This window comes from Wyeomyia smithii, chromosome 1, assembly GCF_029784165.1.
Source record: "Wyeomyia smithii strain HCP4-BCI-WySm-NY-G18 chromosome 1, ASM2978416v1, whole genome shotgun sequence".
NCBI lineage: Eukaryota > Metazoa > Arthropoda > Insecta > Diptera > Culicidae > Wyeomyia > Wyeomyia smithii.
Genome location: NC_073694.1, coordinates 150,732,768 through 150,804,856, shown reverse-complemented (window position 1 = coordinate 150,804,856; position 72,089 = coordinate 150,732,768). Strand labels below are relative to the sequence as shown.

General features: G+C 39.0%; 5 protein-coding genes across 9 annotated transcripts in view; 3 read left to right on the top strand and 2 right to left on the bottom strand.

Moving 5' to 3' along the window:
* Window positions 1–3,426, bottom strand: part of LOC129733829 (uncharacterized) — a 14,497-nt gene extending 11,071 nt beyond the window's left edge. The window contains exon 1 of the mRNA XM_055695355.1: window positions 3,063–3,426. Coding sequence (XP_055551330.1) covers window positions 3,063–3,249 — 187 coding nt within the window. The 5' untranslated portion in view covers window positions 3,250–3,426. The remainder of the gene's footprint in view (window positions 1–3,062) is intronic.
* Window positions 3,427–31,364: 27,938 nt separating this feature from the next.
* LOC129733800 (uncharacterized) lies at window positions 31,365–32,533 on the top strand. Its single transcript, XM_055695315.1, has 2 exons — window positions 31,365–31,957; window positions 32,014–32,533. Exons 1-2 carry the CDS (start codon window positions 31,604–31,606, stop codon window positions 32,374–32,376), a joined length of 717 nt encoding a protein of 238 aa, XP_055551290.1. The 5' UTR covers window positions 31,365–31,603; the 3' UTR covers window positions 32,377–32,533.
* Window positions 32,534–34,952: 2,419 nt separating this feature from the next.
* LOC129717275 (hatching enzyme 1.2) lies at window positions 34,953–49,943 on the top strand. The gene is made up of 3 exons (XM_055667137.1): window positions 34,953–35,423; window positions 48,342–48,778; window positions 49,617–49,943. The coding sequence occupies exons 1-3, from the start codon at window positions 35,072–35,074 to the stop codon at window positions 49,941–49,943; spliced, it is 1,116 nt and encodes a 371-aa protein (XP_055523112.1). The 5' UTR covers window positions 34,953–35,071.
* An 889-nt stretch (window positions 49,944–50,832) lies between these two features.
* On the bottom strand, window positions 50,833–54,755 carry LOC129717720 (sorting nexin-32). 2 transcript variants are annotated; one of them, XM_055667822.1, is made up of 7 exons: window positions 54,551–54,755; window positions 54,278–54,469; window positions 53,468–54,205; window positions 53,223–53,405; window positions 53,045–53,062; window positions 52,062–52,171; window positions 50,833–51,738 (listed from the first exon to the last, which is right to left on the bottom strand). In XM_055667822.1, the coding sequence occupies exons 1-7, from the start codon at window positions 54,554–54,556 to the stop codon at window positions 51,642–51,644; spliced, it is 1,344 nt and encodes a 447-aa protein (XP_055523797.1). In that variant the 5' UTR covers window positions 54,557–54,755; the 3' UTR covers window positions 50,833–51,641. The 2 variants fall into 2 exon arrangements, with proteins under 2 accessions (XP_055523797.1, XP_055523798.1); XM_055667823.1 differs by lacking the exon at window positions 53,045–53,062 and having other exon boundaries at window positions 54,551–54,754.
* A 2,968-nt stretch (window positions 54,756–57,723) lies between these two features.
* LOC129718264 (uncharacterized) lies at window positions 57,724–62,508 on the top strand. Of its 4 annotated transcripts, none has more exons than XR_008726835.1 (4): window positions 57,724–61,301; window positions 61,356–61,636; window positions 61,735–62,023; window positions 62,090–62,508. XR_008726835.1 is itself a non-coding variant. In XM_055668866.1 (4 exons), the coding sequence occupies exons 3-4, from the start codon at window positions 61,439–61,441 to the stop codon at window positions 62,282–62,284; spliced, it is 780 nt and encodes a 259-aa protein (XP_055524841.1). In that variant the 5' UTR covers window positions 57,725–57,969; window positions 61,065–61,301; window positions 61,356–61,438; the 3' UTR covers window positions 62,285–62,508. The 4 variants fall into 4 exon arrangements, 3 of the variants coding, with proteins under 3 accessions (XP_055524841.1, XP_055524840.1, XP_055524842.1); XM_055668866.1 differs by having other exon boundaries at window positions 57,725–57,969; window positions 61,065–61,301; window positions 61,356–62,023; XM_055668865.1 differs by having other exon boundaries at window positions 57,725–57,969; window positions 60,554–61,301; window positions 61,356–62,023.
* The last annotated feature ends 9,581 nt before the right edge of the window (window positions 62,509–72,089 follow it).

The window sequence follows — 72,089 nt, the reverse complement described above, 5'->3', positions numbered from 1 at the left end:
AGAAGGCAAAGATAGAAGGTTCTAGTTGGAAGGCCTCCCAACGGAAGGCGCGTTTACGCTTATTAATTTGTATGGAGAAGGCGTCATTACGCCGTGTGCGTATTCGAGCCTTAATAGTTGTTTATTGCAAATGCTTTTAGTCGGCGTGCAGCCAAACCGAACTAAGCGTCGAAAAACATTTACCGCCGCGATTGCTGTATAGTCAAGCTGCTACATAGAATTTTTGTTATAATATAGTTATCAAATGCTCAAACGATTTCGTTACTTCGTAATAGATAAATTATTACTTCTCATATCCACTGGGTGTCAACAATTCATTCTGAGAAAACGGCGCTTAGTTCAGTCTGATTGCACGCCGACCATATATCAATATCATACATATCAATTGAAGAAAAATCATTGATTCTATGTTTGCTATCCTCATAACATCATGCTGTCAAAATGAACTTGATTTTTCTGCTGATTCAATCTCAGTACAGCCATACCCGAATGATGGAGAAAGATAGCAAGAAAAAAATTAGAGTGAGAGTTGACGCTAACAGAATCATCGAAACATCGCAAACTCTTTTGTAATGAACCATGCATCGTAGTTGGCTGATTCTGGTGTTGCATCATTTTGGCGTAATGTCAGTAGTATGATATTGACTTTACGCAGCTCTGGAACAAATTATTTAAAGAAACGCTGAGCAATTCTCACAGAAACCATCCCACCGGTGACACAAGGTCTTGGAAAATGGATATTTTTGGGTCTAAATGATTGAAAATAGTGAAAAAATGAGAACACCACCAGAATAATCGACTTCTCGAGCATCCAGGGATCAAACGGTTCTCAAAAAGCTGTATTTTGAACTGTTCTTGATCTTTCTATTGATCTCTTTCCCTTAAATGTGTCATTGAACCTTTTACCAACAGCACATCGTTTTAAAGAGGAATGATAAAGCTTTCATTTGAAGTAAAAAAAATGGCTGCTATTTTGGATCTCGCCGCCATCCTGAATTTTATCAGAAGATCGTGTTTTTGAGCAAGTTCGGAACCATCGATTTTAAATTTGTCAGCACTATTGGAAAGCTGAGAAAAAATGCTTGAAAATATATACATAAAATTAAAAAAGCAACGAGTCTAGCTTGCCATTCAGATCACTTTTCGAAATTACGCTTCAGAAATAACGGTGCTCGAATGCACTTACTACACAGAAAAATAAAAATACCCAAATATGCGTATTTTAGACGCAAAACAGCCCTTCTGTGCGGGAGAGTACTTTTAGGTAAAAGTGATTTACCTACATTTGAGTACCTGCACGAAAATCACCATTTAGGGGAAATTGAATGCCTTGAAACATCAATATCAAAAACCTCGATACAATTTTTACCCCTAATTTTGGGGTAAAAATTCTCTTTTTACTGAGCTGTTGCGTTGTTTTCACCAAATTTTATGCGAATTATTTACCTAAGCCAGTAAACATTCAGGTTTACGTAAATTTACGTTGTTTTTACGTGTTTGCTTGGTAATGATTTCTTTGTGTGTACCTATAAACTAGGAACAATGACGGTCGACAACATATGCAGACCATTAACCCAGTATATTGCGTTGCTTTGGCAATATGATATTCAAAATCCAGACCAGCTAATTTTTACGGAAAAGCTCAAATGTACTGCTCCGACTCACTCGTACAATTTAGAATTTGTGTTTTAAAAATACAATTTACAGTTGATGGCTTTGATTTTTGTTTTTACATTTTCGTCATTCTATTCTGGTGATATTTTATCAAATTGCTTCTCTATAATTTGTAATGAAGTTTTGGTAATTTATTTTAACTAATTGCCGAGAGTATAATATCTTCTTTGAATGAAAATGCTATAATTTGTTCTTCGGATGTAAAATTACGTTTTATAAGTTAATCAATGTTTCCACTTGCGCTCATTTGATAGTTCTTTGTTTAGGTTTTGCCCACAAATGGGTTTTTAAACAGATGTGAACAGAAACTTTCAGTGGAAATCGAGACTCCAAGTGTGTAAAGTTGATAATCCCATTGATTCTTTTCGTGCGGAATAAGTGTGGCCATCAGTATAAATTTTTGAAACCAAAATATTTTCAACAAAAAAAAGTGCTGCTCAATCTCAATTATATGAGCGATGCATTGGAAATCAAACATATCGCAACGAAACAAGCTCAACAATAATTTTATTCAAAAAGTAATTCTATTGGACTTCAAGCGACATTGAATCAATTATTTCAGGTTGCCATAACTGTTTAAGAGTGTCACCTCGTGAGCGGCCTCAAAAAGTTGGTTTATCATAACTTTTCCGAGCAGAAAATAGTGACAAAAAGAAAAATCTTTTGCATTTATTTAATGGTCGAACTGAAAGAAATTAAAAACCAAACGGCTGTACATATTGGCCTACCCTTTGATCTGTAGCTTTTTTTAAAAAAGTAAGTTAATAAATACCTAGCAAAAACTAATAAGTCATCTCTTTAGAATCTCTTTTCAAAACCTACTTTTCATTCAAATTAAACAGAACAAAAGTTTTGAATATATAAAAACAGTCTGTTCAAAGCGCACAAACATGAACTTCGATGAAAATATTGTATTATAACTCTTCTTAGATTGGAAATATTTTTTTTTTGCAAACAAACTGCCTAAAAGTTCAACTTTTTCGCTTTTGTGCATTTTCATTAGTGTAGTCTATTTACTATCTTCGACGCGGCAAATCATTTTCAAACAAGGAATCTAGGCAAGCCTGAAACAGACTGCGATTCTTGCATAGAACTGCTAATTTACAAACACCTTTCTGCGAGTGATTATTGCCTTTTTTTCTGCTCACAGAATAAGTAAGATGCATTGTCACGTTCCGTAAAAATCTATTCGCTCCGAGCGCTCTGTTTCACTTGAAGCTTAGCTGTCTAAACACAATCATCAGCTACCGAGCTTGAAAACAAAACGATTTGTTCAATCACACCGCTCGCTTCAAACTTCAATTTACCAAACATTAGCCCTCTTTTGAGGTTTGTTTTTGTTTTGATAATTAGCCAGACCATCACTTCACTAGGTAGTATTCACTCACTCTTCGCTCTACACATCGGTTCATCGTAAATGAAGATTCCCACCATGTGTTTGATAGCGTCCTCGAAACGCTCTTCCGGTAAATCCTGTACGACGTAGGTCACCTGTTCCTCACTGTTTAGGTCTTTGGCCAGGAAGGTGTGCCACACGGAAGGATAGGGAACATCAGCAGGTCGCGTCCAAACCATCGTTGAGTTGCACTTTTCTCTCCCACTGTGTGAACGAAGACTTGTACTGGAGTTCCTCTAGCACTACAGTGATTCTACAAACGCGGTAGAATGCGAATTGAATGATTTTTGCAAAGCAGATGAGCTTATCATAGAATTAGTTTTTTCTCTCGTCATGCCGTTCCATATATTTCTTTTCACTGTATACGAGTACAACAACGACGTCATGTTATACAGTTAAATACCAGGGCGCGCCGTCGCACAAGTTAACGCTGATTACTCTAATGGACGGTTATTAGGGAAAGAGCACGTACTCTGTGCTGCGAAATGAAGGAAATTCCCGATTTTGTTGCTATGATGGCCATTCACAGCATTCTACCCTATCTACTGTTTTTGATACGGTTGATGATAAGACGACAATCGTTTGAGATAGCAAATAGAGTAGATGTTCCTATGATAGCGTAAGTTGTTTGCTCTTTTTTATAAGACGCAAGATAATTTCATTCAAAATAACCGAACATCTGCTAAAAGCCAAAACTGAATGAAATTTGAAGATTTGTAGATTGAGCAGAAATGAACCAGAATGTGCACACTGCCACGAGCATCAGTGTGGTAGTGGATGCTTTATTCTTATTGTTCATGCTTTGTCAACACGTTACGGCGGCTTCCTTTAACTTTATTTGCCAATGAAATATTTCCTGTCAAAGATTGATATTACTCTTTCATAATGTAGTGTGGTAAGGAGATGAGGAGTGTACATTCTGCATTATTTTCATCAACCTTTCATTAATTAAAAAGCGCGCAGGCATATACACATTGATTCTTTCAATGACATTCTACCAGTTGAGTAGAAAAACAACAGGAGTATTTAAGTAGCTGTCGTATACAAATACCCCGGTGAAAACTGTGTATCTACCATTACATGCAATAAAGTAAAATACTTTTACGGTTGGGTATTTTTATAGGAGCGCTCCATGATTACCCCTAATATTTTTGCACTGTCCGTGGCAATGAAATCACGTGTCACGATGCAAAACTACATCACATTCGAACACGAGAAAGATGTAGGGGTAAACAGGGTAAGACCGTCCTGCGGGGTAAGACCGCCCACCGTAGTTTTACTACCAAGTTATAAAATAATTGAAAAATTTCTTTAACGTGTCTATTACAGTATAATTACATAACATTTTGCACGTTTTTCTGTTTTGATAGTGCACAAACGGTCGCAGAAATAATCAAAAACAACCTTTCAGCTGGCAACCAGTCAATGCGCTATTGTTTTGCGGCAACGGGACTTAAGGTTTTTCAGTCTAAAAATCTATTGTTTTGTTCGTGAATATACGTTTAATCACTTGCCTGAATCTATCTTTTTTCGGAAATATCGAAGGCCGTGAGTAATCTTGTAATTTTGACTACTTTCTCGGTCAAATATGAGTATGTTCCACTGGGGGTAAAGTCGCCCACTATACAAGGGGTAAAACCGCCACGAATCCAACTGCTTGTTGTTTTACTTCAAGACCCAAATGCCTCGACACTACAAAGGGAATATTTACAGGATCAGTAAAGCAACTTTAAGCCACATAAGACATCGATGTTAATCGACCATTTTCGATTTGGTTTAAGCTTTTTTTTTTTTTTTTCTTCACAACATTTATTTGACACGGCACAAATACAATTTAATGTTTAACGGCGCCAATTATATCTGATGACTTAAAAACTAAAGCAAATTTTTTATCCTCGCTGCTGACTACGAGCTGAAATTAAGTCTAACTTAAAACTAGCATGGGATTTCCAATCAGTGTTTTGTTGTTCAATGGTCGTCTGATAATCGTCGAATGGCATGTATGGATTCGTTCTGCTGAGCCACGATGTCGTGAGTTGGGACAGAGGCTCGTAGTCCTTGGGTCCTGGTTCTATTGTGCGGGGTCTGGTTGCTGGTTTTGTGCTTAAGGTTCAAACGTGTTCTTGTCGTTTTGTTGGGTGTAGACGGAGGGGAACGGGACTAGACTGGGGCATGGATGGATTTCAGGAAAACGTATATAAGGGACATGTAGGATAGGTCACGGCTCGCCAAGACATCACGAACAGGAACAGCCGGCTGTCTACCCTCGGCCTGCAGGGAAGCTATCAATTTAGACCTGGCGTCACGGTGTACAGGGCATGACCAAACCACATGCTCTATGTCGTGATAACCTTCACCACAGGCACAGATACCACTTTCCCCGAGCCCAACACGACGGAGGAGCGCGTCAAATCTATAGTGATTGGACATAAGCCGGGACATCACGCAAATGAAATCCCGACCTACATCCAACCCCTTGAACCACGGGTTCGTCGATACTTTGGGGATTATGGAATGTAACCACCTTCCCAATTCCCCTCTGGTCCAAGCATTTTGCCAACTGATGATCGTATTCTGACGTACAAGTGCGAAAAATTCATTAAAGGCAATTGGTCTTTCATAAATATCACCGTTTGTTGCGCCCACCTTAGCCAAAGAGTCCGCTTTCTCATTACCCGGTATCGAGCAGTGAGAAGGGACCCACGCTAAGGTAATCTGAGTAGATTTTTCTCAGATGTTCCCGTATTTTCCCCAGGAAATACGGAGAGTGCTTAACATCTTTCATCGATCGGAGAGCCTCAATGGAACTGAGACTGTCCGTAAAGATGAAATAATGGTCCGTGGGCATTTTTTCGATAATCCCTAGGGTGTACTGAATTGCAGCTAATTCTGCGACGTAAACAGAAGCAGGATTATCGAGCTTATGGGAGACGGTTAAATTGTTATTGAAGATACCGAAGCCAGTGGACCCATCAAGAAGTGATCCGTCAGTGTAGTACATATTGTCGCAGTTGATGTTTCGATATTTATTGGAAAAAATTTTAGGGATCTGCTGCACGCGTAAATGATCCGGGATTCCACGAGTTTCTTCTATCATGGATGTATCGAAAAACACAGTAGAATCAGAAGTATTTGATAAGTCGACACGATTTGGAATATTCGAAGAAGGGTTAATATTTTGGGACATGTGATTGAAATACAATGTCATAAAACGGGTTTGAGAATTAAGTTCGATTAACCTTTCAAAATTTTCAATCACGGGACGGTTCAAGACCTCACATTTGATTAGAATACGAGAAGACAGGCTCCAGAAGCGGTTTTTCAATGGTAGTACTCCAGCTAAAACCTCCAAACTCATCGTATGGGTCGACTGCATGCAACCTAAGGCGATACGCAAACAACGATATTGTATTCGCTCCAGTTTGATCAAATGTGTGTTTGCTGCGGAGCGGAAGCAGAAACACCCGTATTCAATAACAGACAATATCGTTGTTTGGTAAAGCCTTATAAGGTCTCCTGGATGGGCTCCCCACCATTGTCCGGTTATTGTACGAAGAAAATTCACTCTTTGTTGACATTTTTTCATCAGATACCTCACGTGACAACCCCAGGTGCCTTTAGAGTCGAACCAGACACCAAGATATTTGTGTACCAAAACCTGAGAAATCGTTTTACCCATTAATTGTGTTTGAAGCTGAGCAGGTTCATGCTTCCTAGAAAAAACTACTATCTCAGTCTTCTCCGGAGAGAATTCGATACCTAGCTGTAAAGCCCAAGCAGACAAATTGTCCAAGGTATCTTGCAATGGTCCTTGCAAATCGGCAGCTTTGGCTCCTGTAACAGAGATTACACTGTCGTCTGCAAGTTGTCTTATCGTGCATGAATTTGCCAGACATTCGTCGATGTCATTTACATAAAAGTTGTAAAGAAGGGGGCTTAAACATGAGCCCTGGGGAAGACCCATGTAGCTAATGCGAAAAGTTGCCAAATCGCCATGCGTAAAATGCATGTGCTTTTCGAACAACAAATTGTGCAAAAAATTGTTCAAAATTGGAGAAAATCCTTGTCGGTGAAGTTTACCCGAAAGAATGTCAATAGAAACGGAATCAAAAGCCCCCTTAATGTCCAAGAACGCAGACGCCATTTGTTCTTTACGAGCATACGCCAGCTGAATATCTGTTGAAAGCAACGCAAGACAATCATTCGTCCCTTTGGCACGGCGGAAGCCAAATTGAGTTTCTGATAGTAGACCATTTGATTCGACCCAGTGGTCTAAACGACGGAGTATCATTTTTTCCATCAATTTCCGGATACAGGATAGCATTGCAATCGGCCTATAAGAGTTGTGATTAGAAGCTGGTTTCCCTGGTTTTTGGATGGCGATCACCTTCACTTGCCTCCAATCCTGCGGTACAATGTTTTGCTCCAGGAACTTATTGAACAAGTTCAACAAGCGCCTCTTGGCATTGCCGGGTAGATTCTTCAACAAGTTGAATTTGATTCTATCTAATCCAGGCGCGTTATTGTTACAGGACAGGAGGGCAACTGAAAATTCTGCCATCGTAAAAGGTGATTCTATCGCGTCGTGGCCCGGAGACGCATCGCGAACAATATTTTGCTCAGGAACAGAGTCCGGACATACTTTCCTGGCAAAATCAAATATCCACCTACTTGAAGACTCCTCGCTTTCGTTGACCGTTACGCGATTCCGCATTCTTCGGGCTGTGTTCCAAAGAGTGCTCATCGATGTCTCCCTCGACGTCTTGTTCACGAACCGACGCCAATATCCACGTTTCTTTGCTTTAGCCAAGCTTTTAAGCTTGGTATCAAGCTCCGAATACCGTAAATAGTCGCCAGGTATACCTCCCGTCTGGTAGGCCTTAAACGCGTCGGATCTTTGCGTGTAGACATCGGAGCACTCTTGGTCCCACCACGGAGTGGGAGGCCGTTCTTTGATCGTTACGCCGGGATATTTCTTCGTTTGGGCTTGCAACGCGGCGTCGAGAATCAAGCCCGCGAGGAGGTTGTATTCTTCAAGTGGTGAATGATGTTGAATCGACTCGACCGCTTTTGAAATCATTTCCTCGTATAACTTCCAATCGACATTTCGTGTGAGGTCATACGGAATGTCAATTGGTCGCATGCGAGTTGACCCGTTAGTAAATGAAATAAGAATAGGCAGATGGTCGCTACCGTGAGGATCGAGGATGGTTTAAGCTTTTCTAGTAGTATTTTAACAGGACTTATTTCTGAAAAAAGTAAACCTGTGTGAAAATGGTGTTAATGAACCAAAATAATTTTAGAGCCAGGACGGTGTGTTTGATAGGTATGACGTCTCCGGCAGAATTGAAAATAGTAGTTTTTTACTTTCGAAAAAAGTACACACTCTAAAAAAATTTAAAGAAAAAATATAGAAATAGAATTAAAAATATATTTTTTTTCAATTTTTTTCGAAAAAAACATGTTTTTGCCTGTAAAATCTACAAAAGGTAAGCTAAAATTTTATGGTTGTTGGATCATGGAGTAATAGAAATATTAATAGCTCAATTTTTGTGAAGAATTTTTTTTTTTGACGGTTTATTTGGTGTATAGAGTCGTTGGTAATTTTGTTCTTCAAAAAAAAAAAACATAGAAAATTGAAAATATAAATAAAAGAAATAATAATTATTAGTATTTTTCTATACATAATAAGTCTTCAAAAAAATCATACAGATAGGTTTAATGAGTTTTAATTTTTAGCCCAAAGATAGGTATATTATGAATTCAATATCTTGAAAAACCCCAATTCTGAAAAATCTATTTATTTTGAGAACCAAAAAAGTTACCGAAACATTGATTTGAACTTGAATAATCAGAAAACAAAAAAAGTTTAAACTTAGAAAAAAAATTTTTTTTTCAGATTTTTCACAGTGTATATTTTATTTAAAAAGAAAAAAAATACCATCTACAACTTTGTCAGAGACACTATACCGATAGAATCAACAGTTTCGGCCCTAAAAATATTGTTCATCCTCAAAAAATGGTGGGCGATCTTACCCCGCTGGTGGGCGGGCTTACCCCGCATGAAAAAGATCTGCACATTTTCAATGAATTTTTTAAATTTAAAAAAGCTGGAAAATAAACAAAAATATTTCAGTTCTTATTTCTTAAATGCGGGTATTTAATAGAAGAACCTCTTAGCGAAGAAAAAATAAAATTGCAGCCGCAACTTTTTTTTCTATAAACAGAATTGCTTAAGGGGGCGGTCTCACCCCGCTTACCCCTAGAGTAGTAAGGGGCAAAAATAGGCACTTAATTGTTGTCGCAACAAAAACCTGCGATCAAATTTGTTTTTGCCTTTCTCCTAGAGAGGTATAGCAATCACTGGAAAAACCAAAGGTATAAAAGTGCTCCAAAGTGTCGAATCTCGTATATCAATCGACTTAGTTTGACGAGCTGAGCATTTTCTGTGTGTGTGTGTGTGTGCGTATGTGTGTGTGTATGTGTGTGTGTGTAACGCTCTCCCAATCTCACTCGATTTTCGCAGAGATGGCTGGACCGATCTTCATGAAATTAAATGCAAATGAGAGGTCTAGTTGCTCTATAAGAACCTATTGAATTTCATTGCAATCGGATTTTTAGCTTAGAGGTTATGTTCCTAAATGTGAAAATCACGAAACATCATTATCTCAGAAACTACTCAACCGATTTTAACAAAATTGGTTTTAAATGAACGAGCTACTTAAAAAACCCTTAACTTTTGAGTTTCATGAAGATTGAACGTGCGGTTCAGAAGTTATTTAAAGAAACGTGTTCTAGAGAGTGTTTAATCTCACTCATGTTTCTCAGAGATGACTGAACCGGTTTTCATAAAATCAGTGTCAAATGGAAGGCCAAGTTACCCCATAAGACCCTATTGATTTGTTTTGCAAGCGGACTATTACTTTGCCTGTTATGTTTAAAAATGTGAAATCCAGCTATGAATAGGAACATATTCCGAAGACTACTCAAACTCACTCACTTTTCTCAGAGATGGCTGAACCGATTCCCACGAAATTAGTGTCAAATGAAAGGTCTAGCTGCCTCATAACACCCTATTGAATTTCAATGTAATCGGACTGTAACTTCGTCTGTAAAGTACCAGAATGTGAAAATCACAAAACTTCGTTATCTCAGAAAGTACACAACCGATTTGAACAATATTGGTATCAAATGAACGGGCTAGTTAAAGGTTAATTGATGAATTTTATATTGATTAAACACGTGGTTCAAAAATTGTGAAAAGAAACATGTTCCGGTGACTTTTCAAATTCACTCGTTTTCCCGAAAATGGTTGGACTAAATTCAACAAACTGAGTGTCAAATGAAAAGTTTGGTTTTCCCATAGGTTCCCATTTTATTTGACTATAATCGTGTTTTTATTCCAACCGTTATGTATTAAATTATAAAAACAACGGAAGTCTATTATCTCAAAGATCACACGACTTATTTGAACATATCTAGTGTCATTTGAACGGGTTGTCTCTCAAACTCACAAGTAAGAAATTTCATAGCAATTTGATATGTGGTTCAAAAGTTAAGAAAAGAAACGAAATTCGATGACTATTTAAAACTGTAACTGCTTTGATCAAAACATATGGCCTCAAGAAAATTTAAATTTTGTATTGTGCTATTCGTACGTTTCCGGTATTGCTCGTGATTGAAGTGTACGAAATTCAAAGTCATTTCTTTTATTTCGCTATTTCTTCAGCACGAATATTTTACTCCTAATTAATATTTTTTTAACTTTTTGCCTTTCTCCTAGAAAGGTATAGCAATCACTTGCAAAACCGAAGATATGAAAGTACTCCAAAGGGCCGAATGGAATATATCACTCGACTCAGTTCGACGAGCTTAGCATTTTCTGTGTGTGTGTGTGTGTGTGTGTGTGTGTGTGTGTGTGTGTGTGTGTGTGTGTGTGTTTGTGTGTGTGTGTATGTGCAGATTTTTATTTTCACTCACTTTTCTCAGAGATAGCTGGACCGATTTTAATGAAATTATATGCAAATGAAAGTTCTAGTTGCCATTGTAATTGGATTTTTATTTTAGAGGTTTTGTTTAAAAATGTAAAAATCACAAAACATCAATATATCAGAAACCACACAACCGATTTCAATAAAATTGGTTTCAAATGAAAGGGCTATTTTAAAAACCCTTAACATTTGAATTTTATATAGATTGAACATGTGGTTCAAAAGTTATGAAAAGAAACGTGTTCTGAAGACTGTTTAATTTCACTAATGTTTCTCAGAGATGGCTGGACCGATTTCCACAAAATCAGTGTCATATGAAAGGTCTAGTTACCCCATAAGACCCTATTGATTTTTTTGCAATCGGACTATTACTTTGCCTGTTATGTTTAAAAATGTGAAATCTAGCTATGAAAAGAAACATATTCCGAAGTATACATAAACTCACTCACTTTTTTCAGAGATGGCTTGTAACCGTTGCCGGTCACAGCATAATGCAGTACGGTTGAGTTGGAAGCGATAAAATATTCTTACTATAAAATTTAGACTATATCACTTAAGTCCTGTAAATATTCACCTTGATTAGTGCTCAGTTGGGTTGTGTCTAAGGTAAGATCGCCAAAATGTAGGCCACGCGTCGCACGTCCATGCGTCGATCCCTTAGATAGCCGAAATAAATTATATAAGGAAACCCGAGTGAGATTACTCCACATGCAGGTTCAAAACGAACCTTTCTAGGAAAGTTGAAGGAAAGAGAAGGCAAAACTACGTGCGTAGGTCAAAACGAACCGAAAGAATTATTTAGCGAATTCCGAGTGATCCCGAAGGATTTTCGATTATGTACTGACGTACTTCCGGCAAGTAGTCAGGTCTCCTAGTTTATCTGAGGGCTAAAACTTTACGATCACTTCGTTCCAAACCGCCAAACATAGTGGAAGTGAATAGTTTCGCGTTAGGTCACTGCTTCAAGGTAAAAGCAGAGAGTGCTAGGGAAGTAGTTCATGTACTAAAGTTTTTGTATTTCTCAGGAGGTAGAATAGAACGTGCGAAATAGTTCAAGTGTTAACCCGATTCGTGTGCAGGATAGAAAAAAAGAAGGTAACCATGTGCGCAGAGGCTAACGACCCGTGCGAGAGGCTAACGACCCCTTTTTGTGTATGCCATCAGGCAATTTCTATCCTAGGAATCGGAGATTCCACGAGAGAGCACGTTTTCCATACGCTTGCCGCAACGCTTGCGCGCCACCCGTTGCCCGCTACCACGTTGAGTCAACATCGACAGATTCGCCGGACTCCTCCAGAAAACACTTCTGTTGGCCCGGATCAACCCATTCCGGCCGGCACCTGCAGTTACGTTGGCGGCAAATGCCGCATCCCATTTGTCATCGGCGGATAATTAGAAATCCCCGCCAGCCGCCACAGGCGGCGAGAGAGAGAGTAACCAGAACCACATGCATCGATAGAACTACAGCCAGATTCCACCAGCAGCAGCAACTACTGATCCCCAGAGAGAGATTCGGTGAGTCCGTTCCACTTATCTTACTAAGTACCGCCGAAAGAAGACGCCATGCGGCGTATGTGAAGCCGCGAGTCGGCCATTTTGAAGTCCCCGCTTTAGTCGGGCCGAAGAAAAATTAATAGAAAAATTTGAGCTCAAGTGACACGATTCGTCACATGTAACTGAAGTTACGGACGCGCCGTAACGTAAATTGCGATCGCTTCTGGGAGACCAAGTCGATCTATCCTTGGCTCTCGGGAATAGTTTATGAATGATTAAGTAGAGTCGTTATGCCCGCACGTACCGTGAGAGTACGAGAGAAAAAGAGATAAGCTTGGAGGAGAATTCGCACCCGAAACAGAGTAGAAAGTTAGAAGTAAAACCCATGTACATATAAAATAAGCTGAATCGAAAATTAACCCAATTATGTTACGTCGTGAATAAACCCGCTTTTCGAGTAATACAGGACTTTTAGATAATGAAATGTTTCCCTAGTCACCTTAGTTCGTTCGCTCCGTTTAGTTCGCAGCATGCGAAAGTCTCAGGCATGCATATGTTCGGTTCCTCTCGAGTTGGCGCTGTCTGGTGGCGGGTTTTGTAAGTTTCCCGTGATGATAAAAGCTTAAGTGATTTCTATATCGAGAATTATGTACGGTGAGCTTTGGGTTCGTTAAGTTTCTTTCCGAGTTGTGCACCGGTTTTGGCAGAAACTAGCTAGCGAGCTGAACCGATCTGAATTCTTTCTCCGAAGGGATTCAACTTGGACTTGCATAGAAAAGCAGTCTCATCCGGGCAACATTTATCTTGGCGGTAGTCTCCGTAAGGAGTGGCGCTTAAACTACTCGCTTAAGCATGATCGGTTCGCGACGGCTACATTTTGGCGCCCAACGTAAAAGTACGAATTAATCTTTGGTGGATAAAGGCATTTCAGAATGAAGTTTGATTCATTCACGATTATTACAGTTAAGAGAAAATATTTCGGTTCATTACAAACTCGCTGATAGTTTGGGAATGTTTGAAGAGATAATTTTATGCATAGACCAACGTTGGTTGAATACTGATTGAATGAATATTGAGGATTATATTGAGTTAGGTTGAAGTACATTGTATGCAGAAATTAAATTCAGTAATTGAAGCTTGGGGGATCTTCCAGAGGAAAACTTATATTTTCGGAGAACTAATCTTAACTTATCTACGGTTTTTTTTTCGGATATCTGGAGTAATAATTAAACGGTGACTGAAATACTTTTTTTTTATTAAACATAATTAAATTTTTTTTTCTTCATATTATTGATAACATTTAGTAAAATATATTCATAACTATAACATACATTTATAGTGAACGGAAACTAGAAATTTAGTGCTAATCGGAAACTTACATTTATTGTACATTTTTTTTTTTTTGGGTTACTGAGTGTTATCCACGAAAAATATAAACATGGGTGGGAAATATCCATATGCTGATCATTTACTTAATGACGAAATTGATTACGAACTTAAATTGCGACACCATGATGAAGAGGTGGGGAATGACTTAGATACAAAACGGAGATTACTGAGGAGACTGTTTAAACGGGATGTGCAAGAAAACCAAGAGTATGTTTCAATGTACACTATTGAGCAAGAATTTGATTCAGTTTCGTCAAGAGTGAATGCGATTCGAGACGGTTTGAGTAAAGGCTCAGATGTGAAACTCGTATCCCGTCTCAAGCATTACTATTGGAGAATTGTACGTTGTACTGCTATGGACGAGAATGCTCAGGAGATGAAAGACTTCATTATAAATGAAATAGTTGGCATGTTAAACACGCATGCTGCAAAAGACGCAGTGACATCGACAGAACAGGCAGAAAGCCGTGAGTCGTCTGAAGAGATAGGCGCAGTAGGAGGAACGGTACCGCGAATTTCGGTGACAGCATCACCTCATGATAAAGGGAAGACAACGCCGGTGGGAAGTCCATTCCATTTATATGGGAATAATACGCTAGGGGCAACCAAAAAAGTTGGACAAAACAGCTCGAAGAGTCAGGATAGAATAGTTACAGAAGACAGAATGGATAAGGGTCCCTCGAATAGAGAACACCAGAGGGTACTGGGAGAGTTAGACCAAGTGTACAAAATAAACCTAACATTACAAAAGGAGATACGAGACATGAAAATAAAAATGAACGATTGCATGAAGACGAACGAGATGCTAGTGGATTTGATTAAGAAGAAGGAAGCCAAATCGATTGAGCAAGAAGCTCACAATGAAGAAGACAGAGCCAGAAGGAATAAAGGTAATGACACGAGGCAAACAAATAGCGTTCCAATTCCATCGCTAGTGGCAGAAAGCTGGCCCTGGAAAACAAATGAACGACAGCCAAAAAAAGGAGATTACTTGACCCGACCGGTGACTACCCTACCGGTGACGAGCCGGAATTTTCCGAATAAGCAACAACATAGATCGGACCAACGTTACGACACGACCAGCGAAGCGAGTAGCGAAGAAGATTCAAACAGCACAGAGACACGAGCGACACCAGACCGTAGGAGACGGACAGATGATCGCATGCAGTATGATCGTCGAATTGAGAGATGGAACATTTATTTTTCAGGTGATGCAAAATCTGCAACCATCGAAGACTTCATTTACAAAGTGAAGGTTCTCGCGAACATGAGTGGAATTCCACAGGATAGTTTGTTGGGCCACATTCACCTGCTATTACGCGGGGAGGCAGCAAACTGGTTTTTCACATACTACGACGCCTCTTGGAATTGGACAGTGTTCGAAGCGCATATTCGTTTCCGATTCGGTAATCCAAACCAAGAACAAGGAAACCGTCAGCGAATATATGATAGGAAACAGCAACGAGGGGAAACTTTTATTGCTTTTGTGACAAAAATTGAGAGAATGAACAAGTTACTGACGAAACCTCTGTCGAATCGGAGAAAATTCGAAATTGTGTGGGAAAATATGCGGCATCACTACCGTACCAAGCTGGCTTGCTTTTCGGTGACGACAATAGAAGAACTGATACATGTAAACTATCGAATTGATGCTAGTGATCCAGCATTACACCCGATTGGACCACGACACTCGGTCAACAACGTGGAAATGGACTCACAGGATAGCGATTCAGAACCGGAAGAAGTGAACAACGTCTATAAAAGAGCAGGGAGAACCCAACAGTCTTCGACAAACCGAACAACTCAGGCAACAGATCCACGTGAAGTCAGAAGTGGAACAGCGTGTTGGAATTGCAACCAACCCGGTCACCTCTGGAGAGAATGCAGGGAACGAAAAAACACATTTTGTTACATTTGCGGGAACCCAGGGAAGATAACAAGCAACTGTGACAGACACTTTAGGAATTCAAGTCAAGAAGGTAAGAATGCACAGTCGGGAAACTAAATGTTGGGGGCGGATATGGGAAATCTCGCACCCCGAAACAAAACTCAACCAATTCCCAACCGTTTATAGATCCGTTGCAAAACATTTCAGAAATTCATGTGAGAACGAACCAGTGTCCACATGTAAAGGTTGCAATTTTTGACACTACCCTAGAGGCCCTGTTAGACTCAGGGGCAAGTGTAAGCGTGACAAATTCAGAAGAAATCGTTAGACGATATGGGCTGGAAATTTTCGATTCGCCAGTGCAGATATGTACGGCAGATAGAACACAATATGCATGCTTAGGCTATGCAAATATTCCCATTACATTTAAGGGCATAACGAAGGTCGTTTCAGTAATAATTGTGCCACAAATCACCAGGAAACTGATACTAGGAATTGACTTCTGGAAAACCTTCGGAATAAAACCGATGATCGAAGGAAAATTCGGTATGGAAGAAGTAACGGAAATTAAAGTGCAGCAGCAAACAACTGAAGAGGAGATTTTCCATTTTTTTATTCAACCGATTGAATCGTTTCCGGCAATCAAACAACAGGCACCTGACGAGACACTGGACATACCAGGGTTAGAAATACCAGAAGCATCAAAAGTGACACCAGAAACAGTTGAAATTGAGCACGACTTAAACGCGAATGAAAGAGCAGAACTGGCAGAAGTAGTACGAACTTTTAGTTGTACTACGGATAATCGCTTAGGCCGAACGACGTTGTTGCAACACGAAATCCACCTGCGAGAAGACGCAAAGCCGCGACGACAAGTGGTATACCGATGTTCACCATCGATACAAGCGGAGATGGACCGTGAGATAGAGCGATACAAGAAGATCGACGCAATTGAGGAATGCTCAAGTGAATGGGCCAACCCTTTAGTCCCAGTTCGCAAGGCAAATGGGAAACTTAGAGTGTGTTTGGATTCTCGTCGTATAAATGCTCTGACAAAGAAGGATTCTTACCCGATGAGAGACATGAAGGGAATCTTTCACCGCCTTGAAAGCGCTAAATACTTTTCGGTCATCGACCTGAAGGACGCCTACTTCCAAATTCCACTGAAAGAAGAGTGTAGAGATTTTACGGCCTTCAGAACATCCAAAGGGTTGTTTAGATTCAAGGTGTGTCCGTTTGGTCTCACTAACGCTCCCTTTACTATGTGTAGATTAATGGACAAGGTAATCGGCTTCGATCTAGAACCATACGTGTTCGTTTACTTGGACGACATTGTGGTGGCAACTAAAAATCTAAAGGAACATTTTAGGCTATTGCGGATAGTGGCAGACCGATTGAAAAAAGCAGATTTAACGATCTCGCTAGATAAATCGCGTTTTTGCAGAAAGCAGGTGAATTATTTGGGCTACTTACTAACCGATCAGGGTGTGGCAATAGACAATGCACGAATTGAGCCAATTCTGAATTACTGCAGACCAAAGAATATAAAGGATGTTCGCCGTTTGCTTGGCCTTGCCGGATTTTACCAACGATTTATCGGTAGCTACAGTAAACTGGTAGCACCAATCACCGATCTCTTAAAAAAGGGACAAACGAAGTTCCAATGGACGGAAGCAGCAGAAGAGGGGTTTCAGCAGTTAAAATCTGCACTAGTGTCGGCACCGATTTTGGCCAATCCCGTATTTGATTTACCTTTTATTATTGAATCAGATGCTTCAGATAACGCAGTGGGAGCAGCATTGATCCAACACATTGACGGAGAACCAAGAGTCATAGCATATTTCAGCAAAAAACTCAGTAGCACTCAGAAAAGATACGCAAGTGTCGAAAAAGAGTGTCTTGGGGTACTCTTGGCAATTGAGCACTTTCGTCACTTTGTGGAAGGATCAAAATTCAAAGTGGTAACAGACGCGCGTAGCTTACTTTGGTTATTCACTATCGGAGTGGAATCTGGTAATTCCAAACTACTGCGATGGGCACTGAAAATTCAGTCTTACGATATAGAGCTTGAATACCGTAAAGGGAAACAAAACATAACAGCAGACTGCTTATCTCGTTCGGTGGAAGAAATAACGACGACACCGGTTGACCCAGACTATCAAGAATTGATCCAGAAGATAACTAAAGATCCGCAAAGTTACGCTGATTTTAGACTAGTGGATGGGCAGATCTACAAACTAGTGAAAAGTCAAGGCAAAATCGAAGATGCGAGGTTTTGTTGGAAACGGTATCCGTCTAAGCCAGACAGGGAAAAGATAATAAAACTAGTACACGAAAGAGCTCACATGGGCTATGAGAAAACACTCGCGGCAATAAGGGAACGCTTCTTTTGGCCGATGATGAGTACGGAAACCAAACGTTTTTGCCAGAGCTGTGTGACATGTCAAACAAGCAAAGCCACTAACATCAACACGACTACACCCATGAAAAATCAAAAGAAAATTGCTGAGTATCCGTGGCAATTCATCACCATGGACTATGTTGGTCCGCTGCCAGTGTCAGGGAAAGGGAGAAATACATGCCTTCTAGTAATTACAGATGTTTTTAGTAAATTTGTGCTAATTCAGCCATTTAGACAGGCTACTGCTGAAACGTTAGTACCGTTTGTCGAAAACATGGTGTTTCAATTATTCGGCGTACCAGAAGTTGCACTCACAGACAATGGTACTCAGTTTATATCAAAACTTTTTCAAAATCTTTTAGATAAATACAACATTACGCATTGGAAAACCCCCAGCTACCACCCACAAATTAATGACTCTGAGCGAGTAAATAGAGTGATGACCACTGCCATACGAGCCACTATCAAAAAAGACCATAAAGATTGGGCTAATAACATCCAAACAATTGCTAATGCAATTAGAAATTCGGTACATGAATCGACGAAACATACGCCATATTTTATAATGTTTGGCAGAAATATGATTTCCGATGGGCAGGAATATCGTCATTTAAGAGATACGGCAGCAGAAAGCAACAGTCCAATAGATAATGAGAGAGAGAAGTTGTACGCAGAGGTACGGGAGAACCTCAAAAAAGCATTTGAAAAACACTCTAAATACTATAACCTGAGGTCAAATTCTAATTGCCCGCAATACTCAAAAGGTGAAAAGGTATTGAAGCGAAACACCGAACTATCTGATAAAGGGAAAGGGTATTGTGCGAAACTAGCTCCCAAATACGTACCAGCAATCGTAAAACGAATTGTTGGAGAGCACTGCTATGAGTTGGAGGACGAGAGAGGGAAAAGAATAGGGGTGTTCCACTGTAAATACCTCAAGAAGCTTCACTTACCGGACTCCTAACTCATAAACAAGATTTTCAGCTATGTACCTGCTACTTGCAGTAGTAACGAAGCATCAAAGTATGCACAAAAATCCTCAATGGCAACACTTCCCCCTCCTCGAGAAGAGTTGAGTCGAAATTTCCCTTTCCTCCTCCGATCGAGTTGAGCCACAACCAAAACAGATTTTCAGCTATGTACCTGCTACTTGCAGTAGTAACGAAGCATCAAAGTATGCCAAAAATCCTAAATGGTATACATTCCACCCTCCTCGAGAGGAGTTGAGTCGAAATTTCCCTTTCCTCCTCCGATCGAGATGAGCCACAACCAAAACAGATTTTCAGCTATGTACCTGCTATATGCAGTAGTAACGAAGCATCAAAGTATGCACAAAAATCCTAAATGGTCTACATTCCACCCTCCTCGAGAGGAGTTGAGTCGAAATTTCCCTTTCCTCCTCCGATCGAGATGAGCCACAACCAAAACAGATTTTCAGCTATGTACCTGCTATTGGCGGTAGTAACGAAGCATCGAAGGATGCACAAAAATCCTCAATGGCAACACTTCCCCCTCCTCGAGAAGAGTTGAGTCGAAATTTCCCTTTCCTCCTCCGATCGAGTTGAGCCACAACCAAAACAGATTTTCAGCTATGTACCTGCTACTTGCAGTAGTAACGAAGCATCAAAGTATGCCAAAAATCCTAAATGGTATACATTCCACCCTCCTCGAGAGGAGTTGAGTCGAAATTTCCCTTTCCTCCTCCGATCGAGATGAGCCACAACCAAAACAGATTTTCAGCTATGTACCTGCTACTTGCAGTAGTAACGAAGCATCAAAGTATGCACAAAAATCCTAAATGGTCTACATTCCACCCTCCTCGAGAGGAGTTGAGTCGAAATTTCCCTTTCCTCCTCCGATCGAGATGAGCCACAACCAAAACAGATTTTCAGCTATGTACCTGCTATTGGCGGTAGTAACGAAGCATCGAAGGATGCACAAAAATCCTCAATGGCAACACTTCCCCCTCCTCGAGAAGAGTTGAGTCGAAATTTCCCTTTCCTCCTCCGATCGAGTTGAGCCACAACCAAAACAGATTTTCAGCTATGTACCTGCTTTTGGCGGTAGTAACGAAGCATCGAAGGATGCTCAAAAATCCTCAATGGCAACACTTCCCCCTCCTCGAGAAGAGTAGAGTCGTAACTCCTTTCCTCCTCCGATCGAGTTGAGTTAAAATCAAAACATGTTATCAGCTATGTCGCTTGCATTTCCGAGAAGCAACCAAGCATTTAAACAAGCACACAAATACTTCAATGGCAACACTTCCCCCTCCTCGAGAAGAGTAGAGTCGAAACTTCCATTTCCTCCTCCGATTGAGTTGAGTCACACAACCTTAACACAATTACCAGCTATGTAACTTCTGTCGACAGTCGCACCAAAGCATATAAATATGCACAGAAACACTTCAATGGCATACACTTTCCCTCCTCGAGAAGAGTTGAGTAGATACTTCGATGTCCTCCTCCGATCGAGTCGAGCTGAGACCAAAACGTAACAACCAGCTATGTAATTTCGTCCAGAACAACTAGCACCGAAAAGTGCACAAAAATCCTCAAAGGCAAACATCATTTCCTCCTCGGAAAGAGTGAGTTGAGACTTAGTTTCCTCCTCTGATCGAGTCGAGTAGAATTCATATACTTTTCTCAGCAAGAAGCCTTTTGCGAAACAACTAAGCATCAATCGATGCACGAAAATGCATAGTGGCAACAGTTAGCACTTCTGAACATAGCCCAATTCAAAACCTTTTCCTCGTTGGTTGATTCCGTAACTTCTGCGCGAAGAAAACGAATACAACAGCAGAGCATACACTGAGAATTTCAAGGGCAACTATCCAACCCGTTCATGATTCAAGTCGAGTTGAAACTCAATTCATAACAGCCACGGCTTAGACAAAGTTCACGGTCTAGGTCACGGACACTGAGATCTTGCGAGATTTGACGGTGAGAAGTAACGACCAGACTAGAGAAAGAATGTAAATATTATTAATTATAGGATAGGTTTACCTGCTAGGATTATAGCTATTTCATTTCATTTCATCTTCATAGTCTAGTTTTCATCATGTATAATATCCTAGTTTAGATTATTATTTTCCATTGTAACTCTCTCGGCAGCCATCTTGGCGCTAAAGCCAGTTGGTTTTCGCATATATCCAATTTTCAATAATTCCGCTAAACAGAATGTCCGTTGTAGGTTTCTGGTTGCATATCTGAAGAGATTTCCATTAGGCTAGTTTTGTAATTATCAGTATCCATTCATTGAAGATAGTGGGGGTTCGCTCGGGAGATTCGCTTCGTTGGTTATGAATCCCACGACGCAGCTCCTGAAAGTAAAATCACAAAGCACTCAGTTTTTTTTTTAGGGAGAATTTTTTATGAAATACTCCCCCCGTAATAGTTGCAGCTCCATTATCATTGTACGTCGTAATTCAAGTTTAAAATTTATCATATTTGTAAATAATGATCGCGAGAGAGTAAAACAGTACGGACACGTTGTGAGTTTTTTTTCCCGATTGATTGCACTTTGTTTTGTAGTTCCGTTTGGTTGACGTTTCTGCGTCTGCGTTTGCAAGGGCTGCACATAAACTTTCGGGTAGAAGGTGCGAAATATTTCAGGGTTGTGGAGATTTTATGAGATTTCTTTTGATCATTATGTATGATGCAGAGATCGAAGCATAAAATGGGTTAAGTCATGTACGTTTCGGAAGAGAGGTCTGTTAGTGTCTGAAGTATAATTTCGGGGGAGACGGAACTTTTGGAAACAGTTTGCGGTAAATTCATGTTGAAACGAGGTTCTCAACGTAATGATTGAGGTGTTTCTTTTTGAATGAGCCTGGAGTTAAGGTTTATGATGAATTTTTTTTTGGTTGTTGCGGTTCTTCAGTTCGGTACGAGGTACTCAACACCATGATTGAGATAGGGCAGAGCTGAATGAACCTGAATTAAAGAATATTATGCAATTTTCGGTATTGTCCTCAGCAATACTACAAGGGTAGTAGAGGAGTTACTAGTTTTGAAATCTATTTCGCATAAGGGAAAGTTTGTGCATTGGTTGCGAATACAGAAGCAGAAGCGAAAATCGTTTCAAAAACACACCGCTCAGGATATCTAGAAAATTCATAAAGTACTAAATGTAGCCGTCGCGAACCGATCATGCTTAAGCGAGTAGTTTAAGCGCCACTCCTTACGGAGACTACCGCCAAGATAAATGTTGCCCGGATGAGACTGCTTTTCTATGCAAGTCCAAGTTGAATCCCTTCGGAGAAAGAATTCAGATCGGTTCAGCTCGCTAGCTAGTTTCTGCCAAAACCGGTGCACAACTCGGAAAGAAACTTAACGAACCCAAAGCTCACCGTACATAATTCTCGATATAGAAATCACTTAAGCTTTTATCATCACGGGAAACTTACAAAACCCGCCACCAGACAGCGCCAACTCGAGAGGAACCGAACATATGCATGCCTGAGACTTTCGCATGCTGCGAACTAAACGGAGCGAACGAACTAAGGTGACTAGGGAAACATTTCATTATCTAAAAGTCCTGTATTACTCGAAAAGCGGGTTTATTCACGACGTAACATAATTGGGTTAATTTTCGATTCAGCTTATTTTATATGTACATGGGTTTTACTTCTAACTTTCTACTCTGTTTCGGGTGCGAATTCTCCTCCAAGCTTATCTCTTTTTCTCTCGTACTCTCACGGTACGTGCGGGCATAACGACTCTACTTAATCATTCATAAACTATTCCCGAGAGCCAAGGATAGATCGACTTGGTCTCCCAGAAGCGATCGCAATTTACGTTACGGCGCGTCCGTAACTTCAGTTACATGTGACGAATCGTGTCACTTGAGCTCAAATTTTTCTATTAATTTTTCTTCGGCCCGACTAAAGCGGGGACTTCAAAATGGCCGACTCGCGGCTTCACATACGCCGCATGGCGTCTTCTTTCGGCGGTACTTAGTAAGATAAGTGGAACGGACTCACCGAATCTCTCTCTGGGGATCAGTAGTTGCTGCTGCTGGTGGAATCTGGCTGTAGTTCTATCGATGCATGTGGTTCTGGTTACTCTCTCTCTCGCCGCCTGTGGCGGCTGGCGGGGATTTCTAATTATCCGCCGATGACAAATGGGATGCGGCATTTGCCGCCAACGTGACTGCAGGTGCCGGCCGGAATGGGTTGATCCGGGCCAACAGAAGTGTTTTCTGGAGGAGTCCGGCGAATCTGTCGATGTTGACTCAACGTGGTAGCGGGCAACGGGTGGCGCGCAAGCGGTGCGGCAAGCGTATGGAAAACGTGCTCTCTCGTGGAATCTCCGATTCCTAGGATAGAAATTGCCTGATGGCATACACAAAAAGGGGTCGTTAGCCTCTCGCACGGGTCGTTAGCCTCTGCGCACATGGTTACCTTCTTTTTTTCTATCCTGCACACGAATCGGGTTAACACTTGAACTATTTCGCACGTTCTATTCTACCTCCTGAGAAATACAAAAACTTTAGTACATGAACTACTTCCCTAGCACTCTCTGCTTTTACCTTGAAGCAGTGACCTAACGCGAAACTATTCACTTCCACTATGTTTGGCGGTTTGGAACGAAGTGATCGTAAAGTTTTAGCCCTCAGATAAACTAGGAGACCTGACTACTTGCCGGAAGTACGTCAGTACATAATCGAAAATCCTTCGGGATCACTCGGAACAGAAGTCTCAACCGTACTGCATTATGCTGTGACCGGCAACGGTTACAGGCTGAACCGATTTTCACGAAATAAGTGTCAAATGAAAGGTCTAGCTGACTCATAACACCCTATTGAATTTTACTGTAATCGAACTGTAACTTCGTCTGTAATGTACCGAATTGTGAAAATCACGCAACTTCATTATCTCAGAAGGTAAACAACCGATTTGATCAATTGTATTATCAGATGAACAGGCTAGTTAAGGGTTAACTGATGAATTATGATTTAACACGTGGTTTCAAAGTTTGGCTGCCCTATACGTTCCCATTTCATTTGATTATAATCGAATTTAAGCAACCGTTATGTATTAAATTGTTATTAAAACAACGAAATTTTACTATCTCAAAGATTACACGACTTATTTAAACATAACTAGTGTCATACGAACAAGTCATCTCTCAAATTTACAAATAACAAACTTCATGATAATTTGATATGTGGTTCAAAAGTTATGGAAAGAAAAGAAATTCAAAGGCTATTTAAAACTATACCTGCTTCGATCAATATATGTGGCCACAATATAAATTAAATGTGCTATCGTACCATTTGAATGTTCCCGGTATAGCTCATTACTTTTATTTCGCTATTTATTGAGCATTTACATTACGTCAAATTTCATATTTTATACTTATATTACAACATCATTATTTCAGAACCCAAAAAGTGAATACACATTTATTGGATTGAAGCGTTCATGTAAATCTATTTTTACAAATAATAAGTCTGAATGAGAAAGGCTGGGTCCGACCGCTAGGTGGATTAATTTAGGTTGTTTTTACCAAGTGCTACATGAACCTTATGTCTGCGAAACGTATCATCAAAGTTTTTCGAATGTTGTTTGCAGCATAAGAATTTCGCTACGCAGTGTGCTGGGCGAGAAGCAAAACCTTTCTCCTCCTTTCTGCTTGAGAACGAGACATATGCTACGCTTCTCAAGTCATTTCCCCTGAGTAGCAGCAAGCGCGCACCGTCACGCTAAAACTCTTTTGTATTGCTACTCAGTGATTGCAAAAGAGTATGCGAGTTCCTGCTTGCGAGTAGGAGTTCTCGACTAAAATTGGAGTGCTTGTAAAACTGTGCTCGAAAACAAAAATGCTTTCTTCATCTACCCGGTTTTGATTCATGCACCGACAGCCGACAATGGGGCGAAGAATATGTAAAGTATCGCAACGTGTAGGGTAGCGGACTGCTTTGGTAAGTTTTTTACAGCAGTTTAATTCAAAACCAACCGAAGCAAGTCGCTACCGAAGTAGTCCAACACCCTATTATTTTTCCCCTCTGCATCGCAAAGCATCATGAAACAAGTGTCTTCGGCTGGTCGTTCTCGCGACCGCGAGTATGAGAGTAGGTACACACGAGGAGAGTAGACGGGAGTATGTGTGCATATGATCTCGGGAGCGAATGCGAGCAAAAAAGTAAGCGAAAAAAGAATTCTCCAGTGTGTGATAGCGGTAGCGACGAGAACCTCACATGAGGTGTTGCAGGGATGTTACTGATGTGATTTTTTAGACATCTGCAGATGCGGATGCGGATACGGATATTTGATTATGGATGCAGCTTAAGATGCGGATATCCGTAGCATCCCTTGCGTTTTATTTTGTTTATTTCGCACGACACATGCTGCAGCAGTGTTGCAAGAAAAATTCAATGTTGAGCCGTTCGTCAAACATTCAATCAGTTTGGGTTGAATAACTTTTTCTACGAACATCGTAGCACATGACTGGATGTCTCTGGAGAATAAATTCTGAAAAGTGGATTTTCCCATATAAAATCCCAAGTAACATTTAAAGTTTTATTATAATCTCGATATCGCTGTAATGGCTGTGTTCTTAAATCTGCTTTCAAGTAGGATAAATCTCAATGACTAAAATAAAACTATGAAATAACTTTATTACAGCTACAAGGGCCCACACTACAAGAGGGTGTCAAGCCTATATTTTAAAACCAAATATATGAACATACGTTTTGGTCGGCAACCCTTAACACAGCTTTAAGAGTGTCTGTACAGTTTGGATGAGAACTTTAATGACATAAATGAAAACTTGAGACGTCATTCAAACGATCGCTTGAGGTTACAAAAATCCTGCGTTTGTAGGTAGTCACGAGCACAAACACAAAAAAAAATGTGATTATGAATTGTATGAATTCAGTCTTTGGTATAACTTAAAAACCTTCATCAAACTATTTGAGTTCAATTCATGTACATATAATATTCTTTTGCTTCCATGAATGAATATCATTTTTCTAATAATGTTGAGCTTAAATGGACATGCCAAGATAATTCTTGGGTGAATTTTACTATAAAAGTACCAAATAAAACAAGCGCCTTGATAATATTGTGGAATTATATTGAAAATTTTTACAAAAAAAAGTTGACCAAGCACCAAGTGATTGGCCATTGCATCTTTTTATCTAGTGCTAGGTTTGAACATCATCTACCACAATCAGCACTACGCCTCTTACATCACGAATTTCTGCATTTCAAGGGAATTTTACGTGAAATTTCGATTCTAGAGTATAACATGGCGTACCGAGCAGTATTTCGGCCACATACACATTTCCTGATGATAATGGATTCTGCGATGGTAAGTTGTTTAGGTCTCTTTTAAACTCTTTAAGCTCAAAAATTTATGGGCTGGTTTTATTACGGCCTCTCTAGAATACCTTCTCCACCACGATTCCTTAACAAAACTGAAACCAGAAATACTACTCTTGATCTGCGCTTTATGTGTTTTAAAAAACCAATAAGTTTTATGGTAGCACGGCACTACGTCTAATGCACTCTACAGCTTTGTTACCTGATAAAAAAAGCAAAGCCTTGGTGCTACGTTCCGATTCGGAACACGGCCTTCTGTTTATTATACACAGACTTCGCAGCCAACTGTTCAGTGTACAAGACAATTGCGGGGCTATCATAAGATTATTTAGTCCCTAGATAAGTAATGTCGCTGGCGTCGCTGGATTTTTACAGGTTATGTATAGAGTTGATCTGCTTGGGAACGTAACGTCAAACGTCGTTACACTGAACGGAATCGTTGAGTCCTTATTAGAGAATTCATTATTCAGAAGTATCAGACGGGTGAAATTAAAAAAGTCATATGAAATACTCGACGCGCTAATAATTCACATTAAATAATATGATTCGCTATGCACACTTGTAAAAAATATATGATCTATGAAAAATTTTGCATTTATATTTTCAGTGATAGTTGTAGATAATTTACAAAATGAATTCAAGCGCATATGTGAAAGAAAATCATCCATGTCAGCCCCATCACCATCACCATGGCATCACCTGACATCTGAACTTGGAGTACAACTTAACAATTAAACTTGATATTTTGAACGATTAAACTATTAAATACGGTTTAAGAACAGAACAATCTACAATACGCAATCCAGTTTGTGTTAATTGTACGCGTAGTTGCTGAGTAATTGAAGGTCATTTTTCGAGGAAAAATCTGATTACTCTCCGCCGGGAATGGGTTAGGGAAATCATATACAAACATGAATTCAGTTTCACACCGTTTCACTTTCGATGTGCTCATCCATAATCTTTCCCATAGATAATAACAATCATTTTAACTGTTTAGTGTTTTGTTTGAACTGCGCAAGCAAAGGGTGATAATCAGTTCTAAATGATATACAATCGTTAAAAGCTAAAGTCAAGCAATGATAGCACATTTATGTGCGAGCAATTTGGTTCAGTGTAGTCTGCTTTTTCTTTTGGCAGTTTTTGCCCACAACAAGGCTCAAAATAGAAATAGGTCTACTAGATCATGATTCTCAAAGCAGTTTTCAAGTCGAATCGCGACAAATCGACTCTAGTGCTTGGGATCTTTTGTGCAACATGATTTGCCTCGAATACAATGGATTGGGACTTGTCATTAACTCTGCCAAAACGAAGTACATGGTAGCTGACGGAGAGCGTGGGAGTCCCCGTGGTGTTGGTGCTGAGGTGGAGATAGATGGGGAACGATTTGAAGTGGTTGACGAATTCGTTTATCTTGGTACGCTTGTGACATGTGACAACGATATGAGCCGTGAAGTGAAACGACGAGTTGCAGCTGCGAACAGGGTTTTCTACGGACTGCGTAACCAGCTAAGTTCCCGTAGTTTGCAAACTCGCACAAAACTAGCGCTGTATATAACGCTGATACTCCCGGTGGCCCTTTACGAACATGAAGCATGGACGCTGAAGGAAGCTGATCGACGAGTGCTCGGAGTTTTTGAGCGTAAAATTCTGCGATCGATACTTGGCGGTAAACTGGAAGACGGAGTGTGGCGCAGACGCATGAATCACGAGTTGTACCAGGTATACAAACATGCTGATATAGTGAAGGTAATACAGCGGGGCAGGCTTCAGTGGGCTGGACATGTAGCCAGGATGCCTGACGAGAGAGCCACCAAAACTATCTTCAGTAGAGAACCAGGAAGAGGCCGTCGACTCCGTGGTAGGCCTCGCACGCGGTGGAAGAAGATGCACGATCTGCTGGTGTACGGGGAGACTGGAGAACGGCTGCCCAAGACAGAAGAAGCTGGACATCTCTAATTCGTTCGGCCCTGGACCGGTGAACGGTCCGTTAGCCAAAAAAGTAAAGTAAGTACAATGGGCACACTAGCGACATTACTTATCTAGGGACTAAATAATCTTATGGGCTATCGCTACAATCTTATTGACACTAACTGTCTCTCCCGAGCCGAGACTCGAACCTACGATGACTGGTTTGTTAGGCCAGCGTCGTAGATCGCGACCAACTGGGAGGGTTCTGTTACCTGATGCTACTGTTAAAAAAATAAGAGATAAAATAAAAAAAAACCTTTTCGTAACGTATGTCAGCGGTCAGAATTAGTCGAGACTACAGAAGTGGAAAAACAATATTACTGTCGGTAAAGGATTACGGTAAACATTGCAACCCCGATAAAAAAACGACTGAATAAACAGCTGCTATATGAAGGTAAAACGTTGAAAAAAATTTCCGTGCTTATGCTACCGGAAGAACTTCTTTCGCATTGGAAAGAATTTGCGAAAAAACTGGTTTTTGCTCAAGTACCGGTCATCCCTAGAACTGATTTTCCTTTTCCGCCCTAAGTTTTCTGATTTCTTCCGATATTTCAGGGGTTTTATTACAAGTTATAATATAGTATAGATAACCTAAGTTTTATGCAGATAATAAAAGCTGTTCTGGAGTTGTGCTTATTACTGAAGGAAAAGGTAATTCAGTACCAGATATACTGAGATGCTGATATACCAGCTGCATTTGCGGCCGCTATCCGTTGCCATGCCACAGCTGTGGCCGCTCCAATCCATCGAAAACTAACCGATTTATTAACATTTGAAATTGGACATATGTTTAATTTTTTTTTTTGGTTTTAGATTTTCATTTTACATCCCTATGCAGCCCAATGATAATAGATTGGCAGGTTAGGAGAAAGAAGGAGTTTGATTGTCTTGGTAACAAAAACATAGTAAACAAACCTGATGCTAAAAGCTTCTACGTCACAACGTCGAAGGTTCCATTACAACGCACGGTAGATATAAAACTAAATACAGCAATAAATACAACTTTGTTATATTGGAAATCAATTTTTGAATATGTGGTGAAGAGGAACAGTTACAGTTAACAATATTGTGTGTTCTGCCACAAATGGTGACATTTTAATACTATTATATATATATATATATATATATATATATATATATATATATATATATATATATATATATATATATATATATATATATATATATATATATATATATATATATATATATATATATATATATATATATATATATTTGTACGCTTTTTTTAGATTATTGAATGTTATTAGCTTTCGCAGTTAAGTTAATGTAATTGTAGGAAAATTATTAAACCTACTTGTCAAGGAGAAAAAAAAGGAATAAAACGAAACTTAAAATAAACGTAAAACTATCTTACTGATTATACAGTGAGCTAATCGTTGCAATTGAGGATAGCAACGATTTTTGTCGGAATTTGTTGATAATTTGGCTTGACACATTTTCTAATGTTTCTACATTAGTGAGCCTATGTAGCTCGTTAGTGCTAAACCAGGGAGGACGCTTTAAAATCATTTTCAAAAGTTTATTCTGAATCCTTTGAAGTGTCTTCTTCCTGGTTGCACAACAACTTGTCCAGATGGAAACTGCATATAACATTGCTGGCCTAAAAATTTGTTTGTAAATTAACAGTTTATTCTTGAGACATAGTCTAGAATTCCTGTTGATAAGAGGAAATAAACATTTGATATACTTATTGCACTTTGACTGTATATTTTCAATGTGCTCCTTGAAAGTAAGATTCTTATCATAAATTAGCCCTAAGTATTTAATTTGATTAGACCAATTTAAGACCACACCGTTCATCTTAATAACGTGGTTATGGGTGGGTTTGAGAAATGAAACTCTTGGTCTATGAGGAAAAATAACTAACTGTGTTTTAGAAGCATTAGGGGAAATCTTCCATTTTTGTAAGTATGAAGAAAATATATCTAAACTTTTTTGAAGCCGACTGCATATAACACGAAGGCTTTTTCCTTTTGCGGAAATGCTTGTATCGTCACAAAACAGAGATTTCTCACAAGCTGGTGGTAAATCAGGAAGATCAGAAGTAAAAATGTTATATAAGATTGGGCCCAACATACTCCCCTGAGGCACACCAGCTCTAACAGGCAATCTATTAGATTTACCATTTAGATAGTGCACCAATACGGCGGTAGGTATCTGCCTAACCTCTGCTCTATCAATATTGTGTGCAGCCGAGTATGTAGCCGAACTTTCTGAGAGACGTAGTACTATATCAAAATATCTGTTTGGATAGTAGACCTATATTCAGCTTATCGCTCTTATTTGTCCAATTTACCGTCTAATTTTACTATTTTTTCAAATTGAGCATCTTTTCTATCTGATGTCATGAAAAAAGTAAAGAGTTCAACATCTCTGCTTGGAAAATCATAAAAAATACCATGTACCTGAAACGATTGTATTCCAGAGTATCGGTTAAATTTCATTTCCGGTATAAAATGGAAATATTTTACGCAGCTTTTAGAATTTAAGCTGTTAATTTCCACGGTTTATTTTTGCCTCTCTTCTCCTTTGTTCGTACAAGACGAGACGGGTCAAGCTGACTCAAAGATAAGAAAACTTAGCTGATAGTTGACCCTACTTTTCGATATACGTCTCAGCCCATTGTAGATTACACTCATGTAGCTGGTGTAATGATTTGATTAACTCTCGACTGAGACAATAACTTCTGACAGTCCCAACCACGGCTTGGTAGTAGTGTCGACAGTGTGGCTAGTTAGGGGATCTATCCCTACCGTTAAACAACATGTTGACCCTAGAAAAAGTTAATTATTTTCAAGTACACAGACGCGCTCTAGCGTGTCGTAAAGGCTGTCTGGAAGACGTTGCGCAAACACAAACCTGCTGCAAACCATCACTTCTGGTTACTTGACCTATAGTTGCTTCCCAACCAACGGGCGGAAACTGTTGTTAATTTACATAGCAGATAAGCCGTCGTCTGGCTCTGTAAGACACATGCCCTCTATTTAACAGTCATTACAGCAGTTGTAGTTCGTTTGTGTCAGTTGTATTGATCAGTGTTTGCAATAGATTAATGGCATCCTGGAATCGTACGAATGAAATTCCTTATCCAACAGTTTGGCATCGGTTTGAAATACGAAATCCATCGACTGGAACGTGCGAAACATACCGCGTGCAGGATTTACCTCCTGATCGCATAGATGATGCCATTAGGCACATGTGCGAGTATTTCTTACGCGACGAACCAATATGTGCTAGTTTAAACCTGGCACAGGATCCAATCGGAGTTGAAGAAATCACTGCGATCTGGCGCTCCATTGCCAAGCAACGATGCATTGTGGTGTGTTATGAAGAAGGTCGCGAAGAAATTGTAGGACTGAATATGTTGACGGTCGTTTCCAAGGAGGACCCTCCGTTTGATAACAAGGTTGGTTCAATTGTTCAACGAAACATACACGATAATAACAGTCATTCAACTTCTAGTTCGAAAGTTGCGCCGTCAAAACGTTCGTAGGGAGCACTCTTTACATGACAAATGAAGCAAAACTGTTCGAGCGCTATCAGCATGCTAAAGGTTTCTTGTCCGCCTGGGGGCTCTCGGTTCACCCTAGCTACCGGAGACGAGGAATAGCTGCGCAGATTCTGACGGCGCGAGTTCCTATCTGTCGTGCCTATGGTTTGCCCTTTAGCGCCACCGTGTTTTCTCACCCCGGATCACAAATTCCAGCAGCGAAAATCGGTTTCCGGGATGTGTTCACGATGAAGTTTGCGGATTTGGCTCGAGTGGGATTCCAACTGGCGGTTGATGTCGAATGGAACAAGCTGATGGTTTTGGAAATTGAGTAATATGATAGTTTAAAAGGATAGTGAATTGTAATAGCGAAGAATCGAATCGAAATAAAATTATATTTTGTATATATATGTATATTCCTGCAAATTCCTGTGATGTTTTAAACTTTGTTTTTTCAAGATCCGTATGAATAAACTTTTATAGAAAGGTAAAGTTTATTTTGTTTCTTCAATAATTTTGTTTTGTCAATAACCTATACTTTCTGGATACAGTCTTTTTTCAGAATACGAGCCAAACATATTGTCCTTTTATCAATTTTCGTTCGAAAGTGATAGAATTAAAAGGTGAAACGATTCAAAAGTATAAATTGAAGTTCATACTGTCCTCTATTAAAATAAAATGTTAAATTTTAATTCTTCCAAACTACTTCCAATTCTATAGTTAAAACTGCACGTTCGCTAACTGTATTTTTTTACCGAACCAAACATAACACTAGATCTCAACTTTTCGTAAATTTTTCAACCGTTTGGTATCAAGAAAAAATGCAAAGGTCTGATTTATAGAGCTTGAGTAATCCAATTTTGGTATTTTGAAAAGAACGTTTATGTTACGCTGCGTGTGGTAAAGGTGCATTTTTGTAATAATCATACACAATTAGATTTTATTGCCGAGAACTCGACAGCTGATAAATGTTCAAATGTTCTACAAGTTTTCGGCAGAATTTTCAAGAACTCCGGCAAACTAAATCCCAATACATGATGGCTTACGGTAAATCGATATATTGTCTGAATGTTCGTCAAAATATATTGCTGACATTTGTTAAAAACTTCGACCAGCTGTTGGGAAGTTTGCCGAGATAAATTAAGTGTGTATAATTTTTCTTCGGTAAAGAATGACTGGATATGAATATGCAACATCGGCAGCTTGTGGTACTAGTGATACTTAATATCGGGCAGAGGTTTTCCGAAATAATTGGAAAACATTCGTCCGATATTTAATATATATTGATAATGTTCGAAAATCAGTTCTCGAACATGATCAAAAATATATTGCTCAATTACACGTGTCCAAACTAATTGGATAGATTGCAACTGAATTGATTGTTATGTAGGGGTTCCTGGGGTAAAACGCACCAGTTAACGAAAGCAGAGTATATTCTTGTTAAAGCTGAGAGATAAAACCAATGTTATATACTGATCAATATATAAAAATCCTTATTTATTCGTTCAAACTCGCATCTGATGCTATAACATTATAGAAAATGCATAATACACATTTTTTAAGAGAGTGTAATAATTTTATAAAATTCGTCAATCGAAGCAAAATGCACTCTTCCTGGGGTGAAATGCACCGCAACAAAGGGGCAAGAAGCACCATGCAAATGAAGTAAAATGCACTCCGTCTACGGGGCAGAACGCACTACAATATTTAGGCAGTACGACTCATTTTGTCCTCTAATAAATAAAGGCAAAAAGGTTTTCTATGGAATTCCATACACTCGAGCGACGTGGTTTTGGGAAACACCGTTTTCGATTGCCTTTAGCACCGATCGTAGCTGTTCCATGACCGCCGATTGGACTTCTGGACAATGCTGGAAACGAGATGAAATGTAAGCAAAAAATTTGTTCACAAAGAGTCCTTTTGCCCCGAGATAAGGGAAGCGTTATGCCCCGAACGTAACAAAAGAATGTTTCTGGTTGCATAACGGTAATTCTCATTGAAACTTATCGATATTTCATCAGAAATATGTTGCTCGACATATATTCGATGCAATAACTCTTTTCGCTGGTGGAAAACATCAATTTAAAAGCTAAAAACACTTAATTTAGCTGACAAAAAAAATAGACCGTATGCAACGAAAACTTTTTTTGTATTTATTCACATTTTCTGACATTTTAGTGCAGTTGACAGGGTGACTATAGAAAACATAGATTCGAATAATAGAATTATTATTTTGTTATTAAAATGCTTCTCTATTGTAAATCAGAGGGGGTGCATCTTGCCTCAACGGTGCTTATTACCCCAGGTACCCCTACATGTCATCCAATTAACAATTAAATTAATTGTCATGCACATAACCCTAATAAACCAAATGTACCGCGCATGCAAATTTAGAAGTTCAGCTCGAATACGTAATCCGCTAGAAGTTGCTAGACTACCCGATTTAGGCAGAAAGGTTAACAATAACTCATAAAGCCGTTAAATTGATAACGCAGCCCCCGAGTCAGTCTACCGTTTTACAACCGCTAGCGGAAAAACTAGTTAGGTTTTACATGACAAGTTTTACGAGTTTTCCTTATACCTTAAAAATGAGTCAAATTTTTACTGCTGCAGACAAAATACAATAAAAAATTCACCGAATTTGTGTTATCGGTCACAAAAAATATACCGCAAACCTTCAAAGAACAAGAATTATTTGCCTGCGTATATCGATCCGCTCGCTAAGAACCATGCCGCAGCTACTGATAAGAGGCTGGTTTAGCTGGCTGAAGATGGGGAGAGGGGGGACTTTAGAACGCAAAGTTGAAGGTACCAAAAAGTACCTTACACTGCTTTCAATAAAAGAAATGGAAAAGTGCAAAACCGTATCACCTTTACTTCCATTATAAATAGGTAGTCGGGGTCTCCTAGAACAAGTAATCAGTTCTCACCTGCCGCTGGTGCTCGATATACGTCAGGTTTCCAAGTTCCGTAAAGTACGAAGTGAAACCAAACAAACGGTGTGTTTGTGTGTTTTAATCAAGTGAAGTGATGGCAAGTCGATTGGCGTTGGCACTGGTGCTTCTATCGGCCACGTGGCTTACGATAGCGGTTGAATCCAGCCCGGTGATCCTGAGGGACGAAAACGGTCTGGAAGGGGGTGATGAGGATGAAATTGATATCTCTCATCTTGGGCTGAACATCTACGGAGAACCGGATGAGTCGGTAGGCGAACGTGTCGCACAGTACAATCCGGAAACGGACCTTGTAAACCCGGAGGAACTTGGAACATACGTGGACGGGGATATACTGATTGCACGGCCCGGCGGTCGAAACGGGCTGGCGGATAAAAGTACTCGTTGGCCGGGAGGGGTGGTGCCTTTTGTGATTAATGGAAATTTTAGTAAGTGTAGTTTTTTGCTCGAAATCTTTTTATTGTATATAATGTAATAGAACGAAATATCTCAGGTAAAAGTTTGAAATTCTTAAATTTCCTATTTTTTAATTGTCTATCCTATTACCTTTAACGCAATAATTCCGCAAATGTTTGACGCTTTTTCAGTAACTGAACATATATTTTTTACGAATGTCATCTCATTCAAAATTTAGGCTCGAACAAAACATGCATATTGAACACAGGAGAGACGTTCAAAACTTTCAACTGATTCGTACAAAACTGAAGGCATTGATTCAAAAAGTTAAAATATTCGGAAGAATAACTTCATAGTTTATAGCACCTGTCGTTCTTACCAAAGAAAATGGGGCTAAATTTTCGCTATACCGATCAATTGGCTAAAAAATATATTTAGCACTATTATGCACTCGGCTCAGAAAATACTCTCAAAGCTAGTTTTTTTCGTTAGCACTAGGGTTGCCACCTCTCTGGGTCTCACCCGAAGTCTCCGGGTTTGGGAGGTGATTTTTGGGCTGATATTGTCACTAAAATCACCGAATTCGATCGGTTACTAAGAAATGCTAAGATAATGATGAAAATATTTCTAGAGCCAAAACGGGTTGTTTGATCCATCTTCGGCGAAGTTGCAGACATTAATGTTGTCCTTCTAAAAAAATTACTTGAAAAAAAAAGAAGCGATGATTATATTCACGTTCACGGAGATTTATTTCCATGGGTTGAAAAATTCAAAGAATGGAAATAACTTTTAAATTATTCATCTCTCCGATGTCAAAGAATGTGTTAAATCGATCCAATTAATTTCGATATAACTTGAAAACGGATGTATCGACGGAGTTGATTATTATAAGCTTTCCGATTTGAAATAATTATTTAAATTAGTCAACATCATTGGAATGTAAATATTTTGAAAATGTCAAAAATAAACATTTCTTTTAAAACTTGACCTTCATAAAAAATATTTTTCATTTCTCCATTAGGGACATTGTATCAAAAGTTCTGTTATACCTTCTAGTTAAAAAAAAAATAGAAAATCACTTTGTTTTTTTCATTAAAATTTAGTGTTTATTAACAATCAAAAACAAACTACTGTGTATATTGTTCCTGACTCCTAAAGTGATCACAGAACTATTTGACCACTGTTCTCTACAGAAAACGGTTTGCTTTCTATCAGTCAGATACGAATTGAGCAGATTTACTGCATCTGTGTTTGCAATTTTTTACCCTGTTCACACTACACCGCAAATCACCTGATATCAGGCGATTCGTGCTATGGAGGCCATATCACCATCCATATCCCCTGATATGCTATACAATCGAGCTGTTATTCAATATCACCTCTGCTACATGATATCGCTGATATCATGTTCGGAAACCAATAAAAACCTGATTTGCAGCAGTTGGCAACACGACCAACATAAGCAAATGACATTTAACGCAACGCTGAAAATTTCGCAATTCGCGTTGCATGCGAAAAAGAAGGAAGTAAATATTTTTGCTATTGTCATCCCGCACATTTTGACAATTACATATGAGAGTTCGCGTAGGTGCTAGCAGCCTTCAAAATGTCTTTCAACGCCGTCAACGCAAATTCCAATCAGCTGTCAGCTGTGTTTTCTTCTTTCAATTACCAAACCAAATGAAGCAAATTTCAAACCATGTCATCTCACTGTAGTGTGAACACCCAAAGTAATTTAATCTGGCGATATCAGGTGATATGCGGCGTCGTCTGAACAATGCATTATATAAAGTCTGTGATGAATGATTGTATCAAACGCTTTTGAAGAATAAAAGTCATTTGCTTCCCAATTTACTTTTCGAGGACTATCGAGAGGCTGCATAGGATGCTTATAGGCTTCAAGTTTGTTATTGAAGTCAAACGGCGCTGCTTTCGGACATGAATTATCGTCCCATGTTTCCAGCAAGAGGAAAAACTCTGCTTCGTCATGTGAATGATTTCATCTGCGCAGCGGGCGGTTAGTTTTAACCCTCTCTCTACCATGCCCATAATTCAGAAACTGGCCAAAGGCATCAAACCGAGAAAAACGCATTTTGAAGTATTTTGTCGGTCCAGAATATTTTGACTGTCCTTACAACTTTTTTATTGAGTATATCACCCTTCATATATGCTGGAACCTTGCCGTTGAGTTGGAACAGAGAAATCTGCAGGAAAAATTCACCCACCAAGTATTTTTAGCGCAATAGCCGTTTTGCCTTCCTCAGGTATAGCAATCACTTGCAAAACCGAAGATATAAAATTGCTCCAAAGGGCCGAATGGCATATATCACTCGAGCATTTTCTGTATGTGTGTGTGTGTGATGTGTGTGTGATGTGTGTGTGTATGTGTGTGCAGATTTTTATTCTCACTCACTTTTCTCAGAGATGGGTGGACCGATTTTCATGAAATTAATTGCAAATGAAAGGTCTCGTTGTCCCATAAGACTTTATTAAATTTCATTGTAATCGGATTTTTAGTTTAGTGGTTATGTATCAAAATGTAAAAATCATGAAACATCATTATCTCGAAAACTACACAACCGATTTGAAATTGATTTCAAATGAACGGGCTACCTAAAATACCCTTAACTTTCGAATTTCATAAAGATTGAACTTGTTGTTCAAAAGTTATGACAAGAAACGTGTTTTGAAGACTACTTAATCTCACTCATGTTTCTGAGAGATGGCTGAACCGATTTTCATAAAATTAGTGTCAAATGGAAGGTCTAGTTGCCCCATAAGATCCTATTGATTTGTTTTGCAATCAGACTATTACTTTGCATGTTATGTTTAAAAATGTGAAATCCAGCTATGAAAAGGAACATATTCCGAAGACTACTTGAACTCACTCACTTTCCTCAGATGGCTGACTCGATTTCCACAAAATTAGTGTCAACTAATAAGTCTAGCTGCCTCGTAACACCCTATTGAATTTTGCTGTAATCGGACTGTAACTTCGTCTGTAAAGTACCAAAATGTGAAAATCACGAAACTTGATTATCTCAGTAATTACACAGCCGATTTGATCAATATTATTATGAGATGAGCGGGCTAGTCAAGGGTTAACAAATGAATTATGATTGAACACGTGATTTCAAAGTTTGGCTGCCCTCTACGTTCCCTTTTCATTTGATTATAATCGAACTTAAGCAACCGTTATGTATTACTTCATAACAATTTGATATGTGGCTCAAAAGTTATGGAAAGAAAAGAAATTCAAAAACTATTTAAAACTATACCTGCTTTGATCGATATATGTGGCATCAACATAAATTAAATGTGGTATCGTACTATTTAAACGTTACAAATTCATTGATTCTTTGCGATGTGTTTAAAATCTGCAAATGCACGACGAAACGGCCATAGGATATGATCAAAGTCAAATAACAAAAGTTTTGAAATGATTGGTTTTATCGAAATGACAACATCCTCGACTTTTGGCTTCTGTACATCACCTTAATTCTGAATATATTCATATTGGGTGGTATTCGGTCATTTTCAGCAGATTTTCTGGCATCAATCTGACACCGGAAATACCCATATTGGAAGGTACTTAGTTAGTTAGGTTGTTTTCCAGAAACTAAAAGTGGTCGTCTTTAAATTCAAAATGGTGTTCAGGGTCAATGTTTGGTTTCTATGCATCATCTCGATTACGGAAATATCCATAATGAGTATTATTTGGTCATTTTCGACTGTTTCCTATAAGTTGCCATTTAGCGATCCGCAATGGTGCCTGAGGTCAATTGTTAGCTCATTGCAACATTCTGATTCCGGAGATACTCATATTGAATGGTATTTGGTTATTTTAGGCTGTTTTTCACAAACCGGAAGTCGCCATCTTGGATTTCAAAATGGTATTTAAGATAATTTCTGGCCTCTGAGCGTCATTCTGGTTGAAGAAACACCCATATTGGGTGTAATACGATCATTTTCCGCTGTTTCCCAAGAAACGGAAGTCGCCAACCTAGAATCCAAAATGAATTCTGTGGTCGATTTCAGCTGCTGTGTATCATTCTAGTTTCGGAGATACTCATGTTAGACGGAAATCGGCCATTTTTGGCTGTTTTCCAGAAACCACAAGTTGCCATCCTAAAATTCATAATGGCGTCTGAAGTCGATTTGTGGCTCCAGTGCATCATTACGATTCCGGAAATACCCATATTGGGTGGTATTTGGTCGTTTGCCGCTGTTTTTCCGAAACCGGAAGTCGCCATCTTAAAATTCAAAATGGTATCTGTGGTCGAAGTTAGCTCCTGTGTATCATTCTTTATCCGAATATTATTATATTGGGTGTAAATCGGCCCTTTTTGGCTGTTTTCCAGAAACCGGAAGTTGCCATTTTACAATCCAAAATGTTGCCTGAAGTCGATTATGGAACATATTCGTTACCACATTCACCTGCCAAATATGGTTCCATTAAGTTGATTAGTTCGCGAGATGTTCAGAAATTTGTGCAGAAACATGTGCTTCCAGAAGAGGGAGGGGCGTTGAACCATTATGGACATATTTGTTACCCTTTAAAACATCCACATGCCAAATTCGGTTTCATTTGCTCGGTTTGTTCTTGAGTTGTGCAGAAATTTATGTTTCATTTGTATTGGACCCCTCCTTTCCAAAAGACGGAGGGGTCTCAAACTATCATAGGAACCTTTATCGGGACCAAAAACCCCTACATACAAATTTTCACGTCGGTCGGTTCGGTAGTTTTCGAGCCTATATGGATCAAACAGGCAGACAGACTGACAGACAGACCGAACTACATTTTTATATGTATAGATTACAACATCAATATTTTAGAACCTAAAGAGTGAATATACATTTATTGGATTGAAGCGTTCATGTAAATTTATTTTTACAAATAAAAGTTTGTATGAGAAAGGTTAGGTCTGACCGCTAGGTGGATTAATTTAGGTTTTTTTTTCAATTATAAACGAAAGGTCAGTTAAGGGGTTATATCTACCAAATGCTAATAAAAGCAAGGCTTTTTTTCATGATTTTTTCACAGGACATTTGAGATGTAAGGTATATAATTAATATATCATTGGATTGAGCAACTCTTGCAGAATAGAAAAAATATTTTTATTGCTATTTTTGTTACAAAATGGCGGCTGTGCAGCGATTGCCGTGAACCGCTTTTTTTTAAAGTTGTTCCGCGGCGAGCAGTAGAAGTCGTGCCCAACTCCACCTATAACCAAAACAAAAATTTTTTCATTATCCACATAAGTGTCGCTAGTGAAGTACACATGAATATATTTTTAGAATTTTTCTTCGCAAAATGGCAAATGTTTGAAATAAAAAGTTCTGTTTCGACAAAAAAAAATCGACTTTGATTGTTTATAACTTTAGTTGTTGTTAATCAATCGCTTAAATCGTGTGTACTTCACTAGATAATCTAATGAAGAAGCTACAGTTGAAATTTCAAGTCAATAGGATGTAAACTTTTTCAGTTCTACTGCTCGCCGATATTGAAAACATAGTTTTGAGAAAAACGCGTTTAAAGTTTCAAAATGCTATAAATCTTAAGAATCGCAATAACAAAGCCCCTAATATTTTTTTTACCTTCAGTCAGTTATCCCTGCGCCGTAAAATTGTCCTTCCTGGGTTTTATTTTCCACTTCTTTCTTTTTGTCATCTGATGTATGGCTGCGCCTAGCCTCTTTCGCGATGTCGGACATGCGATGGTTAGCGACTTTGACACAGTTGGCGCCCGATCCCACGCAAAACTCAAACTTGTCACTCATATTCAAGTACTTTTGAATATAACTCACAGTTAAAAAGTATAGAAAAATTCAAACAAAGAATGTACACAACGAGAACGGCTGATCGACTAAACAAAGGGAAATTGTGAGTAAACACGTTCTGTATAGACGCTATAACGCGTTATAACGGTCGAAATTTGATGCAGAGACCTCTATACTTCGAATTTGAAGCACGATATCGATCATAGGTAACTTCTACTAGTTTACAAAGCCGAGTATCGCCTAATTAAACAAAAAATGTGATTTTGGAGCATAAAGGTTGTTCGGTAAAAACTGATTTTAACGAACTTTGAGTTTAGATCTGTACTTAGGCGATGTAGATTTTGATTCTAGGATAGTTTTGGCAAAAAAAAAAAAATTTCTGGTGGATATTACCCCTTAATGCTAAGGAATAAAACAATATTGTTAACTAGCGTAGGTAACTTCTGCTAGTTTACAAAGCCTCGAAATAAAAAGAAAAACGAGCATCGCCAAACTAAACGAAAAATGTGATTTTGGAGTATAAAAGTTGTTCGGTAAAAATTGATTTAAACGAACTTTGAGTTTAGATCTGTACTTGGGCGAGGTAGATTTTGATTCTTGGATAGTTTTAGCATGATTTAGGCCAATAAAAATAAATGGCGAAAAAAAATTGTTGTTGTTGCCGTTTGTTGCCAAGAACTATACAGTTCCGTTTTCACCATGCATAAGCGAATATCATTTTTTGAAATTCTTCACAAGGTACACAGTTTTGAAAGATTACACCGGTAATGTTTTGTTAAATTTGAGTGAACCAGTGTACAGGTTTAATGTTGGATTGAAATGTGTAAGTAAAACTTCGGAAAAACACATATTCTTTATTACGCTCAATTACAACACTTTTCATCCACTCCTAACATTATCACCTTGTTTATTTACATTGCTCGATTGGTACCCTCGTTTGACACTGATTTGGTTCCTTTGGTTTCATCTTTGCGGGACTCTTATTATAAACATAGACTCTGCATGTCACAGGTTGAAGCACATTGAATATTAGCCAACTTCTCAATTATCTACTATATAAAAATGGAATTCCGTAACGCTTGATCTTATTGATATTATTCCCTCAGTCTCTGAGGTGTACAGTAATCATAAGCGGTGACATATAGGTTTTTAACATGAAAATGTTCGATGTTCAGGAGACATTTGAGAAAAAATAATAGGTATCTAATTACTAAAACTTGAGATATTATTCACAAAACTACGTAAAACATGCAAAATTATAACTTTTTGTGCTAAATTTGCCTCTAAATCGAAATTCAAAGCGATGACATATGATTCTTTTTTAACTAAAATGTTTGTTAATGTTCAGGAAAGACATTTGAGGAAAAATAATTAGTATATAATCACTGAAACTTGAGATATTATTCACATAACTACGTAAAACATGCAAAATTATAACTTTTTGTGCTAAATTAGCCTCTAAATCAAAATTCAAAGCGATGACATATGATTCTTTTTTCACTAAAATGTTTGTTAATGTTCAGGAAAGACATTTGAGGAAAAATAATTAGTATCTGATCACTAAAACTTGAGATATTATTCACAAAACTACGTAAAACATGCAAAATTATGACTTTTTATATTTATTTCGTCTCCAAATCAAAATTCAAAGTAATGACATGTGATTCTTCTTTCATTAAAATGTTCGTTGATGTTTAAAGAAGACAATTAAAAAAAAAAAATAACAGGTATCTGATTACTAAAACTCGAGATATTATTCACAAAACTACGTGAAACATGCAAAATCATGACTTTTATGCTGAATTTGCCTCTAAATCAAAACTTGAAGCAGTGATCTGTGATTTTTACTATAATAAAATGTTCGTTGTGTTTTGGAAAGATAATTGAGGGAAGAATAATAGGTAGCTGAATACACTAAGGTCGCTTTTGAGGCGGTTTTTTGCGCGGGTTTTTTACGCGGATTCCGGAACTTACGCGTTTTTTACGTGGATTCCGGAATTAACGCGGTTTTTTTTCGCGGATTCCGGAATTTACGCGGTTTTATTTTACGCGGATTCCGGAGTTTACGCGGTATTTTTTTTACGCGGATTTCGGTTTCTCTTCACTCGGATTGCAAAAATAACGCAGGTTTTTTTACGCGGATTCCGGAATTTACGCGTTTTTTTTACGTGGATTCCGGAATTTACGCGGTTTTTTTCACGCGGATTCCGGAATTTACGCGGATACATGCCGCGTAAAAAGCGACTTTAGTGTATTTGAAATTAAAATATTTTCCACAAAACCACATGAAAAATGCAAAACCATAATTTTTTTAGGCTCAATTTGTCTCTAAATCAGAGTTCAAAGCGATGACACGTGATTTTTTTCAATAAAATGTTCGTTGATATTCAGGAATGACATTCGAGAAGAAATAATAGTTATCTGATAACTGAAAATAGAGATATTATTCACAAAACTAAGTAAAACATGCAATATCATGAATGTTTTGACTCAATTTGTCTCTAAATCCAAATTCAAAGCTATGATGCATGATTTTTTCATTAAAATGTTTGTTTATGTTCAGGAAAGACTTTTGAGTAAAAATAACAGATTTTTGATTACTGAAAATTGAGATATTATCACAACACTACGTTAAACAAGCAAAATCATGAATATTTGAACTCAATTCGCCTCTAAATCTAAAATCAACTCTATGATATGTAATTGTTCTTCATTGAAATGTTTGTTAATGTTCAGGAAAGACATTTGAGGAAAAATAATAGGTATCTTATTGCTAAAAGTTAAGATATTGTTTCAAAAACTACGTATGTTTGAAGATGATTTTCTGCTTACAGAAAAACACATTAAAATACTCTTTTTTAAATTTATATATATTATGCATATAATACATGCAAAATTTTGACTTTTTGAGCATGAGCTCAATTCGCCTGTTATTTTTATTTTTTTCAATAAAATGTTCGTTGTTCCTTCAACATCTGCAAATATTATCTTGCAGAAGAATTTATGTTTTAATTTGGTGTGAGTCGAGCAGAAAAATATTACATTTCTGATATTTTCGTAGTTTTGTGAATAGTAACACATTACGGGATTCGAAATACTTTTTCATTTTTACCAAAACTAGATCTTGGGACATTTGGCTGGAGGAAAGGTCGCATTGCATTGGTTTAATTTTTTTTAATTTCTACGTAGTTATGTGAATTAAAACGTTAACTTCTTCTCAGACGTGTTCCTTGGACACCAACAAACATTTTCGTTACAAAAATTCACATGTTATCTCTTTAGATATGATTAAAGAGGAGAACTGAGCATGAATGGTCACGCTAAATTCTTCTTACTTTGATTTCTTTCTTCTCAAAGTTACATAAAAAGAGGTTTTACTGTGAACGATTGACGAATATCCGGTTATCACCCGAGTGTGGTATATACTGAACTGGGATGACCCCACATAACATTTTCCAAAATAACGACTTCTGGTTTCAGGAAAATAATCTAAGGTGGTGTTTGGCCAACCATTTCAATACTTCCGAGACTTCCAAACTCCATACGTCATTTTGAAATCCGAAATGGCGACTTCCAGTCTCTGTAAAACATCCCCAAATCACAAAATGCAATTCAATATGGGTATTTCCGTTCTGTGCGTTCTCAGAATGTTAAAGTGCTTAAAGTGATGATGAACGTATAAGATGTGAAATATTTTTGAAGTGAGTTGTGCTAATAATGCTCATTATAAAAAATGATTCCTAATTTTCAAACTTTTGATCCCGAGCATCGCCGGGAACGTTTAACCAGTTTTGGATATTAGCCAAAATTGTTTCACATTTGCTGCCTTCCCAAATGTATTTTTTTACAAACGGCTTCCGTTGGAACCTTGTTTAGGGCGATTATCATCACTAGAAACTGTTTTCTCGATTTCGGTAAAAATGGCATATTAGCCAATTTTTGAAGTTGACTGTCACTATGAGGAGCTACCTGTTTCGTGGCGCATGTGCCACTATACCGATGCAGCAGCTAGCACGGAGAAAAGAGGACGGTGGTCTCAATCTACATCTGCCTGCACTTAAATGCAAGTCGTTGCTGATTAGCCGTCACTTACACGAGATCGAATCCCTTCCATATTACAATTCTGTCATCAACCAAACTAATCCTTCACCTACAAATCCCGCCACAGATCTCCCTTGCCTAAAACAAATTCTAGACAATATTGCTAATTTTCCCTTCCAAATTCGCCAACACCCTTCCGCCGAACTTATCCACCGTTTCTTTGTACAAGACACAGATAAACCAAAGGTGGAAATAACAAATCCTACCATCAACTGGCTTCGTGTGTGGAAGAATATTAGTAGTAAAATCTATTGCCTTCCCAGCGCAGCGCTTTAAACATCTACGTGAATCAAAAAATCAATCACAAACAGTTGTTGCACACAATGCGACGAGCGGACACCAACGTGTGTACCAATTGCACAGCAGATGTAGTGGAAACCATTCAGCACAAATTTTTCGACTGTTTCAGAGTAAGAAATGCATTCAGATTTCTACAACAAAAATTAATGGAAATGAGTGGCGGTCGCACATTTCGAGCAGAAGAACTTCTCTTTCCTTCATTAGAGGGAATTTCATTAACATCAAAAATAATACTACTAAAGACATTAGTGGTTTATATCACCTTCATTGAAAATTGTAATGATAGGATAGACGTAGACACACTAAGATTCAGTATTGAAGTCGAAGTTTAAATAATTATGTATATAATTTTAATAACTAGAATAAACGTACTTTTACAAACAAAAAAAAAAAAAAAATTATGGGCAGCATGGTTACCTACTCTACAGCACCACAGGTTTGGATGCAGAATATTTTTCGAAATATTTACCAATGCTACTGAAAATGCATAATTATGTTCTTGAACAATTTAATGATTATTTGAGAACATATTTATGCATGTTTGAGTAGGATTTTTGCATCCAAACCTATGGTGCTCTACACTGAAAGAAATCGACATGACATTATAAAGTATTTTGCACTTGAATTCGCCCTATTGGCCAAAACATATAGAATTCATATGCGAAACACTTTAGAATTATTTATCGTGCAACACCTCATTTTCAAAAGGAAAACACTTTCAATTCTCGTGTTATGACATATAAACATAAAGTGTTTGGATTTTGAATCTCAAAAGAATGTTTACCGAGCTTCGAATGATTTTTATTCGATATTAAAATGAAAACAATTTTACATGGAAATGATTGCATATAATGCAACTTTTGTTTTATTTATAAAATTAGAATTTTACTATAAAAATTCATCACAAAATATCAATTATCTTTTTTTGTTGAAGGAGCCTGTAAAGCAAACAAAGAATTAAATTAATTTAATCAATATAATTGATGTTTTAGTAAACAAATACTTGCCTCTAGCGTGAAGATGTTTTCATCAGAATCTCTATGATTTTGTGCTGGAAGGACAAAATAAGATTAGAATTCGATTCTTTTACGTGACATAAATCACTTACCTTGCAAAAATTTACAGATGTAGTCCGGAAAATCGTCGAACTTCTAAGCCGTATGACACTCGCTGACTTTACATCTGTCGTAGTACAAACGGCAATTCATTTGACATATAAAAACAAAACAAATCATCTGAAAGTGTTTCGCACATGATAATCACTGTGATGAAACAGTGGGGCAGATTCAAGTGCAATTCACTTGAAAGGGATGTTGGAATCATACGTAAATGAAGTGTGGCTCATGGATGTATGTTGATGTGTGCGACAACTTGAAACGAAAGTGAAAAATGATTGAATTCGATGAAAAAATTCTACAAATAACAATGCAGACTCATTTTCATATTCAATTGATGAAACACTTGGATGGAGCGTGCGCAGTTTTTTCAGTGTAGATAAACCATGGTAAAGAGAGGGTTTAACACGTGCTTTTTTGCCTATTGGCCCTGACACAAGTAAAAGAGATTTTTAAGGCTGTTCGCACCTACGCGAATTCTCATATGCAACTGTCAGTTTATGTGTGAAAACAAAAGCAAAAATATTTCCCTCCTTCACTTTCGCAAGTAAAAACCAAACCAATATCAACAGAGTCGTCAGAGCCAATTGCATCGTCCCGTATAGGAAAGCCAAGCCATTGCCAACAGTTTCCACCTTGGCGGCATACATATCGATAAGGACAATGTTGCCAAAAAATCGTGGTGGATAATATTCTGCAGCAATGCTAGCACGTATGTTTTGTAGGTTTTATAACTTAAACATTCGTGAAACATCGACCGGTGCAACATTCTTGCATTTTTTTTCAAAAATTAAAAATATTTTAGTAATACTAATAGAAAAAATCCAATTTGTGCGTACACATGCAAAGTGCTTCAAAGAAAAAAATAGTATTTTGGTCCAACGGAAAGTCTCTATTAAACTTGACACATTTGAGTGGATAAACTTTTTGTTATGTTTCCCATGATTAATAGGAAATATACTGTAAGCTTGCATATAGTGAATATCCGTACCATGCTAGTACATTTCCTTGCCCTAAAAAATATTTTCACAAAATTGCTGCTTACTATTCGGGTTATTCGCGTTGAAAGAGATTTTGAAGGCTGTTCGCACCTACGTGAACACTCATATGTAATTGTCAAAATGTGCGTGATGACAAAAGCAAAAATATTTCCTTCCTTCTTTTTCGCATGCAAAAACCAAACAAATATCAGCAACATCGTCAACGCGAATGTTTATAGTTATTTACTTAGTTACAACTCTCAACAGCCAATCGGATTCGCTGATTTTGTGAAAAACACTTATTCAAGCATGCTCTCTAGTTTAGTAAAGTACATAGATTTGCCGTAAACTCAAAAGACCTTCGGTTAAGTTCATGAAAAGTCTCTGTAATTGGGTGGGTAGGATTTAAAAATAAATCGTCCAAATTGATTGCTGCTTTTCCTTTATGCTTTGAATTTATGCCGTGTCGAGAGCGGGTAGAAAACAATTTCGCTATCCCGGAAAGAACTCGCTTGCGCCCGAGGACCAAGAGATTACCTCCCAGTCCCGAAGACTTCGGATAAAACCCGGAGAGGGGGCAACCCCAATTATGACCTGCCTCTGTATGACAGAATATGGGATTTTTAAAAAATTAAGAACTTATCCTGTATTGTATCATCAAATTCTCCCGACAGAGGCTAACGAAATGCAAATGATCGAGGACGCATTCAACCAGTACCACTCGAAGACCTGCATCAAGTTTAAGCCACGCATGGGCGAAAAGGATTACATCTCGATCGAGAGCTCCAATAGCGGATGTTGGTCCAGCGTTGGACGAATCGGAGGACGCCAAGAGGTAAATCTGCAGATGCCCGGCTGTACAACCAAAGTTGGCACGATCGTTCACGAACTGATGCACGCGGTGGGTTTCCTGCATGAACAAAACCGTTCCGAACGCGACGATTGGGTACAGATTCAGACGCAAAACATCCAACGTGGCACGGAGACGAATTTCGTTAAGGCTAAGAGTGGCACGACCGACGCATTCGGAGTGCAGTATGATTATGGCAGTGTGATGCATTATTCGGCAACAGCGTTCTCTTCCAACGGAAAACCAACGATCATTGCTAAGGTAAGCTATAAACTATAAACAATGGCGCGGTAAAGGTTTTCATATTATTGCACCTGCTTGTGTAGAACTTATTTGTGATTTTTTGGTTTCGGTGTTTTGATTTCTCACACTTTTCCCTACAGAAATCCGTTAATGGAGTTATGGGACAGCGCGACGGTTTTAGTAAACTTGACCTCGCCAAGATCAATCTTATGTACAACTGCAAGTAAACGGAGCAACCTCTTGGTCAAAAGTGATCTACTTAACCGTTATCTACCTCAATGTTTGTGTGTTTTAACCATGTACTTTATTACGTATGTCCAATACAATAAACTAAACTGATACTAACAGAAACATGCATTTGAATAGTTTCCACGCTTCTACTAATGTTACACTTAAACATTTCATCATCAATGTTTGGCCACCTATATCTAACCTACCTAACCTGCAGAAAACTGGCGGAAATAAAATGGGTCAACGGAACGGCTTCTCCCAGGGTGACATAAACAAAATTAATGGAATGTACGGATGTAGCACAGGGGGAGGCACGCCCACAGCTACTTCAAAACCTCAGCGTCCTACACGTCCAGTTAAAAAACCTGTCGCCGGTAATAAACCAACTGGCGCTCAAGTGGTCGGTTTCATTGGAAATCTCATTGGAGCAGCATTTGGTGACAATGAAACCAATAGCACCCAAAATGCATAAATAAATGGATTAAATAAGCCAGCAAGAACAAAAACCCAATTTACCTCGTTGTAACGGAACAAACTAGTGACTAACAATAAACTAACTTATTGAATGTACAATTCGAGCATCTTTCCTCCTTTCTTTTTGTCTCTATCTCTATATTCTTTCTAGTATCCTTTGAGCGGCACAAAAATGGGTCAGCGGGAGGGATTTTCACGCAGCGATGTTGAAAAGGTCAACCGAATGTATCGCTGTGGAGGTGACTCTAGCGGTTCAGGCCCACCGGTTAGCTTGCCATTCCCAGTTCCGTCTGCTCCGATTGGCCTGAACAACGGATACTGCCCTCTCAATCCGTACCCATACCCATATCCTTCACACGGCGTACTTCCGCAGACGTATCCGATTCCCGGTGGCTATCCCCAAGGTCCTTATGGTTATTATCCGTACGATGAAACGTCAAATGCGAAGAATGTAGAACAATCCTCGAATAAAGATTAGACTTGGTCTTCTAGATTCTGTTCAGTAGTTACCGTATTACGATGACAGAAACCTGCCAGTGTAAAAAGTGATTATTAATTTTGCGTCCTGTGTTTCATCGTAAATTACATGAGAGTTCAGCGAGGCCTTTACATTTTGCACTGTTTTGTAAAGATTTTATACAGCTGGCCCCTATTGCAGAAGGTGAGCTATTCGCCTTGCCCGCAGACACTGACAAGGCGGGCAAAGTGTTGTATTAGCAAACGCGAGTGAAACTTGACTGGTGAGAGCCAGAATCCAGCCGACTCGCCACTCGACATCTACTTAAGAAGGTGCAGGGAACTCATTCTACCTTCATAGATGTTACTGGATTAAGAGTATTGCGTTAGTGGGAAAGGTAATATGTGAAAGATCTCTATTTGACATAGAAGATGAATGTAATTCAATCAAACTCAAATTCCCTGATTTGCCCGGATATTCCTTCAAACATGACATTAATTTCCCTGATATTTTTCGGCATCCAGCAAAAACTTTGAAATAACAATAAAAAAATCGATCGAATGAGAAACCAATCAATAGTTGTCCAGCCTTTTATGTGACCCGGATTTTGAAAAAGTCGTTTTAGCGCTCCAGAACCGATTTGAAAAGAGTCGCGATTGAAAAAACTCCCTGACTGGTTTTAGTTTTCCCTGATCGAAAAATGAATTCCTTGATTTTCCCGGTTTTTGCCACCTTGTTCTTTTTATCTACAGCTTCCAGGCGTTTACGTTAATTGTCATGTTTGTGTTAGATTCTTGTAATTTTTTGCTCGATCGAAGTTTATTTTTGATTACGATTCCTTTTTATAACAGAGAATATTTCAATCTTCAACTGTGGTCAGGTGTTTCGGAAAGATGGACACAATATAACATTTATATACATAATATTTTATCAATTTCTTCAAATATAATAATAATAATAATAGCAATAATTACGATGATATAGTCCTCGAAAAACAGTGTTTTTTGTGTTATAAAGCATCGATTACTTTTCCTGCTAAGTAGTCAAAAATGTAATGCATTTCCTGTGATCGGCGTTTTAATTATCATCGACGTGTATATAGTAAATAAAAGACCCTAACTCTGCACATGTTGGCGCTCAGTTGAATGTCGTTCGACAGACACCCGTTTAAAATGGAATCGGGTTTATCAAAAACAATAGATATATAAATTTAAGAATACAACATAGGGGTTAAGCTATTTGCTAACAAAAGCATGAGTAACATGAACTAGAATGTTTGATTAAATAATGGTAGAAAGGCATCATTTAAAAATAAAGTATCGTATGGAATATTTTTTCTTTCGTTCGTAAATTCTCTTGTAAAACTCTCCTGTAGTGTACAGGAAAATTCTGCTCCTCTGCTAGAAGATTCAAAGGAATAATTTCGAGTTTATCGCCTTACATAACGGCCAGTCTAGGGTCAAATCTGGACCGATCTATTGTTGTCACGACTATCCGATGTATTCGTGTATAAATGTTGTATCTAGCTTATTATGCAATATTGTTCCACGCACATGTACAGACATTCAGACAGACAGCTGACCTTATTTGTCATCGTAGAATGCAACGTGGGCCATGCTCTGTTTTTCCATTTCGAGCTTGCGGAAGTGGTCCTCACACGATATTCTACGGTCCATATTTATCACACAAGTTCGCACCGCACGAGGTCTCGTCAGACCTCTAGGCAGCGGAGTCCTGTAGCGCTATCAACGATTGACGGAGATGTTCGTACTGCGCTTTGGCGTGCTTCATCTCCAGCTCAGCCAATTCGATTAGACTGAAAAGCACAGATTATTTATATATTGAAGGATGAAATATTGATAACACTGGTAAACACAGATTTTGCCCTAGTGCTCAAACTGGAAAGGGATTATAGCTTTTTAACCAATCCTATAAATTTTGGTGCCCCTAACAAAGATAACTTTTTCGGAGACTTAAATGAGTTTTCCCATAAGCAAACGTAATAATTACTTTTCGGTCTTTAGACGCACTTCTAATCAAATTAGGGGCACCAAAATTCACAGGAATGGTTATCTTTTCAAGGCAACTGCTTTAAGCTTTAGGGTATTTTTTTCGCTTTTGTCGACCGGTGTAATTTACCTTTTTTTGAAAGCAGCTACCCGACGAAGCCGAAAGCTGACCAGCTCCTCTTTACCACGGCCAGACATCGATTCAAACTTTTCACAGGCCTGTGTTTGAGCCATCTCCGCCTATTGAACCAAAAAGAATGTTGGAATGATTTTAGTGTCATTTTCACCTGGATTGACGAGTGCCAAAGCTAGCGACAGAATTTTTTTTTTAAATACTTTCATGTACTTGGACGAATCTTTATATGAAAATAAATACATTTATGGTTGAAATTAAATAATGTTAATCACCAAGCAAAAATCAGCATATGTTCCAATGCAAATTTATAGCGATCAAGGGCCAATATTTTACTTTTCATAGAGCCAACTTTCACGCTAAAACGACTCAAGCTACTCGAAATGTCTTAAAAAATGCAACTGCGACAAAATTTTATTTTTTTAGCTTTTCTGTGCATTACCGATTAGCATAAACTCTACCAGTCAGTTGGAAAAAAATTAATCGCTCCTATCTGTCGTGTTAAACGGCTACCTTCAAGTTTTTTAGTAACGTGCCTTGACTGTACAGTAGCCAATATCAATACATAATAAAGCTAAGATTTCACGAGAGTTCCTAGTTTTTTTTTATCGAAACAAACATTTTTTGCAATGAGTTATACATTGTTTAGAAATGAAATTGGGTCCAACAAAATATGTTCGACATGTATTTATAATTTTTTATTCATTATTGAAAGAAGGTGCAATTGAAATGTTTCTGATATATTTAATATTTATCAAATTTATTATGTATTTGCTACTGCTATTGCTGTTTAAGATTACAAGTAACGCAAATGTAGTGAAGTAATACTAATCAAGCGGCACGAAAACTAAGTACATGATAATAGCAACTATCGGAACAAACTATTGCATAATCAATGGAAAACCTCACAGCAAACATGCAATTCGAGCGCACTCAAATATTACAAGCTATTCTGAAGAAGTTGCAACCCTTTCCAGTACCTCTTGCACTTCCAATGGCTTCAGACATGAACGGAACAGATTTAACAGTGGTTGATTAATAAATCTAGTGATGTGTGGAGGTATTTTGCATAGGAAGTTTGATGAGAATACGATTTAAACGAACGACAACTGCGAAAGTGTATCATTGTTGTTCGCCGATATTTTGACGAAGACTTACCGCATGAACGTCCTTGTTTTTAGCCCTAGCTTTCTCGAGATTTCTGTTGGCCGCCTCATATGCTGCTAAACAGCGCAATCTACGAATCAAAAGAGCTTTAGCAGCGTTACTGTCCCGTTGATAGTATCGCAATGTGTCGCCCAGTTTTAAATCCTGGTCGCTCGCCACTCGTCCCTCCATGTTCTAAAAGAGAAACTCATCATAACACTCGCTAATTGTTCAAGCGCTTTAAAATAGACACTCACCCGAATCTTTTCAAAAATGTCTGCTGTTTTGGCTAGAAAACGTTCCATGCAGCCGTGTTCCGCCGTTGAAAGTGACATCAGAGCAGACGAAATCCGTATATGCGAGTCAGCCACTTCTTTGTGCTTATTGGTCATTTTTTCGGTTCGCACTGCCGCTTCTTTTAGATGACCGTGATATTCGCCCAAAAACTGTAGCTCGCGTTCGAAAAAGTCATTTACGTCCTTTACTGTTGCTCCTAAATATATCTCATCAGTCGTCTTCCCCAAACTTCTCATTAGCCCACCGAAGACGTCGATTTTTTTCTTCAGTTTCGCACAAAGATCCTGATCGAATTCCAGAAATACCTTCAGGTGTGCATCATCTCGAAATACGGGGTGCGTTGCCAATCGCGTGAGAAACACCTCATGCATGGCTACCGTTTTCTTGAACGTAGCTAAATATTCCGCTTCCAACTCCTGCTTCATTTTCTTAAACTCTTCCTTGGTCATGTTTCCTTCACCTTCACCTAATCGTTGTAGCTTTTCTCGGGAAGCATCGAAGTCGGGACGGGGAGGACAAGGCGGTATGATATAGCCAGCATAATCCTCATTCTCCTCAAACCGATCGTGTAGCCACACAAACTCTTCATGCTGTCGGACAACCAAAAAATCTGACTTGGCAAATCCGGGCAAATTGGTGCGAGTATGAACTGTAAACTTCACCCTTTCCTTCTCACTCAGCGCATCTGAAATGTCAACCTACGGTATACAGAAATTCTAATGACATACGTATATAGATTTAAGTAAGTCACTACTAATTGAATGACTCACCAAAAGCGAACTTGGAGGAAGCGCCGTGTTATCTGTTTTGTTATTCCCCTGCTGCTGTGGTAATTGGGTACCGTCTCCCATAGATCCATTTCCAGATCCAGTCACTTTTTGAGAGGGTGTAAAATCTTGATTGCCCTCCAATGGACTTCCCGTCGACGGTGTTCCGTTACCATTCTCCTCAATTGTTCCGTCCTAATACAAACACAGCGGGAGGAGGAAAGGCGATAACGTCATTCTTTATCAGCCTGACTATATTTATCACGAAGAACTTACCATCATTTTTATTTTTCGCAAACTACTACGTGTTACTGTTTTTGCAAAAACTTATATTACGTACGAGTGTTTTATACGAATATAGCTGAATCTCTCCGAAATGTATTCTAACAAATTTTGTCACTACCAGCAGGATTCCAAGTAGCCGTCGTCATCAAATAATCTGTATGCTTGAAAGTTGAAATTGAAGAATATACACTCTGCGAAAAATGCACGTAAAATTTACCGGGAAAAGTGACTGATTTTCATCCACCTTCTTTTCACGTAACTTTTGCCGATTTCTCGAAAGCCGATCATGTGTCAGTGTGTTAGTGTCAATCAACCAGGCGTTGGTCAGGTAATTGTTACCTGATTTTCACGTACCTTTTTACGTGATATTTAGGTGAAACCATGGGCGCAACTAAGGAAAATTTCTAGGGGGGCTAGTTTCCATACATTTCATTTAAAAAATAGAAAAAAGAGTTACAATGCGCCTATTCAAAAACGCATAACATAGTGTCGTAACAGAAGACAAAATCACTACAATCGGGAATAAATCTCCGAAGATGTATTGAATATCTTGACCACCTCTTTCAGCTGACGCTGATTCGATATTGAGGAGAACTAGATTTGGTAAACGGCTGGGCAGTGCGTACCAGCAGTATACCCGTGCTAGTCGGCATAAAAAAAAAACCAGTGTGGTCCAAGGCATAATATTCCTAACCGACTGAAATACGAGCAACCAAGAGAAGATTGGGGAACCGGTGTGAACTTGGTCGCTGACAGGGAAGCGGTTGTTGTTCTCCTTGGAGAGCAGCTTGTCTGAGCGTCTGTTTTCCAGGATAGGGGCGGCTCGAACAGCGACTGATCCGGAACGGACGGTGAACTATGAAATGCGGTGTCTCGCCTCTACACCCAAGACGGCGGCTCCGTCGCAAGACTAGGTATCGCAGCCCTAGTAAAGCAGCATACTGAAATAAACATACTACGAACGATCAAGAATTGAAAACGAACCGAAATTACCCGCAATGATCTAGTGACGAAATAAGACGACGATTAGAAGCTCGGTACATATAACAGCAGTAACGCCCCAGATGCCGACCGGATTCTGCTGAATCAGCTAGAAGTTCACCAGTTCGGCATCGTTGCGCTCCAGGAGCTTTACCGGAAAGGAGAGAATGTATGGCATATTTGTGTCCACAGGGCACAGTTTTACCAGAGCGGTGGGACAAACAATGTGCTGGGTACCGGCTTTATTGTGCTGGGCAGGATGCAGAGTCGTGCGATCAAGTGGCAGGCCTTCAGCGACACGTTGTGTTTGTTGAGAATAAAAGGCCGGCTCTACAACTACTAGAGAAAGAAACGTTCTACGCACAGCTGGGGAAACTCTACGATAGCTGCTCGCGTAGAGACATCAAGATCGTCATTGGGGACATGAACGCTCAGGTCGATAGGGAAGATATATATAAGCAGGTGATTAGCCCGCACAGCCTGCACACCGTGACGAACGACAACGGCCAGGGATGCGTCAACTTCGCAGCTTCCCTCAGACTGGCAGTCCGAATAACCTGCTTTCCCCAAAAAGACATCCACGATCACCTGACCAACGTACAACAAGCATTGACCATGTTCTCATCGACGGCTCTTTTTTTTCTCAGACATACAAACGTACGCACCAATTGTGGTGGCATTGGCATGACCACTTCGATCGAGTCTAGTGCGACGAAGTAAAAAGTTGACGATGTACCTGATACGACCGGTAGTTCTCTACGGAATCGATACATCAACGCTTCTGGCCTCAACGCTCTTGGAGTTTTCGAACAGAAGGTGCTGCGGAATATCTATTGTGGAGTACAGACGGACGACGGATAATGGTGACAGTACATGAAGCATGAACAGCACGCGCTGCTTTTAGAAAACCCCGTTGCACACCTGGAGAAAGTCAATAGGTTGCGGTGGGCCGGTCGCGTCGTAGCGATGTCGGACGATGATCCTGTGGAATCACTTCTCTTCAGCAACCTAGTTCAGGACTACGGGGCGCAGCGTGCACGATGGCTCGACCAGATCGAAAGAGACTTGCGGGTGATGAGACGTCTGGGGAACTGGCGAAACACAGCCCAAAACCGAGCAACTGCTTGATACAGCACGAGCCACCACGGCTCTCGTCTTATTGGTAAGGTAAGTAAGAGAGCAAGGTTTGAGAATCAATCCTGGGTACAGTACTAGTTCTCAGCCAATGAATGATGACATCACAATTTTTGTTGATTTTGATGCTCTGGTAAGAAGTATGGAATGTATTTATATTAACTACAATTATTCTCTGGGAAATTCTAGGGGGGGCTTAAAACTTGCTTAAAACTGCCCCCCGCAGTTGCGCCCATGGGTGAAACCATAAATTAAGCGCATAAACCCCACATGATTTTCACGTACTTTTTACGAATACACGGCGCATATGACAAATAAAATTTATTTCCAAATATCACAAAATAATTACTTGCTCCGAATCGACATTTCCGGACTCCGGATACAGGACTAGCCGGAACGATTGTCAACTGTTCATCTGCAGCTGGTACCGGAGGTGTTCTGCTCGAAACTGGGTGTTGACGATTGCAATCGTTCCGGAAAGAATTCACCAACTGAAAATTCAAAAGATTTATGTTTTTTTGTTAATATGAATATTATTCTGGCTACTTACATTGCGTATTTTCCAATATTGATTTAGCTGGAGCAGCTCAGGAGTCCTTTGTCCGCCATATTGACTTTTTTGCATACTAAACATTCACGTAAATATCGTTGTCGGAAACGTCAAACCACAGCCGCACTAACACTAAAAAAAGTTAAAATAACACAAATACCAACGCACTGAAACCATCTACCGGTTGTACGTGAGTTGACAGTGAATTGTACGTGAAATTAAGGTGAAAATTACTAACGTCACGTAAAATGGCATATTTTCTTAAGGTCAGTCACTTACGTGATTTTTCAGGTAGATTTTACGTGTGTATTTTTCAGAGTGTATGATGGCTAAGGTCTCGCTTCCACGATCAGGGTTGCCATTCCCACTGACAAAATCTGGCATAAACGACATAATCGAGTCACAACCCATTTCGCGATGACGGTGTAATCAGGGGGAATCTATCTGTCAAATATCGTGAAACCGTGACCAGCACATTTGGCAACAAGGCGTCTGTATGTTTTAGTTTTTGTCGTTTTGATCGAAGTAAAATGGAACGTTTTCTTTTAACAAAATTCGAGAAATAGCGGAAAACTTTTATTAATAATGCGTTCCGTAGTGAAATTTTGGGACATCAACAAGTTTTTAACGAAAATTGGTGATGGATTATCGTCACATTGGTAATTTATCAAACGTCATGGACCAACAAGCTTCATGGACCAGAGTAGATCTGCGATAACGCACACATATATGAAATTTTACACCGGTAAATCCCCCCTGGGTGTAATGCCTTGTTCAGACTACGCCGCATATCATCTGATATCGCCAGATATCGGATATCACTTCGGGTGTTTACTTTACAGAGAGGTGATATTATTTGCTTTGGTAATAAAAAAGAGCAAAGAAAAGCAAAGTTTTTGGTGCTACATTTCGTATCGGAATTTGACCCTCTGTTACCGACTCCGCAGCCGACTGTTGAGCGTACAGGACAATTGCGGAGCTAGCGCTACAATCCTACTGACACCAATAGCACATATATAAGACATACGTAACAGTCAGGAAGAAATCTTTCGAAAAAGTTGGTACAAAATGAACTCCTCGAATGGCACCATATTCTGAATAAAATCACTGGTTGAGTAGTTTCTGAAGGCGGTGTACCTGCGCAGCCCTGCATTTGTCTAGTTTCCACTCGAAAAATGCTGCATTGATTTTGTAGAGAACTTTTTGACAGTTCCTTATGGGATTTTCTTTGGGGCTCGATGATGCCGAGAAAAAGAAGATTCATTTTGTTCATTATTCGTCGAGCAGTTTGACAGGACGGAGTACGGAGTACTATGGAGCAACGTGTACCAGAAAAAAAGGCCAGTGTTACGTATGTCTTATGTATGTCTCTCCCGAGCTGTAACTCGAACACACGAACACTGGCTCGTTAGGCCAGTATCGTACCTCGAGATCAGCTGGGAGAAGAGAACAAAAACAGGTCAAAGCATAAACAAGAGAACAGGAGCAATGCAATTAGGATAGAGATGTCAGCTGGTTGGCTCGCACAGAAGCGAACTCTCGTATGCAATTCGGTTGTTAAGCTATACCAGTTTTCAAAAAATTGCTATCGTCCTTCGGATGTTAAATCACAAATTGGGTTACTTAGCTATTCACGGATTTTCGATTTTGATATATCATCTGAAAGAGTGTAATTTTCTTAGCAAAACGTGATTTTTTAAAACATTATATCATTATTCTTCGATTTTTAAATTAAGAATAAAAATTCGCTCTTAATCGCTACAATGACAGTTGGTATATGGGCGAACTGTTATGTTGCGACTTCGAGCAGTTTTAAATCGTGATTTAAAAAGCAAGGAACAACGATAGAATTTTTTTTAAATCACGTTTTTCTTAGAAAATGCAGATCTTTCAGATGATATAAAAACTGATATAGTTAAACAACCCAATTAAAACTACTCGAAATCGCTACAATGACAGTTCGTCCACATACGTAATACATAAGTAACACTGGTGTTTTTTTCTGGTACACGTTGCTCCATACTACGCCTTACTCCGACCTGTCAAACTGCTCGATAGATAATGAACAAAATGAATTTTCTTTTTCTTTGCCTTGTCGAGCCCAAAAGAAAACTTCATAAGGAACTGTCAAAAAGTTATTTACAAAATCAATGCAGAGTTTTTCAAGTAGGAACGAGACAAATGCAGGGCTGCGCAGGTACACTGCCTTCAAAAACAACTCAAACAGTGATTTTACTCAGAGTGTCGTACCATTCGAGTAGTTCATTCTGTACCAACTTTTTTGGAAGATTTCTTCCTGACTGTTACATATGTCTTATGTATGTGGTTCGTCCATGTATTAACTGTCATTCAAGCGATTCAGGGCGCGATTTTATTCTTCATTTGAAAATCGAAGGACAATGATATGAAACACACATAAATTGACAATTGCATATGAGCAATATAGCACGAATTGCCTGATATCAGGAGATATGCGGTGTAATGTGAACGGGGTATATAAAAGATTTTAAAGGCTGTTCGCATCTACGCGAACTCTTATAAGTAATCGACAAAATGTGCGTGATGACTTGGTGATGACAGAAGCAAAAATATATTTTTCCTTCTTTTGAACATATATCCAGCTTTTTACGTGCTATAATGGCGGACGTTATAATGCAAAGTTCGTTATAAGTAACCGATCCTTTTGACAACTCTACTTACGTCAGTTTGCAGTCTTCATATATTTTATCAAAAGAAAATACATCTGGCAACATTTGTGTTGCCAATTTTTCAGAAATACTCAATCTGACGTAAGTAGAGAGGTTCGTATATTACGAACACGAATTATAGCGACCGCCATTATGGTGCGTAAAAAGCTGGATACACCAATATCGTGTAATATTATCGAAATATTTTTGATGAACTCAAGCGAACCCAAGTAAGAATTTGACCCAGTATTGACCTGGCGTGCTGCCCAAAGCGCACCGTAAAATTTTCCACCACCGCATGTGCTTAGTTCGTAAATAATTTCCGGCATCTTTTTCTTATTTGCGTTGTATTACTAGGCAGATTTGCCCTGACGCAGTAGAATAAATAAATTTGCTATATGTTAAAACTTATAACACATTCCCCTAATGCAATAATTCGAGACTACGAAGCTAGAAGAGATTTTGAAGGCTGTTCGCATCCACGCGAACTCTCATATGCGATTGTCAAAATGTGTGTAATGACAAAAGTAAAAATATAAAACCAAAGTGCACAGGAATGGTTGAAAAGCTATAATCTTTCCTTTTTATCAGATTTGATATAATTTGTTTTTTCAAATTTTATGACTGTGTATCACATTATAGCTTCAAGATGTTTTAATTACTTAAGTCACAAAGACCAGACTAAAGGCCCAAATACACACACGGCGTGACAACGCCTTCCTGACGAAAATTGTCAGTACCTTCTAGAAACCTTCTAATGTGCCTTCTAGCATCTACCACCTTCCACTCGTCTGCGAGGAAGGCACAATCGCGCCATCTTGAGCTACGCCGCGTGCAAACCTTCTTGTTGTCATGCCTTCTAAAATTTGTTTGTCGTCTACACGGAAGGCGGTAGTCGTAATGAGAAGAAGGTGTGCAGTAGGCGCGATCGGAAAACTGTCACATTTTTCGCAAACTGCTGGTTCATTGGATATTTCCATTGAACTGAAGCAAGTTAGATGGATTTGACATATAATGTAGGTTGTCATTCTACTAGTTTAATGGATTTCAAATCCATCCAACTAGTACTAGTTCAATGGAAATATACAATGAACTATAGTTTTACAACCTACATTAAATGTCAAATCCATCCGCCATTATCACTCGTGGAAAGCTGGATATTGTGAAATGAAGTTTGTGAATGTGGATTCCTGCTGCTTGGATTCAGGCGAAGCGCTTGGGAACTATGGCGATGCGTCAGTTTATACTGCACATTTGCCCAAAAACATCAAGCAAATAGAAGCAGCAGCAACCTCTCGGAAATCGGTAGGCAAGCGCACCCATTTTAACCGGGATAATTGGAACGACTAGTTGGTGGCAGCGCTAATAGCACAGGTGGAGTTGCATCCAGGTTTGTTTCTTCACTTTGAATGGTTCGTTTCATTTCATTATTTTTATTTTGCAGCCATTTGGGATGTGAATTCACCCAGCTTCCGAAATAAAAACTTAAAAGATTCGGCGTGGGTAAAGGTCCGCACCGCTGGCAACATGATGAGCATCGGTGATGCCGAATGTCGTCGCAAGTGGCAGCACTTGTGTAATAACAACAACAAATTAGCGAATTCATACTACAATGCCAACTCAGGAGAATCGGCAAGAGGAACACCGAATTGGGTGCACTGGACTGCCATGGAGTTCGTCCGCCAGAATAGGGCATCGTATAGGACGAGCACAGAATTGAATTTGGTAGGTTTTCCACTTTTGAGCAATTCCATAAAAATGTCCGAATTTTATTGTATATTTTTATATGTCATTCAAAACCGGTTGGTTCGCTCATTGGGAAGCTTCCGACAGTCAAAGTTTGCTGGAGGTGAAACAGCCCAACAACGAAAACGCGCCAAAAGCGTGAACCGGCCAGCGAGAACAGTTGAGTCAACGTCAATGTCAACGGCTACGGGCGAAGCACTGGAGAGGCTCGACGTAATCATGGAAACGATTGGAGCAGGAAAAACTAATCCGCACTTGGCTGCATCGAAAGAATGGGCAGTAGTGCTAAACCAAATGTCTCCAATGTATGCGGCGCGTGCGAAGTCAGAGATCAAGACGATGTTGTCGAAATACTGGTCACTTTCGGTAAGTTTGATATGCGCTCTTGTTTCGGACTCTATATTCTCACTCAATTTAATTTGTTTGTTCAAGGTCGCAGCAGAGGAAGAGGCAGCAGAGAACCAGTATCGATCGGAATTGGCGAAAACAAACAAATGCATCGTGAAAGATTTCATTGATCAAGGCGTGAGCAACCCTTGTTTGTTTTGGGCGACGATTTGGAAAATTCGATCTCAGCCGTCACACCAAGATCGTCGTGTTCAATGCCAACGGCGAGTTGCTGTCTGATCCACCTCTCATTGTAAAAGCGAAAGTCGCAGTAGGATTGTGCAAATCTGATACAGAGCAACCGGAAGACAGACTCACCTTACAATTGTAATAGTTTCGTAACATACTCACACATACACGCACACACACGCAGACACACACACACACGCAGACACACACACAAACACACAAATTATGTATAATAAAACACAAGGAAAATACATCAATACTGCCATATTTTAATATTCACTGTTTTTTACAACAGCCTCAACAGTTCCTTTTTCGCAAGGGTTTCAATTTGTGTAAAAAAATGATTATTTACTGCGTTGCGTTCACTTCCATCTCGTCATCACCGTTCCAGTCAGCCATCCCAATCCTCTGTAACTGCCAAGGGACTTGCCCTTATACTCCCCAAGGGACTTGCCATAAACTCGTTGCGCACTTCAATTGCATTCATTTGACGATCACATTCACTATCGAGGCAGCGCCGTCTCAGTCTGCAGCCAAAAGCCATGTTTTCGTCACGACAGGCTCCTTCTACGGCTTCCCCAGTTTGTTTGTTGCATGAATCAGCTAATGCTGACGAGTAGATTGAGGAACCACGCATAATATGAAAATTGTGCAATGCACAAATGGCTTTGGTGATGTGCTTTGTTTTATCTGCGTCGAACGAAATGAAAGTTAGCAACACCCGAAAACGCATCGACATGATACCAAATGCATTTTCGATAGTACGGCGTCCGCGTGAAACACGATAGTTCGTTAAGCGTTTGCTTACACTCAGAGCACGTCCAGGAAATGTTTTCAAAATATACGGCTTTAATGCAAAGGCATCATCAGTGAACACAACATACGGCACTGCGGTATTGCGACCCGGCAAAGGTTTTGAGGGTGGCAAGTTCAATGAACCATTCACAAGGCATTGAGAAAGTGAACAATTATTGAAGACTGCCATCGCACTCACGGCCATTTGCACTGGTGAAATAAAAACAAATGCAAAGTTCACAGTTCATGCTATTAAAAGTAACAAATAAATAAACACATAATTTTTTAGACGACAGAAACGTTTGTAGGGGTACTGGGGGTAAGCCCGGCCCCCTAATGAAAATGATTCTTTAGCAGCACTTGATGGCGAATATTGTTATTTTTCTTTCACAGAATCATTGCCCAGATTGTTTTCTACAAGATATGAAGGTTTTCAGTGCTTTCAAACTGTTATTTTACAAGGAATAGTGAAGTTTTGAAACTAAGATAAAAATGACGTTTGGCAATCAGTGCGGGTGAAACCGGCACCCCTTGGGGGTAACACCGGCACCTAGTTTGTTCATGAATTAACTCGAATTAACTGAACCAATTTGAATTCGGAAACCGCCGAATGGGAAATCTTACATTTCTGTATGTTACTGTTGAATTTGGTTGTTGTCGGTTAGCTGGTTCTAGGCAGATTGCCGGAACAAGTTCCGGTGAACATTATGTATAAACAATAAAACAATTTGATACTCGGCAAGCCTATCATGTAGCACTTTAAATCATATTCATTGAAGTTAGTATCACATTGACCACACCGGAGCATATTTCAAATACCACCGGGAAAGCCGTCAGTTTTGTGACTTGATTCAGTACATTTGGCACCTCTAATAACCCTTGGAATCATTCACAAATCACAGAAGAGCTTGAGTGCATGGTTCTAAGTCGATTTATTAATTTATTTATCAGCGAGACATCGGTAATAGATGAGAAATATGTGTCAGTAACATCCAATTAGCCTCAGACCATGTCGGGCTTACCCCACTCACTGGGTGACGGTGTTACCCCGACAGCACACATTTTATTAAAAAGAGTATTTCTACAAATTGATCGCTTCAATTTACCTCAGATCGAATTCCTGTGATTGCTAACAATACAGGCAATAAATTGTAGAGCAACGAAAAATTATTTTAGTCTTTTCAAATTAATAAAAGCTTAAGTTTCACTCACGAAAAATTACATCCGTTTACGCATCAGCTGCAGTAGCGTATGTTTTGTCTATTATTTTGACGTTTGACGTTTCACGGTGGCTTCGATGTGTCTTAAAATGTCTAAAATTAAATACCAACACTCCACATAGTCCAAAACACAGTTAATTAGCGTTTTCTAGTAAAATCCTAGGGGTGACGGTCTGACCCTCAGTGCCGTGCTTACCCCCAGTACCCCTACTAGTAGAAAATAATTGCGAAATCACCCAACGTCGATGTACGTGAAACGGTAATCTGGGTCGCACATGGTTATTAGAACAATGGAATGGAAATGCTTGTAGTTGTAGTTCGCGCTGCTGGCGTTGAGTGGTGCAATGATCCTGATGTGCTTGCCATCCAATACAGTTTGGAACATTTAACACTGTCTCATATCTATCAGCAATGGATTGCCATTGGGATTGGCTCGCGGGTACCTGCACAAACCAATTTACAAACGCAATCAAACAAGAAAATTAGTTATGATCTAGCAACAAAATGAGCTGAAAATAACCTTCAGAAATTCTGGAACAAGTGCTTGGTATATGGCTTTTATTGTCTCCGGAACGATTCTGTAGAGAGCACTTTTCGACACTCGAAAAATTATCTCCAACGATTGAAAGCTATCACCCGTCGCCAGATAGTAAATCGTCGCATTCAGTCGAATATCAGGACATATTGCTCTACGCATTGTAGTATCCTGTTTCCGGATGAGTGGACTGACTTTTCTTAACAGATAAGAGAAATTATCTTCGTTCATGCGACGGAAATCGTTTTATAACTTTCGCTCTATTGGCATGCCGCGCTCCCATTCGTTAAGCAATTTGGCGCACGCACCCTCAACTGGCCGCTTTAGGAGCCAGTCAGTCGTCCAACATGATCGCTTCCATTTCTTTCGGTTTCCTTTCTCTTTTTCTGCAGCTGTCAGGATCTCATATCTGAAAATATCTGCAACAGTTTTGACCGCTTGCAAAAGTAATTGGTCGTCCGCATAAACAAATACCATACACGAATTGTTTCCCGCATAGTATCTTAACCATTTATAAAACAGTTACATAACCATTTACATACCATATCAGCTTCAGTTTTGACCATCTAGTTCATAGTAAACTGAGAAATAACCATTTGGTGAACTAGGCGTTAGGTATGGTTACCATTCAAAAACAGCGATTTCCCGAACATATTTTTTTCGATATTATACACGATATGGTAAACTAATAATCCAAAATTTTGTACTAAAACTATTCTACAAATAGTATAAATATGTTATTTTGCAGTATTTTCCAGTTTTCCAGGTATCATTTTATGAATGGTATATTTATATTGATTTATATTCTGATAATCGTTCGTGGAATAGTCGTGATATTGTTTTGAATATAAAGATTGTTAGTGGCGATTTCTTTATTTTTTGCAAAATCATGTTTTTGTTTTTCAGCTGCAGATATCATCACTTGCCAGCCATCTTGCACATTTCTTTTTGTGACTGGTCATATTTGTATTCTTCCAGGCTGCGAGGGGCGCTGTTTTGCATTTGTCGTCGTGCAATGTGGACTTCAACATCGTTCTGCTCGGAGATACTAGATAGGAAAAAAGATTGTATAAATACTAAAGCCGAAAGATTTGTGACCAATTGATTACCTTCCATTATAGTTTGACAAACACCTGCGACTACAGCGTTTACTGGAAGATATCTCTTCGTTTTCCGATGGAGCTTCAACCGTTGAAGGTGTGGTGGACAAACAGTGCTCACTATCCTATTTGAGGATACTGAATATAAATAGTTTAAGTCATTCAGTTTAGTACAGTAATAACTGATGAAAGACATTATCACGAACAGTTACCATACTTCATTAAGTACAGTTAAAATCCTTACCGCTTCAGCAATGGTTTTTGATTATGCGGACGTCATCCAAATCGCTGAAATCCATCTAGACACAAAAAAAAATCACACACAGTATTATTTTCACAAAATCTTTATTGGAGGCAAAACAGAATTACAATAAAACAACTTACTTCTCGGTTAAAACTCGAATCACCAGCAGCAGAAAATGATATAACACGGCGTGCGCCACGTGGTGCCATAATGTGCGCCACGTGGAAGGCACCATTCGCCTACACGGAAGGCAGTCAAGTGCGCAGTAGAAGGCGATAGGCGACTGCCTTTTTCGCTAGAAGGCGAAGAAGGAATGTTTCGTTTAGAAGGCGTCCCAACGAAAGGCTTGATCACGCCTTCTATTTTGTATGGTAAAGGCATCATTACTTGGGTTTGCAATCCCGGGAACGATTTCCCGGGATACCCGAATCCCGGGAACGATTTCCCGGGATACCCGAATCCCGGGAACAGAAATTTTGATTCCCGAGATCTCGGGATTCCCGAGTTCCTAGAAAAAAATCGCAAAACTTATAGTTTACTATACAATAGTGCAATAAAACTTCCCTATCAAAACACGAAACTGACTTCGTCAAAGTGTAAAGCGCCACTTTAAGTAGGTGTTACACGAAGCAAATATTTGCTTGAAATGACGGTCAATACTTGCTTGTCATGTAATATCAGATTATTTGTCAAAAATATTTGCTGTCTTATTCTGTGAATGAAAAATTAGGCAAACATTTGCTTCGTCTAATGTTGTTCTTTGCTAGTCAGTTCACTTCTGAGCGAATAGCTTGATTGAATTTTTTCTTTGTTCATTGACAAAAATTTTTGAACTCTGTAAATTGATAAAAAAGTTTGAAATTCGTAAATCAATGCGACCAGAAATAAATACATTTATCAAACTAAGAGTCAGTGTAACTTGGGTCATGGTTGCTATTTCACATGAAAATCTTTCTTACAGGTTAATTACATAAACATTTAAATGCTCTAAAACTCACTCATTTCGAGTCATATTCAAATATTGTTCTGCCAATGACAACTAGATTATCTTCGAAGTTTTTTCGGAACATAACTTGCATCGTCATGGCATACCAAATATATTTGATAAAAATGAGCGCTTTGCTATCGTTTAAGCAAACAAAGTTTTGAGCAAACATTTGCATATATATTCCCCAAAAAACAATTTGCCCAAAAAAGTCCGCCCCAAATATAGCAAATATTTGCCTCGTCTACCTAACACTCAGCTTTCTCTACGAGAAACTAAAAGCATTGGACACTCCAGTTTCTAATGAAATGTAGCTGGAATCGATGATTTAAAAATATTCTGGAAATTAAACACTGGCGTGGATTCAGCGGACTTAAGCAAAGTTTTACGAAAGTACATTATATTATTTGGGCTTTACGGAAAATTGTCAACGGATCTGAAGGGATTGTTCAACGACATGAAGACCTTAAACGTTTTCTTCTGCAAACATTTGCTGTGAAAATCGATCGCGAACTGCCAATGTTAACTAGAATATCTTTTGTATTTTTTTAATTCGTTTTACATGCGTATTTGTAATGAAATTGTAACCGATTCTTTGTTACCTTTTATTATAAACTTTATTTGAAATCCCATTTTTGCTATGATTTTTTTCCATTCCCGGGAAATGAGATTTTTTATTCCCGTTTCCCGGGAAATCGAATCCTGGGAATATTGCAAACCCTAATCATTACGCCGTGTGTGTATTTGGGTCTTAACAAGCAAACGATAAAAAATGTTTAAAAAGGTGTGTGTGTGTGTGTGAGCAAAATTTAATTTCCTGAATTGGGTTTTTTAGCTATTCACGGATTTCCGATTTTTATATATCATCTGAAAGAGTGTAATTTTCTGAGCAAAACGTGATTTTTTAAAACTTCATATCATTATCCTTCGATTTTCTAATTAAAGCCCTATTTAGAGTTCCAAGCGAAGTGAAAAACTCATACAAAATGTTCACGATCGTGAAAAATGCAACCTGCAAAAATTTTACTTCGCTTGGAACTGTAAACAAATTCGATCCAGCGAAATCAAAGGTTGTAGATCTCTTCTTTTTCACTTGGGTTTACTTTTTTCACGCAAGCAAACGCTAGTGAAAAAAACAGCAGCAAGCAAAAACTAACGTGCGTTTATATTCTGTCAGTCGGAGTGTAAACTCGTGAATTAGGCTTTACTTAAACTGTAAACTGAAGGCTGGTGAAATACCTGCGTGTTCCACAAACGGGTTTTTTACGACAGATCTCGCAAGCGAAAATTAACGCTTTTTCATTTGTCAAATTTTTCACTTCGCTTGGAACTATGCTTAAGAATAAAAATTCGCTCTAAATCGCTACAATGACAGTTGGTATATGGGCGAACTGTCATTGTAGCGATTTCGAGAAGTTTTAAATTGCATACATGACTCAAACGAAGTTTTTAGTAACATCAGGAATTCTGAATGTGCAAATTAGTAATCACGTATTGCTTAGAAAATGTAGCTCTTTCAGATGATATGAAAAACTGGTATAGCTAAAAAACCCAATTGTAACCAAAGCCTTAAATCCAGAAAAGCGCAAGTTTAATAGTCGAAATACGCTAGCATGATTATTACTTAAAGCTTTTAAAATGTATTATTTTACGTAAAAATGAACCAAAATATTTTTTTAAACGACAAATAATACAAAAACTTTTTTCGATTAATATTTTTCTGAGCAACGCGATACCTTTTAATTATAACAATACTCATTTCTAAAAATGACTTTTTTCCCTTGATTCAACTTGACAGTCAATGACAGCTCATTTTGGTTCATTTTGACACTCCTACAGCTTCGTATCCGTTTCACCCTCCCAGAAAGCGACATAACATTTCACTTAACCATATATTAGGACGAGGGGTTTAATTTGAGGGATATTACGTGGAATACATGCACAATTTTATGTACTTTTTTCAGACTCCTAATATTCAGATTGCAATGCGAAAACACGTCTAATGCCAAAACACCTTCAAAATACCGTAGACTTCATTGTTAATCAACATGGGTCGAAATGATGAAATGATATGGGTTTGTTTATTAGCATTCATATGTGAGAAGCATTTGGTATGAGCGTGATAATTATTTTCAGTGTTGAAGTTTTTTTTTCTTCATCTATAGTTTATTTGACACGGCACAAATACAATTCAATGTTTAACGGCGCCAATTATATCTGGTAGCTTACTTTCTAAAGTATCTTAATAACTAAAAGCAAATTTTTTATCCTCGCTGCCGACTACGAGCTGAAACTAAATCTAACTTAAAGCTAGAATATTTTGCATTAAAAGCACAGGTTTGCTGTTTGATGGTTTTCATTGCCATAGGTAAGCAGCATATTGAATTTGTTCCGCTGCTGGGCCAAGATATTACGGACTGGCATATTGGGTTGTTTCCATCGGGCCTTGAGAGTATCGTGCGGGTCTGATTGCTGTTTCCGGATCCGGGGTCTTAACGTGTTCTTGTCGTTTGGTTGGATGTAGGCGGAAGGGGATAGGACTAAACTGGGGCGTGGATGGATTTCAGGAAAACGTATATAAGGGACATGTAGGATAGGTCACGGCTCGCCAAGACATCACGAACAGGAACAGTCGGCTGCCTACCTTCGGCCTGCAGGGAAGCTATTAATCTAGACCTGGCGTCACGGTGTACAGGGCATGACCAAACAACGTGCTCTATGTCGTGATAACCTTCACCACAGGCACAGATACCACTCTCCCCGAGCCCAACACGACGGAGATGCGCGTCAAATCTATAGTGATTGGACATAAGCCGGGACATCACGCAAATGAAATCCCGACCTACATCCAACCCCTTGAACCACGGGTTCGTCGATACCTTGGGGATTATAGAATGTAACCACCTTCCCAGTTCCCCCTTGGTCCAAGAATTTTGCCAACTGATGATCGTATTCTGACGTACAAATGCGAAAAATTCATTAAAGGCAATTGGTCTTACATAAATATCACCGTTTGTTGCGCCCACCTTAGCCAAAGAGTCCGCTTTCTCATTACCCGGTATCGAGCAGTGAGAAGGGACCCACGCTAAGGTAATCTGAGTAGATTTTTCTCAGATGTTCCCGTATTTTCCCCAGGAAATACGGAGAGTGCTTAACATCTTTCATCGATCGGAGAGCCTCAATGGAACTGAGACTGTCCGTAAAGATGAAATAATGGTCCGTGGGCATTTTTTCGATAATCCCTAGGGTGTACTGAATTGCAGCTAATTCTGCGACGTAAACAGAAGCAGGATTATCGAGCTTATGGGAGACGGTTAAATTGTTATTGAAGATACCGAAGCCAGTGGACCCATCAAGAAGTGATCCGTCAGTGTAGTACATATTGTCGCAGTTGATGTTTCGATATTTATTGGAAAAAATTTTAGGGATCTGCTGCACGCGTAAATGATCCGGGATTCCACGAGTTTCTTCTATCATGGATGTATCGAAAAACACAGTAGAATCAGAAGTATTTGATAAGTCGACACGATTTGGAATATTCGAACAAGGGTTAATATTTTGGGACATGTGATTGAAATACAATGTCATAAAACGGGTTTGAGAATTAAGTTCGATTAACCTTTCAAAATTTTCAATCACGGGACGGTTCAAGACCTCACATTTGATTAGAATACGAGAAGACAGGCTCCAGAAGCGGTTTTTCAATGGTAGTACTCCAGCTAAGATCTCCAAACTCATCGTATGGGTCGACTGCATGCAACCCAAGGCGATACGCAAACAACGATATTGTATTCGCTCCAGTTTGATCAAATGTGTGTTTGCTGCGGAGCGGAAGCAGAAACACCCGTACTCAATAACAGACAGTATCGTTGTTTGGTAAAGCCTTATAAGGTCTCCTGGGTGGGCTCCCCACCATTGTCCGGTTATTGTACGAAGAAAATTCACTCTTTGTTGACATTTTTTCATCAGATACCTCACGTGACAACCCCAGGTGCTTTTAGAGTCGAACCAGACACCAAGATATTTGTGTACCAAAACCTGAGAAATCGTTTTACCCATTAATTGTGTTTGAAGCTGAGCAGGTTCATGCTTCCTAGAAAAAACTACTATCTCAGTCTTCTCCGGAGAGAATTCGATACCTAGCTGTAAAGCCCAAGCAGACAAATTGTCCAAGGTATCTTGCAATGGTCCTTGCAAATCGGCAGCTTTGGCTCCTGTAACAGAGATTACACTGTCGTCTGCAAGTTGTCTTATCGTGCATGAATTTGCCAGACATTCGTCGATGTCATTTACATAAAAGTTGTAAAGAAGGGGGCTTAAACATGAGCCCTTGGGAAGACCCATGTAGCTAATGCGAAAAGTTGCCGAATCGCCGTGCGTAAAATGCATGTGCTTTTCGGACAACAAATTGTGCAAAAAATTGTTTAAAATTGGAGAAAATCCTTGTCGGTGAAGTTTACCCGAAAGAATGTCAATAGAAACGGAATCAAAAGCCCCCTTAATGTCCAAGAACGCAGACGCCATTTGTTCTTTGCGAGCATACGCCAGCTGAATATCTGTTGAAAGCAACGCAAGACAATCATTCGTCCCTTTGGCACGGCGGAAGCCAAATTGAGTATCTGATAGTAGACCATTTGATTCGACCCAATGGTCTAAACGACGGAGTATCATTTTTTCCATCAATTTCCGGATACAGGATAGCATTGCAATCGGCCTATAAGATTTGTGATCAGAAGCTGGTTTCCCTGGTTTTTGGATGGCGATCACCTTCACTTGCCTCCAATCCTGCGGTACAATGTTTTGCTCCAGGAACTTATTGAACAAGTTCAACAAGCGCCTCTTGGCATTGCCGGGTAGATTCTTCAACAAGTTGAATTTGATTCTATCTAACCCAGGCGCGTTATTGTTACAGGACAGGAGGGCAACTGAAAATTCTGCCATCGTAAAAGGTGATTCTATCGCGTCGTGGCCCGGAGA

Excerpts from the sequence above, each read along its gene's own strand:
- LOC129718264 (XM_055668866.1), top strand. The coding sequence starts at position 61,439 with ATGATGAGCATCGGTGATGCCGAATGTCGTCGCAAGTGGCAGCACTTG. Across the intron at positions 62,024-62,089 it reads CGAAATACTGGTCACTTTCG|GTCGCAGCAGAGGAAGAGGC; the intron begins GTAAGTTTGATA and ends TGTTTGTTCAAG.
- LOC129717275 (XM_055667137.1), top strand. The coding sequence starts at position 35,072 with ATGGCAAGTCGATTGGCGTTGGCACTGGTGCTTCTATCGGCCACGTGG. Across the intron at positions 35,424-48,341 it reads TGTGATTAATGGAAATTTTA|AGGCTAACGAAATGCAAATG; the intron begins GTAAGTGTAGTT and ends TTCTCCCGACAG. Across the intron at positions 48,779-49,616 it reads AACCAACGATCATTGCTAAG|TATCCTTTGAGCGGCACAAA; the intron begins GTAAGCTATAAA and ends TATTCTTTCTAG.
- LOC129717720 (XM_055667822.1), bottom strand. Across the intron at positions 53,406-53,467 it reads ACATTTTTGAAAAGATTCGG|AACATGGAGGGACGAGTGGC; the intron begins GTGAGTGTCTAT and ends TTTCTCTTTTAG. Across the intron at positions 51,739-52,061 it reads GTAGCTGCTTTCAAAAAAAG|TCTAATCGAATTGGCTGAGC; the intron begins GTAAATTACACC and ends TGTGCTTTTCAG.
- LOC129733800 (XM_055695315.1), top strand. The coding sequence starts at position 31,604 with ATGGCATCCTGGAATCGTACGAATGAAATTCCTTATCCAACAGTTTGG. Across the intron at positions 31,958-32,013 it reads ACCCTCCGTTTGATAACAAG|TTCGAAAGTTGCGCCGTCAA; the intron begins GTTGGTTCAATT and ends TTCAACTTCTAG.